At 49.6% G+C, this 68913-nt stretch overlaps 5 protein-coding genes across 11 annotated transcripts in view; 2 read left to right on the top strand and 3 right to left on the bottom strand.

Annotated features, from left to right (window-relative positions):
* TMEM269 (transmembrane protein 269) overlaps positions 1 to 6698 on the bottom strand; it is a 14093-nt gene extending 7395 nt beyond the window's left edge. For 2 of the 3 annotated variants that reach the window (XM_046662792.1, XM_046662791.1), the window contains exons 1-3: positions 6413 to 6698; positions 5185 to 5293; positions 2004 to 2142 (exon numbers count right to left, since the gene is read on the bottom strand). In XM_046662792.1, the coding sequence (XP_046518748.1) occupies positions 2004 to 2142; positions 5185 to 5293; positions 6413 to 6580 (416 nt within the window). In that variant the 5' untranslated portion in view covers positions 6581 to 6698. The remainder of the gene's footprint in view (positions 1 to 2003; positions 2143 to 5184; positions 5294 to 6412) is intronic. The other variant, XM_046662793.1, reaches the window with a different exon arrangement.
* Positions 6699 to 12652: 5954 nt separating this feature from the next.
* Positions 12653 to 19199, bottom strand: C5H1orf50 (chromosome 5 C1orf50 homolog). Of its 2 annotated transcripts, none has more exons than XM_046662795.1 (5): positions 19075 to 19183; positions 18831 to 18946; positions 14702 to 14788; positions 14064 to 14195; positions 12653 to 13722 (listed from the first exon to the last, which is right to left on the bottom strand). In XM_046662795.1, exons 1-5 carry the CDS (start codon positions 19142 to 19144, stop codon positions 13537 to 13539), a joined length of 591 nt encoding a protein of 196 aa, XP_046518751.1. In that variant the 5' UTR covers positions 19145 to 19183; the 3' UTR covers positions 12653 to 13536. The 2 variants fall into 2 exon arrangements, with proteins under 2 accessions (XP_046518751.1, XP_046518750.1); XM_046662794.1 differs by having other exon boundaries at positions 12658 to 13722; positions 19066 to 19199.
* Positions 19200 to 19400: 201 nt separating this feature from the next.
* P3H1 (prolyl 3-hydroxylase 1) lies at positions 19401 to 36435 on the top strand. The gene is made up of 15 exons (XM_046662720.1): positions 19401 to 19921; positions 22598 to 22750; positions 23161 to 23350; positions 23565 to 23696; positions 24525 to 24664; positions 29166 to 29255; positions 29580 to 29632; positions 29806 to 29927; positions 31860 to 31987; positions 32143 to 32238; positions 32655 to 32805; positions 34560 to 34677; positions 35081 to 35156; positions 35404 to 35544; positions 35965 to 36435. The coding sequence occupies exons 1-15, from the start codon at positions 19457 to 19459 to the stop codon at positions 36106 to 36108; spliced, it is 2199 nt and encodes a 732-aa protein (XP_046518676.1). The 5' UTR covers positions 19401 to 19456; the 3' UTR covers positions 36109 to 36435.
* Positions 36436 to 42297: 5862 nt separating this feature from the next.
* On the top strand, positions 42298 to 48924 carry CLDN19 (claudin 19). 4 transcript variants are annotated; one of them, XM_046660350.1, is made up of 6 exons: positions 42298 to 42963; positions 44167 to 44331; positions 44431 to 44515; positions 46313 to 46465; positions 46607 to 46695; positions 47235 to 48924. In XM_046660350.1, exons 1-6 carry the CDS (start codon positions 42741 to 42743, stop codon positions 47408 to 47410), a joined length of 891 nt encoding a protein of 296 aa, XP_046516306.1. In that variant the 5' UTR covers positions 42298 to 42740; the 3' UTR covers positions 47411 to 48924. The 4 variants fall into 4 exon arrangements, 3 of the variants coding, with proteins under 3 accessions (XP_046516306.1, XP_046516305.1, XP_046516307.1); XM_046660349.1 differs by having other exon boundaries at positions 42301 to 42963; positions 46607 to 47367; XM_046660351.1 differs by lacking the exon at positions 46607 to 46695 and having other exon boundaries at positions 42305 to 42963.
* A 16854-nt stretch (positions 48925 to 65778) lies between these two features.
* Positions 65779 to 68913, bottom strand: part of YBX1 (Y-box binding protein 1) — a gene marked incomplete at its 5' end in the record, with an annotated part of 18703 nt that continues 15568 nt past the window's right edge. Inside the window, 2 exons of the mRNA XM_046660725.1 lie at positions 65779 to 66159; positions 66807 to 67072. Of these exons, the coding sequence (XP_046516681.1) occupies positions 66838 to 67072 (235 nt within the window). The remainder of the gene's footprint in view (positions 66160 to 66806; positions 67073 to 68913) is intronic.

A 68913-nucleotide genomic window follows, 5' to 3' on the forward strand; every position in this document is an offset into this window, starting at 1 on the left:
TGTTCAGTTTTGTAAGAAACTACCAAACTGTCTTCCAAAGTGGCTGGACCATTTCGCATCCCCACCAGCAATGAATGAGAGTTCCTGCTGCTCCACAATCTCAACATCGATTTTTGTCGTCATTGTTCTGGATTCTGGCCATTCTAATAGGTGTGTAGTGAGATCTCATTATTATTTTAATTTGTATTTCCCTGATGACATATGATGTTGAGCATCTTTTCATATGCTTATTTGCCATCTGTGTATCTTCTTTGGTGAGATGTCTGTTAAAGTCTTTGGCCGATTTTTTAATTCGGTTGTTTGTTCTTATTGTTGAGTTTAAAGCCTCATATATTGTGAATTATAGTCCTTTATCAGATGTATCTTTTGCAAATATATTCTCCCAGTCTGTAGCTTGTCTTCTAATTCTCTTGATGTTGTCTTTCACAGAGGAGATTTCTTTTCTAAAATATGTATTCAGTGCTATAAATTTCCCTCTAAGTACTGTTTTCACAGCATCTCATAAACTTTGATAAGTTGTATTTTCATTTTCCCTTAGTTCAAAATATTTTTAATTTCTCTTGAGATGACTTCTTTCATCCTTGTATTATTTAGAAGTGTGTTGTTTAACCTCCACATATTTCAGAATTTTCTAGTTATCTTTCTGTTATTGATTTCTAGTTTAATTCCCTGTGGTCTGAAAGCATACTTTGTATGATTTCTATTCTTTTAAGTTTGTTGAGGAGTGTCTTATAGCCTGGAATGTGATCTATCTTGGTGAGCTTGAGAAGAATGTGTATTCTACTGTTGCTGGAGTATTCTATAAATATCAATGAGATCCAGTTGACTTATAGTGCTGTTCAGTTCAACCATATCCTTACTGATTTTCTGCCTGCTGGATCTGTCAATTACTGATAGAGGGCTGTTGAACTCTCCACCTATGATAGTGGATTTGTCAGTTTCTCCTTGAAGTTCTATGTGTTTTTCTCTCATGTATTTTGATGCTCTAAATGATTTTCAAGATCTCTTTTAGACTCTGCATTCGAGGATTCTATACTTCTGTCCAGCACATGCTCTCAGACTCCTCTGAGAGTAGCCACTAGTCTCAGGCCAAGCTCCCCTAGAAGGCCATTCCCAAATCTACACCCTGATTGCAACGCCTGGGTGGCTCAGGAGAAGCAAACAGAGAGCCTCACCCCAGACCTCAGCTGTCCCCAAACAACCTCATTATTTCCTTTGTTTAGACCCATACCTATGTGTCTAGAGGGAACTACACATCTGGAAGATTAGGCTAAAACTAAGAATAGAGATTTTCTGCTTGCAAGTACGCTCCACTTATGAAATGCCAAAAACCCAGACTTAGAGAATCATAAAATTTTCAAACTGGAAGTGAACTTAAACATCATCAGGTAAAATGATCTTATTTTATGGCTGAGAAACAGATCCAGAGAAGTCACTTGCTGAGGGTGATAGAGAATCAAATAGATTAGGAGGATGTTATTTGCATTATAAGTGATTTATGTTTAAAGAGCTGATTTGCCAAAGCACTGAAATATGATCCAATTTATAGAAATATAATTTGTTTACAACTTTTGGGGGGCCCATATATATGTCTCAGATTTTCTAGAACAGTGCTAATTTCAAATATTCTACCAGACCATATGTTCTAATTTAAGAATGAAAAAATTTGAATAGTAGCCTGCCTACCTAAGGATTGGGTAAAGACTATCAGAATAGAATCTCTTGATTTTCTCATAAAAATGATTCTATACGCCTTAACTGGAAGGAACTAGAGATCATAGCACAAACTCCTTGTTTTAAAGACGGAGAAATGAAGGCTCAGAGATGTGACCTAGCCAAGGTCTGAGGCTAGGATCTTGGCCCCTTGACTCCCAACCACTGTACTTTCTGCTGTCCCCAGTTGATCCCTATGCCTCAGTGCCCAGCTCTCTAGAATCCCCCCGCCTTCCCTCATGCCATTGGCTCCAGCTCTTGGCTAAGAGCTTGCTGGGCCCAAGACCTACTTGCAGAAGCTGCAGAAGATGGAGAAAAGCCCCAGGATCAAGTTGGCCAGGGACAAGGCACTGGTAACATCCTTCCAGGAAAATTCACTCATCTGGGAGCGGCTCTGGTTGTCAATCAGACAGAAACTGGTGCACTGACCTGGGGCCCAGGGGAGAGGGGCAAGGGGTTCCCAAGGTCAAAGAGTCCCATAAGAGGTTTACTTATGGGATCCTCCCAGGGACCAGGTAGCTCCTGGTCTCCTAGACCTCATCCCAGAGCTGCACCCTCCAACACTATTCCACTGGCTGGAATGAGGGAGACAGGAGGCAGATGAAGGAGACCCAGGGGGCAAAGGACAAAGATGCTGAAGATGAGTATCTTGGGAAAGATCAATAGCAAAGCGAGAGAACCAGCACAACTATAGTCTCCAGCCCGTCTCTGACTGCACCTCTTGCCCTATAGCACAGACCTCCCTCCAGCCCATATGTTGACCCTCCTGAGACCCCCTTGGCCCACGGTGCAGGAGGATGGAGCTTCCCCCAACCAAGAGATGAGCCTTTTGTCATACAGCCCTTTGTCATAGATGAACCCCCCTTTTTAAATTACAAAGCTACTTCTAAAACTTTAGTGAATATTAAATAATACTTTAATAATAACTAAATAATACTTTTAATACACAGGAACAAAAAACACTGGGAAGGGGTAACCCCCTCACCCCAGGAGGGTCCCAAGGGGAGAGAGGCTACCAGAGGGGAAGGAAGCACAAAAGGGACCCACTGGAGACTCAGGTGCCTCTGTCCCACAGGCCACGCTCACCGTCCCAGAAGGACAGGGCTGCGGCTGAGGTGCCCCCAGGTCCTGGTTCTGACAGACCCCAACCACAACAACAGGCTCAGCTCCAACAGGGGAGGAGTTAAGAAACATGAAATGAATATGGACAGCACAAGAGTTCACAAAGCCCTTTTCACTACGTTCTCTCTTCTGATCCTGATGGCCTGAAAGATGGTGCTACGGTTCTCCCCATTCAATGAATGAGGAGACAGGTTCAGAGAAATGGAGATACTGGCCCAGAGTCACATACTAGGTGAATAAAACCTAATCCTGCCTGTTTGGTTCTAAGTCTCGTGCTGCTTCTGCTGGGGGCATAGATCTCAGCAGGAGGAGATTTGTGGGGTGGGGCCTGGGAGAGCTCAGCTGGCCAGCCCTGTTGGCAGCTTCAGCCTCCACAGGTCACGGCAGGCCCTGCCAGGGCCCCTCCTTCCTCCCAGCCCCTCTCTGCAGCAGGGAATCAGGGGCCCTGCCCATTTTCACAGCCTGCCTGTCTAAATGTGTGCACTCCTTACACATAAACTGTTTGTGAAACTAAGTTTCTTTTGGAGAAAGAGCCCCCAGTGCTCTCTGAGACCAGAAAGCCCCAGTGGCTGGTGTAAACATGCTACTCACAAATAGGAATCCTGCGCTTGAGTGAAATACACAAGTTCTGAGGTGTTTCCATGTCTGTTCTCTCATTTAACCCTCATTCATTTTAGAGGTGAAGAAGCTGAGACTCTGCATCCCCCTGCCCCTTGGAACAGCCCCAGGCCCTTCTGGTCTGGGCAAGAGTCAAGAAAAATCATGATCATTTCCTATAAACCCTGCCACCAAGATGTCAGAGCCTGGGAGGGGACCAGACTTGGCATTTGGGACTAGGAGCTGATGAGGGCTGCACTGTGGGGCTCACTGCTCCCATAGGCCAGCCTCATTCTCCAACAGGTTTCAGGAGCTACATCGCTAAAGCCATCAGGACTCCTGAGACCTTCTCATGCCAGAGCCCCTCAAAACCAAAGACAGGAAGCAATGCAAGCCAGAGAAATCTGGGAGGGGAGGGAGGCACAGGACTGGCTGCATCCTCCCTCCCCAGGAACCCCTCCCTCCCGGTCTACGCTGGGCCTCAGGGTTGACCCCAGCAAGACCTCTATTCCAGCCTAGCTTACTGTTGCCTGAAAAAGCAGAATCCCAGTATCCCTGCCTCTCAGAGGCAGTCAGCAGATGCCTGGTATATGTTTACCAATTCCTAGACACGCCTCACCTGTACTACTACACAGTTATTTCTTTTAATTAATGATCAATTGTTTACTATATTATCCCTTTCATTCACAAAGCACTTTCACTTCTGTGGCTTCCATTGGTCCTGTGAGGTCTGCTAGGTAAGGCTTAATGCTCCTACTTGCCAGGTAAGGCAAAGAGACTCAGAGAGGAGAAGAACCTTGTTCAAGGTTACACCGGAAGTGGCAGAACAAGACTTACAACTTCATTCTCAGAGTTCTTACCTCTGTACTCTGCTGTCTACCAACCAACGGGACTGAGCACTGTACTCATTGTAGGCTCAGACTGAGCTAAGTGCTGGGGAAAACCCTTGGTCCCTGCCTTTGTGGAAATTACATCTATCTAGGAAAATAAGACTCATGCAAGCATGTGGAGTCTTATAGACTCTGTTCACGATGGCACTTCATCTTATGGATGGGGAAACTAAGGTTTCAGGATAGTTAAGCAACTTGTCTCAGTAAATGGTGGAGCCAGGATTTGAATTGGGCATCCTCTTTCCCAATTAAAGCTATTTTCAGCATAATGCACAGGTCTCAGGTATGAAAGGATGTAGACCCGAGAGGAAGGGCTATAGAAATCCAGAGAATAAGGGAACACTCCCTTCATTCAGCAAACATTTAGTCACGAGCAAGATTTGGTGGCTGGTGCTTGGGACACAGAGAAGATTAAGACCTGGTCTCATCCCTCAAGGAGCTCAGTCTAGCAGAGATACACAACACCGCACAGAAGAGGAGAAGTGGTCAGGCTGCTGAGGGAGCATAAAGAGAGGCCCAGCCTGTCAGGGGGCTCAGAGAAGCCTTCTCAGAAAAGAAGGTCAGAGCTGAGGCATTGCATAGCAGCAGCCGGCAGGACTAGATCGCGTCACTCCCCAGCTTCTTGGAAGCCATCAGTGGCTGCCCAATGCCCTCAGGATAGAGTCCAACTGCATTTGGTATACAAGTCCTTCAGGATGAGGCCCTGCTCAACTCTCAGCTTCCGCTCTCTATTGCCCCTTGACCCTTTCTTTGGCCCTCCTTCTGGTCTTGGGTTGGGTAGTGGTCCTCCTTGGGAAGTCTGACACACCCCTTGAGCCGGGAGGTGCTCCTCCTCTGCAGAGCCACATCTCCTTGCACTCACCGTGCGACACTTGGCACTCTGTATTGGCATTGCCTAGCTGGTTTTCCTCCTCTGCTACAGGGGAAGCCACGTGCGTGCTGATGGAGGTCCCCTGTGCCCAGCAGGAGGCCTGACAATAGAAGTTGTTCAATGATGGTTAAATTAACAGAGTTTGTCACTCTGTTGCTTCCCCGAGATCCTCCCACTGCACCAAATCACCTCTCTCCCCTGCCTCAAAGCCTGTTCACTTTGTCTCCCAAGAAGCCTTCTCAAATGAACTCTCAACAACCCGGCCCCTTTAACACACCCAGCATCTCCCCAACACTTATGATCTTCCATTTACTCACTAAAAAAAATATTTTTGCTGATGCCTGCTCTGTGCCAGCCCTGTGTGTCCTGGGGACAGAGAGAACAAGACCCAGACTGCATCCCCAAGAAGCTTGGACAGAGTCTGGTAGGGGAGGAAGATGTGTATAGGGACAACGAAGGCAGCATGGCAAGTTTATGTTGGCCAAGGGGGTGTCCAGTTGCCGCGGGTGCACAGGGGAAGACTGGACTAAGTCTGGGGTGAGGGCAGGGGGAGCTTTCGCTATGTGATATTTACCAAGCATCTCTAAGGATGAACAAAGCGGAGGCCTTCTTGGCAAAGGGCTTTGCAGGTGCGAAAGCACAATAAAGAGGCTGAATCCCAGGGAGACAGGGCTGCCAGGAGGCCAAGTCGGCAGGGAGGCCACAGTTAGTGACATGCCCGTGTGACCTTGAATTGCAGCCTGTGGATAGGCAGTGATGTTCAGGAAGGGGATGGGGGAGGGGGTAATCCAGAAGAAGAAATTGAAGTAAAGGAAACCAGCCATGAGACTGGCGAGTGAGGAGAGAGCAGTGAGCGAGCAGAAATGGCGGGACACTGGGATTGTTTGCGGAAGGAGAGGGGAGAGTTGAGTAAGATACCGGAGATTTCTCAGGAAAGGAAACGAATGGCGGTGCCAGTGCCTTGCCCAGAACCCCAGGCACAACACTGGAGTGAGGATGCTCCAGGTGGACGCCTCCAGCAGGCGGCGAGACACAGGGCACAGTCACTCTAGTTAGAGACGCCCCCCTGTCTCTGCCGGAGAGGCCACCATACCCCCCCCCCCCCCCCCCCCAACAGAGAGCCGGCCTCTTCCGGAGGCTGTTCTGTCCGAACTGGAGAACCAGCGCTTCCCTCCCCGCCCTTCCCTGCCCGCTGTCCCGTGTCCTGTCCAGGCCTCACTTGACAACGATGACAACAACAACGCCACCCCAGCGAAAAGATGGAAAAGACGGAGGTGGGGCTGGGCTCCCGCACGTTGGGACAGCTCCTTTCCCGGGAGCCTGGTGGCGGACAGGACTCTGGGGAGGGACCTGCGCCGCCGCGGAGGCTCACCCGGGGACTGGACATTCCTAGATGGGGTGGGGCGGCGCTCCTTCCTCGCTTCCTGTGTGGCGGTGGCGGGCCAGCCCAGGCGAGGGGGCCGCACAGTCCCGAGCCTCTTATCCCTGGCTCTTAGCTCACAATCCCCGAGAGGCACGGGAGGGGCAAGGGGGGCTTTGTTTGGCGGGAAGAGGGGCCTCAATTTGCAGGGGAGCCCTAGGTTTTGTAATGGGCGCGGCGGGGAGGCGGGGTGTGGAGGGGGATGGAGGGATCTGAGAGGAGGGAACTAATCTTTCGATGGTGGCGAGTGTGGGAAGGCTTGGCAGGTGAGGAGACCAGAATGCATGGTGTGTGAGAGATGGGCTGGAAGAGAGCTGGGGAAGAGGAGGCTGTAAAGGGATGCTGGGGTCCAGACTGTGAAACTAAAAGAAAGAACCAAGCACCTACAAGTGTGCTACCAGTCGAAGCCCAAGGGTCAGGTCGGCTTCTTTCTATCATTTGCACTTCTCTTCATTTGTCCATGCCACGTGGACCATTCAAGTGGCAAACTGTAGCAAAGCGGTTATAATACTGGCTTTAACTTTTAACCAAGTTTACATTCCAGCTCTAACACTTACCCAATGTGTAAATTTGAGCAGGTTAGTTTGCTTTCCTGAACCTATTTCCTAATCTATAAAATGGAATTGAGAGTTAAATGAGATTATATGAAGTGCTAAGCACAGAGTAGAAGCTCAATCATTATGATTATTCTAAGAACATGATCATGCATCTGTTAGCCTGGACATCCCCAAGACTTCCCTCAGAAGAAGGAGAGGAGGCAGGGGTAGCTAAGAAAGACCCTCCTCCTCATCTGCCAGAAGTTTCTGAATCTCACAGGAAGTAGAGACAAGAGCAGTAAGGTGAAACTATCTACGCTTGCACTAATATGGTGGCCACAAGCCACATATGGCTCTTAAGCACTTAAGACGTGGCTAGTCCAAATTAAGCTGTGCCATACAGTGTAAAATACACACCAGAGTTTGAAGACTTAATTCAAAAAAAAGAATGTAAAATAACTCACTAATAATTTTTTAGCATTATTTGTTGAAATGTTAATAGTTTGAATATACTGGGTTAGATAAAATGTATTATTAAAGTTAATTTCACTTACTTTTTAATGTGGCTACTAAAAATTTTAAAATCACACGTGTGGCTCACACTTAGTTTCTATTAGCTGCATTGGCTTAGATCCTCTGCGGGATATAAGTACAGAGCCACAGATGTCCATCCACTCCTCCGTTACTCGAGGATTTATGATGAGCCAGCACTATTTTAGGTGCTAGGGATATTGCCGTGAACAAGACAGGCACTGTCCTCACGGGACTTACACTCAAGTATGGAGGAAAGGCAACACATAAGGTCTGGTCCTGATAAGCGCTCTGGAAAACAGAGCAGGGTCAGCAGTTATTGTGAGGTGAGAGGAGGGAGTGTTTCCGACAGGGTATCAGTGAAGTGATGTTTGAGCAGGGACCTAAATGATGAGAAGACGCAAACCGTGCAGAGATCTTGGGGGAAATGTCCCAGGCAGAGGGAACAGCAAATGTAAACGCTGTGAAGTAGGAAGGAGTTTGATGTACTAAAAGAGCAACAAGGTCAGCGGGAACAGGGTGAGCACTGAGAACGGCAGGTCACATAGAACCTCGGCCAGAAGTCTGGAGTTGATTCTAAGTGTAATGAGAAATTCTTGGGTCACTTTTATATAGAGGTGTTGTGACCTGATTTATATTTGTGAAAGACGATGCTAAGCCTCTGTGGATATAGACTGAAGGAGGGTCAGAATGGAGGCAGGAGAGTAATTTAGGAGGCTACTATATTAGTCCAGGCTAGAGATGTTGGTGGCTTGGACTAAGGGGGTAGGGGTGGAGGTGGTGACCAGCAGTCAGATTTGGGAGGTATGTTGAAGACAGATGAGAAGGCTTGCTGATTGCTGTGGGAAGAACAAACGGAATCAAGGATGACTTAGATTTTTGGCCTCAACAGCAGCGTGAGATAGGTGCTGATGGAAATAGGACTGGTGACAAAACAGGTTTTTGGTAGAACTTAAGACTTTCGTTTTGGTCACGTTAGGTTTGTAATAATGTCTAGTGAGGCTGCTGGATAAACAAACAAGTCTGAACAAAACCTGGGGGAGATCAGTGCTGGAGACATGCATGCGAGTCAGCAGCATCTGGGTGCTATGTAAAGCCATGGGAATGCATTAGATCACCATGTAAAGAGAAATAAAAGAGGGCAAAGGACTTGGCCCCACAACAGTCCAAAAGGTAGGTGTCAGGAGACAAAAAGGCGCAGTCAGTGAAGTAAGAGAAAAGCAGGATGGTGATATTCCAAATCAAAATGAAGAAAAAAAGCTTTCAAGCAGGGAGTGGTCCACTGAATCAAATGCTGCTTTAGACAACAGAAGTCTCATTACCGCAGGCACTAGGTAGCTCCCTCCTTCCGGGCTCCAGCTCCTTCAGGGCACGCCCCTATCTTGTGCATGGGAGTTTTGCACATGGGCTTTAGTGCCAGAGATATTGGCTCAATTGGTTACATGTCATGTGACCTTAACTGCTCTGGGCCCTGATACACATCCCCTGCCCGCTCATCACTAAGCAGTCAAGTGCACTACTCCTATGGAATCCCATATACACATCTTACTCTATCACTTCTGTAGTTTACTTTCTTTATACCTCTACACTGAGATCCTCTAGGACTGTCTTAATCAGCCAAAACAGGGTTATGGTTATGGTCAGACTTGAATCAAACAGGACTGTTTTGAGTCTGACCTCTGCCACTTTCTAGCTGTATAATCATGGGCCAGTTGCTTAATCTCTGAGCAGATGTTTCTACTTTGTAAAATAGGAATACTATATACCTCATATGGTGGGTTATGTGAAAATTAAATCAGATCATGGATATGCTTGGCAGAATAAAAGCTCACTGAACAGTATTTATCATCTTTATATCTATATCTACATCACCAGTACTCTCAATGCTTGGGCATTGACTGACAATAACTTGAGGAGATAAGGACACCAGCCAGCCCTCCTTCCCTCTTTCTAGACCCCTAAGATGGAGACAGGGAAGTACAGCCAGCCATCACTCACACCCAGTAAACCCTGGCAGGGCCAGCACAGTGGATTATTGAAGCAAACATGGATTGCTAATTATTCTGGAAAATATCAGGGATATCTTCCTCTTCCATATTTTGTTGAGTGGATCCCCACCATCCATATAGATACTCAAGCCAGAAATTCAAGAATTATCCAAGATTCTTTCCTCTCACTCATCCCCTCATATCTTATTAATTAATAAGATGGCAATCTGGGGCCAGCCCGGTGGCACAGCAGTTAAGTTAGCACATTCTGCTTCAGCGGCCCAGGGTTCACCATTTCAGATCCCAGGTGCAGACCTACGCACTGCTTATCAAGCCATACTGTGGCAGGCGTCCCACACATAAAAAGTAGAGGAAGATGGGCATGGATGTTAGCTCAGGGCCAGTCTTCCTCAGCAAAAAAAAAAAAAAAAAAAAAGGAGGATTAGCAGCAGATGTTAGCTCAGGGCTAATCTTCCTCAAAAAAAAAAAAGATGGCAATTTATTGTACTTTCAAAATACCATATTTCATCAAATCTAAGATGCCATCCATTGTATGACACACTATTATTTTATGTAGCTCTAAGAAAGAAAAAAATGCTGCCACTTAAACTAAGACATGTCATTGATTTTTAGAAGCTTCCAGGTTTCAGATAATAAAATGTGGGGGAAGGAAAGTACATCTTACAATCAATGAAATCTGGTACCGTCATTCCACCACTGCTATGTTAGTTCAGACCTCCATCATCTCTTGATTAGGGATGGAGGTTCCTAAGGGTCTTCCCTCCACTCATCCTCTGCTGCCAAAACAGTATTCTAAAAGGCCAATATTACCAACTCCCTACCCCAAAGCCTACAATTAGCCCTTTTCCCATAGCCCCTGGCCCATATTCTTCACTTTAAACTGGCTACAATTCCTCAGATGTCCTATTGCTTCTTGTCTGGAATTGTTTTTCCTCGCATTTTTCATCTACCTATCTCTTAGCTGTTAAGAGTTTTCTAATCAGAACCTACCTCTACCCCGCTCCCGACTGCCAGGATTATTTTGGTTGATATGGCTTATTAAGTGGCTATCTCTTTCTCATTCAAAAATATACTCCACCTAAAAATGAGCCCCACCCCAAACCTCAAAGACGACCTTCCTATAGAGAGGACAGCCGAAGTCTCCAACCAAGCTCTAACTCTTTGTTTTTCAAACCTAAGCAGGCGTTGGCTCCTCCAAGAAGTCTTCCCAAATTCTCCAAGCTGAGTTAGGCACCCCTCCACGGTGCTCCATGATATTCCACGCTTACCTCTGTCACAGCCCTTCTTATTCCATATTGTAATTGTCAACTGGGTTTCTCCCCCACTAGACTGTGAGCTCCTTGGAAACGGGTCTGTCTTACTCAGTTGTGTTATGCTTCAGAACCCAGAATCTAGAAGGCACTTAACACTTATGAAATGATTGCAATGGGTAGATGGATGTATATAATCAATGGGTCCTAGCACCCCATTCTGAGATGTTACCTCCAAAATCACTTCACATTGCCACTAACTTTCCCTAAGTTTGGCAGTTGGCTCAAGCAGGAAAGACCAACGGCACCGCCTGTGGTCAGTGTGGGGAGCACACCTTATTGAACAGAAGGAAGTTTTCTTTCGAATCACTGCCCTCTTGTCTGCTTCAGTAGTTAGGAAATATCAAGAGTGAGGGGGATTTGCATTTTCAAAAGATCAAGCTGATGACTGTCTGCAGAATGGACTGGAGAGGGGACAGAGGAAGCAGGGATGCCAGCAGGGAGGTTATTTTGTCAGAGTTGGGAGTCAAGTCCAGCTCTGTGACTTCGCCACCTCCACACTTAACTGCTTTGTAATGCTGCCTCTTTTACCCAGGACCCTCCTTTCCCCTCTCAGCTGAGCAGTGGGACAGATAGATTCTAAGATCTGTTCAACGATTCAATGATTGCTGCCTTCTAGCACTCATGCCCTTGCGTAATTCCCTCCCGAGTGCAGGCTGGCCTAGTGACTCGCTTCTTATCAACAGAGTACAGCAAAGGTATGAGATGTCACTCCTGTGACTGGACTATGGAAGACTGTGTCTTCCACCCTGCTAGCAGACTGTCATCCTTGTTGGCCATGGTGGGGAGACCCCTGTGGTAAGGAACTAAGGGCAGCTCTGGTTAACAGTCTGTTAGTAAACAGTCAACAAGCTCAGTCCAACAACCCTTGAGGAACAGAAATTTTGCCAACAACTTAAGTGAGCTTACAAAAAGATCCTTCTCCAGTTGAGCCTTCAGATGAGAACCGAGCCCTGGCCAGTCATTTGATTGCAGCCTTGTGAGAAACCTTGAAGCAGACGACACAGTTAAGTGTGCCTAAACCCCTGACCCTTGGAAACTATGAAATCATAAATGTGTGTTGTTTTAAGCCACTAAGTTTGTGGTGATTTATGCAGCAATAGATAACTAATAAAGCACTACTCAAAATGTGTCATTACCATGCAGGTCAGAACCTTCTGAAAACCTGGGAAACTTTCTGAGGTCAGAATCAACTGCTATACCACTATACCAACCACCGTGCCACTGAGTGTCCTGCAGCAACCCAGTCAGAGGCTTTTGCAGCTGACTCCACAGAGGACTCCCCTGTGAACTGAGTGACCAAGTATCACCTGGGTGACCTTGCAGGGTCTAGCCCCATCCTGTGTTGGGCCTTTGCAGACCATTTATAGTTCACAAGGAGCACGGCCTTTAAGGAAAGGCCATGAACACCAGATGGGGTTAGGGTTTTGTGCCAAGCAGATCAGCACGAGAGACATCCATCCCCAGAAAGGAACTGTGTTTTCAAGTACACATCTCTCCTTTTAGAGCACGCTATAATGGAGTACATGGCACTAAAAGAAGTACAGCCATGCTGGATATACTATACATTTAATTAATCCCACTGAACAAACAGGAAGTGAGGTAGAGCCCCACAATAGTCCAGAATCAGAACTAGAGTAACTCGGCCAAAAAGTCTCTGTTAAGTTTTTTAATAATTCAGGTCAAAATGAGTTTCAATCAGTTAACTCATAATCAACAGGTTGCCTGTTTTTCTTTTTCCTCACCCACCGCCCTATTCTCTCTTCCACAATATTTTAAAGATGCCATTTAAATAAATGGATTTGTCCCGCTGCAGACGGCTGAACTCTGGATCTCCCCCTCTGAGGCTACAGAGTGGATTCATACAATTGTTAGTGGCAGCCTCCAACATCTCTTCCAAGTCTACAATTCTGTAAGTTTAGAGGCTGACCTTCCCAAATCCTGGCCATTGCTGCTGCCTCAGATTCTCTAGTCTCTAGCTAGGCATCAAGCACAGAAGGAGCAAGCCAAATCTCATCAACAGTGCAGAAATACCAGGATCACACACTCTAATCCAGCCAAGCCAAGTTGTTTATCATCCTCCATTACCCAACATTCTTGTTCCCAGATGAATTTTAAGCTGGAGTTGCAATAACTATTAAACAGCCTCAACCCTAATCTTAAACACTTTCAGTTACAAAGACTAAAAACAGTCCTCTCTGGAAAATGACTTGCCAACCTTTCTGTGGGAAGAAGAAATTCTTCTTTCTCTAGTGCTCTGACTTATGGGGAGAACAGATGGAGATAAAGGAGAAGGAAAGTACACTGCCAGCTGTGATCCAGAGAGGATTCCAAAAGAGACTGATGTGATTCATTACCATCACAACTCAAAGTAATAATCACGACAGCATTTACATTCACACAGGGTCTCCTTCCGAGATGGTCATGATTCACCTACATGCCCTCAATTCTCATGTCACCTCCCATCAAGGCAGAGAACAGGGACAAGCAGGAGGTGACAGGTCCTTGCCATGAGAGCTGTCTGTCAGAGTCCACTCTCAGTGAGTCAGTCCCTGGAAGTTGGGTTCAGCGTGTGGAGGCAGGGCCATTGGCTGGCTTAGCAACGTGTCCATTATGCTGATTTTAGCATCTTGCTTCTCAATGTCCTCATATGGAGTCCAGGACAAGTCATGCTGTAACTTGTAGGCACCAAGGAAGTCATGTGGACAACTTGTTCCCCATTCCTAGAGAAAGCAAAGGAGTCAGCTCTGATCAGGGTAGGCAGTAAAGAAACTGAGCTCATTTCCTAATTATGCCACAAATTTCTTTTTTGGCTTTTCACTTCAGACCAGTCAGAATCAGCCTTGGAAAGCATTACAATACACATCAGATACCTCCCTTAACAGAGATGACTGTGAAATAATTTAGGCACATGTATATTTTTCAGGGTCATGTCTGGGCTCACATACCTCCAATTTTCTAGGAAACCATTTACCAATCCCTGTGCCTACATTTTCACATACACATGCCAAGAATTTCTCAAAGGCTAGAATAGCTTTTTGTGCAAAAAAATAAATGTTCTTACCTTTGGCGAAATAATGGAAAAATACTGCTGACCACTCTCCCGTTTATAAAGGTAGTAAATGTTGCCAGGTTTTTTGATGATATTACAAGCTACATGGTGCAAGTCAGCATCTCTGCGAGCATCTTCCAAAACCTAAGAGCCGCAGATGTAACAAATCAGGTATTGGAAGGAACAGGCACTCATATTCATCGATCATCCCAATCAAAATCTGAAACTCTTCAATGCTTAGGATATTGCTCCCCCATGGCAATGAATCACTACTGGGATCCAGATCATTCTGAAGAGACAAAAATTAGACTATGCTACTATGCTGCAAAAATGCCTTTAGAAGAATTATATTTCAAAGTGTTGAGCATTACTGGCTTTGAGTGGTTTTTTAATTTTTTTCCTATTTTTCTATAGTAAGTACATTTCTCTTATAACCGAAAACATTTTTCCCCTCAAAATGCTTTACCTCACTGAACTTTCTCCCAGTGAAAAACTTATACTTAATCTCTTGGACTTACTCTATTTCACCCAACACCTCTGTATTTCTAGGAGGAGGGTGAAGATAAACAAGCTACAATGATTACAAGTAAACTCAGTTAATCCTATGAATTAAATGAAGAAAATGAAAGCCTGCCTAAAAGCCAACTTACCTTCCTGGCTTGTTCTTGCAAATATTGGATTTGCTCGGCTATGACTGTGAGCTTGTTGGTGGCATTTGCTCGGATGAATTCATCAGCCTGAAGGCGAGAGAAACCCAAACTGTCAGTCAAAAAAGGATAAGACATCTATGATGTTCTTATTTAGATCCCAATGTGAGGTTATGACAATATCTTCGCTTCTGCCTATAATATTCTTCCCATCCTCACCATTCCCTCATGGACTCCCACTCACTTCAAAGCCCAGCTCAAACAGCACTGCTTATGGGAAGCCTACCCTGACATGACCCCACATCACACCACCAAGTGCTCTTTCCCACAGCTTTCTACCCTCTTCACTCTACAGTCTAGTCACACGGAACTTCTTCAGTCCTCCAATATGCCCTGCTCTGTCTTGCTACCAAATATACTGAATATGCTCTCTTCCCCATCTAATACATTTTCCCCCTTGTTCTTTGCCTGACAACCCCACTTATTCCTCAGGTCTCCATCTATTTTCTCAGGTTTAAACATCTCTGAAATCAAGGATGGGTCTTACGATGAAAATCCAAAGACATGTGTGATATGGCTCTTATCACCTGCTATGTAGGAATCAAGCTATATACAAAAAGTATCTGTTAATCTGACCATTACCTCAGTTGAATTATTTACATCACACCTAATTATATTTTAACTATAACTGCATTCCTAATTGTTACTTAAAATGTATTTTTAGAAGACTGCACTATGACCTAGACCTGAAACAAAGTTATAATGTACACAGAAGGCTGCCTGTCATGTGCTGGGAAATCCAAGTGAAGGCAAGAGAAAGTGCTTAAAATAAATCAAATAATTTTCAAAGCTAGGAGAGACTGATGTGACCAATTCTTGTATTGGGAAGGATTATCACTCAGGCATCAGAAATCTGTCAAAAACTTCCATTTTACTTTCAAGAAAAGCTGATTAACTTCCAGTAGTATACAATTAAGTTAAGGAAAAGAAATTAGGAAGCTAAACTTGAACTAATTAATATTAAGAGAATTTGCTGGTTAGTTGAGGAAGCGTAAGGTAAAAGCAAGGTATAAGCCAGTGTTAGGAGCAAACAGAAATAACTGAGTAAGCTGAGTCAATCATTTATCTGATCCGCAAATCCACAATTAACTACAGCGTGTCGGACATCACGCTGGGCACTGGATGCATCAGCGAACATGAGAGAGAAGGCCCTACCCTCGTCAACGTTACAGTCTGATGCAACTGTCCTTTAGAATATGAACCAAGTCACACATGTAATTTAAAATTTTCTAGTAGCCATGTTAAAAGTCAAAATAAGTTAAATTAGTTCCAATATCTTTAATTTAACCCAATATAGCAAAAAAATTATCATTTCAACATGTAATCAATGTAAAAAGATTGTTAATGAGACATTTTACATTTCATATTAAGTGTGTATTTTATATTCACAGTACCTAACAATTTGGATGCTAAATTTTCATTGGAAATACTTGATCTATATTTAGACTTCACAAAATTTACAGTTCAAAGAGTCGATTCACATACTCAAGTTGTTCCAAATATACTTAAAAGTTTCTAGTAATTGAATCAATTATCAGCTTTTTAAATTTAAATTAATTGAAATTACATACAATTTAAAATTCAGTTTCTCAGTTGTGCTAACCATACATTCCAGGAGTTCAATAGCCGTATGTGGCTAGTGGCTACCATACTGTACAGCACAGCTCTAGGTAATACAGACACCAAAAAGAAAGGCAATTAAATAGTTTATATGTACTCGGAATAACGACACACTCTTATGAAGGAAATAACCATAATTATATGGTAGGAGCAGATCAAAGATAACAAAGGAATGAAGTAACTGGTTTAATAAAAGGGAATGGCGAGGACTGCGGGAATTAGGATGCATGTGTAGCCTCGAGGCATTCAAATTCAATTTAATAAAACTGTCATTTGGATGGGGTGGGGTTTAACCTTCTGCAGATGTGAAGGCCTCAGGGAGGATGTGACATTTGACGTGGGTCTGAGGGAAAGGAAAGGGCCCGCCATGAGGGAAAGAGTACCTATAATTACTAAGCACAAACTCTGGCCCCAAACACTCTGAGACCCTCTACATATATCATCTCATTGAATTCTCATACCGCCGTATGAAGTTGGCGATAACTTCACTTCCTCATTTTAGGAATTAGACTCAAAGAGGTGAAGTAACCTGTCCAAGGTTTGACAGCTAATAAACAGCAGTTGAAGATTTGAACACGGATCAGTCTGATTCCAAATTTTATGCCTTAACACCAGGGCTGCCGGCTTTATGAACACACATTAGTACCCAAATGGCATGTCAGAAGTCAGTCCTGCTAGAAAGCACACTTCGGTACACACACAGTAAATATGCTTGATTCAATTTGTCTCTAGAGTGTTTTTTAATTCAGCTTCTTAAAGACTGATAACATTGGAAAAATGGAGGCAGCACGATAATGCCTCCTCTATATTTCACTAGATTATAGGCTGAAGGACAAAAACTGTGTTCCTTCTTTCTTTGTTTCAGGCCACTGTAACAAACATGATGGTCACTCACCAACCCACGAAAATGTTTACCTAAGATTTGGCCCTGGCAGCCTCCCTCCAGATAAGAGTTCTGATTAAACAGACACAGGACACTCTCCTAATCCATAAAAGCTATACTTTGCTCCCCACCCCTCTAGAAAAGAGAAGGCACAAGGTTTGAATCACAGGAGTTTTCCTGAGCATTTGAATATTTAATTAAAAAAAAAAACTAGTTATGGTGACAGATGGTAACTAGACTTTTGGTGGACAACAAGACGCAGTCTACACAGAAGTTGAAATATAATGATGTACACCTGAAATTTATATAATGATATACACCAAGGTGACTGCAGTAAAAAAAAATTAAATAAATAAATAAAAATCTTCCCCATTGAAAGAAACAAAACCCCCCTGAAGTACAGAGATGTATCCGTGAAGGCATTTGAGCACATTCTTAAACATTTTTTTTTTTTTTAAAGATTTTATTTTTTTTCTTTTTCTCCCCAAAGCCCCCTAGTACATAGTTGTGTAGTCTTCGTTGTGGGTCCTTCTAGTTGTGGCATGTGGGATGCTGCCTCAGCGTGGTCTGATGGGCAGTGCCATGTCCGCTCCCAGGATTCGAACCAACGAAACACTGGGCCGCCTGCAGCGGAGCGCGCGAACTTAACCACTCGGCCACGGGGCCAGCCCCCATTCTTAAACATTTTTGAGCAAAATAAAGACCTCTGAATATAATCAAGGCCAAATGTGACACAAGGTTGAGGGGCTACATAAGCTTTAAAGCAGCAGGGCCCTATATCTGCACATCCTGAAGAGGATCCTACAGCTGGAAGTCTTGGTGAGAGATTAGATGGAATCTGGTTTTTCAGAGCTGTAGATGTAGGAGCTCTCCTAGTTCAAACCCTGCATTTTACAGATCAAGAAGCTGAGAAAAGTAATTTGCCTCAAGTCACAGTGCAAGTTAACATCAAAAGTGGGATTAAAACTCATGTGTCCAAACCCCCAGTACTGCTTCTATTATTTCACATTTTCTCCTTATTTTACCTCTTTTGGCAATCAATGTCTAAGCACTGGGAGTGGGAATTCCGTGTTCCGTGAAAGAGGACAGCGGACAAATCGTAGAGTCCTTGCCCTTCCAGAGGATAAGTTTTACAAGCTTTCAGGTCACAGGTAAGCAGTTCAAAGTAAGTGGACTATGCATCCCAGTAGAACCTGCATTTGTAATCCTGAAGCTTCCCGGGAAACTTCTCCTCACGCGTCAAATGGGAAGAACAACAGTCCTGCCTCCTTAAAGGGCTGTGTCCCAAGGCCCAAATGCGATAATGAACAGTGAAAGGGCCTTGCACACCTGCCCACGAAGGGAGATTATGGGCACTCAAGTAGCAGCTGAAGGAGCCTTTTTGGTCTTCCTAAGATCAGAGTTCGAGTCAGGCCACCCACTCGCCACGACAATCCGTTTCCCCCGTGTGTGAACGGAGACCACAACACACGCCAACCCACGCTAGGTGGCTGTGAGGTCCGAGCCCCGAGACGCGGGGCCAAACACGAACGAAGACGGTCAGAGCCTTCCCCAGCCGCGCCTCCTCACCTTCTGCACCTGCTCTGCGAGCGCCACGAGGTCTAGGGGGTCCCCGACCCGGTGGGTGTGGTAGGGGCTCACCAGGGCCAGGCCGCCGGGGGTCGGGGTGAGCTCCACCAGGCCTCCTGCGACACACACCCGGGAACACAGGCCGTGAGAGCCCGCCCTCGGCCTCCCGCGGAGCCCGGGAGCCCAGCTGCCCCATGAGGGCTTCTTGCCCCCTTCTGACTCCCGCCCTGCGTACCTCCCCGACCTGTCGCCGACAGAACTCCTTGGTTTTCCTGGACGCCCTCTGTCTGCCCCGCCGTCGCGTCACTCTCCATGACAGCGCTCTATCCCAGTGCGCGCGAGGCGGAAGGGCACGCTCATACAGGTCCGTGGGCGGGGCTTTCGTGCTCCCTGGCCACTGGGCGTCGGAGCTGCGACGCACGGCCTGCGCTCGGAGGCGGGACTCCGGCTGACGCACAGGGTTCCGCTGAGGGGCGGGGTCCAGGAAAGCGAAAGAGGCGGGGCAAACCTCCTGGGCATGCGCTGTCCGGCCTGGGAGGCGGGGCTTCACTCGGGGGCGGGGCCCCGGGGGTGGGACTCCGGCCTTCGTGGCTGATGACGAGCGGTCCGTTAGGTCTGAGGAGGCAATGGCGGCACGGGCGTTGAGGCTGCTGACCACCCTGCTCGCCGTCGCCGCAGCCGCCTCCCGGGCGGAGCTGGAGTCCGAGGCGGGATGGGACATGGCGGCGCCTGATCTGCTCTTCGCCGAGGGCACTGCGGCCTACGCGCGCGGGGACTGGGCCGGGGTGGTCCTGAGCATGGAGCGGGCGCTGCGCTCGCGGGCCGCCCTGCGCTCCCTCCGCCTGCGCTGCCGCACCCGGTGTGCCGCCGACCTGCCGTGGGAGCTGGACGCCGACTCGCCCCCGAGCCCGGCGCAGGCCTGGGGCGCCGCCGCCCTGCACGACCTGCGCTTCTTCGGGGGCCTGCTGCGCCGCGCCGCTTGCCTGCGCCGCTGCCTGGGGCCGCCGGCAGCCCACTCGCTCAGCGAGGAGCTGGAGTTGGAGTTCCGCAAGCGGAGCCCCTACAACTACCTGCAGGTCGCCTATTTCAAGGTGCAGACCTGCCCGGGCTCGGGCGGTCGGGGTCCTTCTGGGCGTGGTTGCAAGCGATCCGGGCAAACTTGGGGGGCCAGGAAAGTGTCCGCGGAGAGGGAAGGTGGCCTCCTGGCCAGGGAGCTCTCCTCGGATCCAGGGAGAGCAGGGACCCTGCCGGGAGACCTGTCTCGCCTGGCTCTCATAGGGAGATGGTAACCCCAAAGGTCCAGCCTAGGGGATAAGGCACGGACCGAGCAAAACCGGCCTTGCGTTCCCCCGGGAGGACCCCTAGAGCGGCAGTTTGGGTCTCTCATCCTGATTTCATTGTAAGTGTCCGAGTGAGAAGCTGGGACCTTTCTACAATATCCTCCTTCCGGTTCATTTTTCAGTGATGCTTTTCCTGCTGCCCGAAAGCAGCAGCTCTCTTTCAGGACGTGAGGTTGCCACGTCGCCAGTAGGGGCTGTCTGGCCACTCCCTGTGAGGGACCCTCTGGCTATTCTGTCCGGTTTCCAAAGAAAATGAGTATTTTTAGGAATTCCAGAGTGGCTTAAGTCCGAGTGTATATGTGGATTTGGAGCGCTCCTGGCTTGTGCGGTGATGATGATGGTAGCCAGCACAGACTTCCAGGCATTATTTTATGTACATTGCGTCTGTTAATTCATTTGCACAGATCCTGGCAATATCTATCCTGTAAGGTAGATATTATCATTAGCCTCATTTTATTGGGGGAGATAAAAGAAGAAGGACCTGTACTGATTATCTATAATATCCATAGCTTAACAGACCTTCAGTTCAACCTAAAGAGAGACTTGGAAAATCTTGGGGACCTCAGATTTCCACCTCTCCACAAGCATTTTGCTTACACAGTTCTGCTCCATTCCTCCCAGTTACTCGGATGAATACTGGGCCTGAAAGCAAAATGTTAGGCTATGTCTTTGGTCATGTCACTTAACAGCACTTCTTAAAACTCTTTGACAAACATTTATTGAATACCGACTACATTCCAGTTCTTGTACAGGTAATTAAAAGGTTTGACTAGATATGTTTTTGTTTTGTCTTGCTTTGCTGTTGAGAATCGCTATAGGAAGGACTGCTAAAAGCATGTGTACATAGGTCTGTGAGAGCACAAAGGAGGGAGAATCTAGCTTTGTCTCAGAGAAATTAGACTTGAAAGAAGAGATGACATTTGAAGCTGATCCTAAATATTGCTAGAGGAAAGGGAGGGTAGCCATTCTAGATAGAGTGAGGCCGGACTGGAAAGAGAATTCTGCAGGCCTCAGGGAGCCATCCTCAGAATTGGGTTTTAGAATGCCACTTCTGGGAGCCACGTGGAATAAGCTTTGGAAGAAGGAGAACGTGGTGGCAGGGTGAACCATTAGGAGATGAATGCAGTTGTCCACACAAGAGAAGGAAAGTCGGTGCCTCGGTGCTTAAGGAGTAAAGAAGGGCTGGGGTGGAGTGAGGAGTGAGGAGCTGGGGGAGAACAGAGAAAGGCAAGCGCAGTGCTGTAAGACAGGGCAGGGAATAGCACCATAACAGGGATAGACTTGAGGGAATTTCTCATTTTAAAATTAAGGAAACTGGGGTACTGAGATGGGGATTATTGGCCTTGGGTCACCTAGCTATTTTAGGGTCGCAGGCCAAGGCTGACTTCTTGTTTAGTGTGCATTTACTAGTGCTGATGACCAGAAAAGAAAAAATATTTTCTTAGCGTATTAATAATATGCTAATATTTACAGTTACTGAGCTGACACTTATTGAACACCTGGCACCATGTGTTAGAAGCTGCGTATATGTCACCTCGGTTAACCTTCCCTGCAGTCCTATGAGGCAGCAAGTGATATCTTCAGATGACAGTTTAGGGAACTGAGTTTAGAAAGTAAACTTTAAGTAACTTGTCTACAGCCCCAGCAATTAAACCTAGATTTGTCACCAGTCTGTCTGACACCACAGCCCATGTAGTTAATCACTAGGTCATCAGTGGTTTATTTTGGATTCTGTGTATGAACTGTGTCACTTTGACAAGCTGGAGTCCGTTGCTATGAGCGTTACTGTGGCCTGTAGCACATTTTTCCCCCCTCAGATTTCTGTGTAGCCACTTGTTTTAACCTCATGAGTCCGGGGCCTTGAGTCAGAAGATGCCATGTCTGGATTTGGTATAGGACCTTAGGATTTTTCAGTGACCCACCTTTTACATGAATCTGTCAAAAAACACTTATTTTGTGCAAAAACAAAGGCATTTTCTAGGCAAATTCTTAGGTATGGTCTAATTGTGAACTGCTCTTTCTCCCATACCCCTAAATCCTTGAAGCCTGAGGCTGTCTTCAGCTCAGTTGCTACATCTGAATCTTGAGAATATGTTATTTGGGCGGTAGTCTTCCGTGACATGCCCCCTACAATACGACCTTTGTTTTAAAATAGAAAGTTTACACTGCTGAAGCGTTACCTTCTGTAGTTTGGGGACCCCTTAGCCTGATTTGAAAAATAGCCGAAAATCTGCCCAGGGCCCAGTGCTAATCTCTGGTATGTAGTTCCTGCAGTAGGTGTGTTTTTTGGGGCTGGCGGGAGCTGGGGCATGGTTTGAGTGGAAGGCTCAGGAAGGCTGGGATTTCCTGTTTACTGTGGACTGCACATTTGGACACAAACCTTCAGGGTTTGGGTGTGAGAATTATGTTCTTGTGCTTCGTTCTTAGATAAACAAGTTGGAGAAGGCCGTAGCAGCAGCACACACCTTCTTCGTGGGCAATCCCGAGCACATGGAGATGCGTCAGAACCTAGACTATTACCAAACCATGTCTGGGGTGAAGGAGGCCGACTTCAAGGATCTTGAGGCCAAACCCCATATGGTGAAAAAACTTGATCCCCTTCTCTCTCTTTTTATCAAAGTCACGTTTACTAGGGTTGTTTTCTGATTCCAGAAGCAACGTGTGTTCATTGAACAACATTAGAAAAATGCAGATAAGTACAAAACAGAAAGTGATCTTCTATAATACTGCCACCTTAAGAAAACCAGTGGTTGATATTTTGGCCAATTTTTTTGTCTTCTATATCTAATTTTTAACCTGATTTGGTGCCGTATTGTCTGTGTATTTTTCATCATCCTTTTTGAATTAACGTCATGAGCCCTTTCTCACGCCTTCAGATTTTCTTTGAATCCCCTGAGCCAGCAGGAAATGAGGCCGCCTGTGAAGGTGGCCGTGGGCAAGGAGAGAGGGTTGTCTGTGGCCTGCATTTGAGTACCCCTTCCTCCCAGTAGCACGAGTTTCGACTGGGAGTACGACTCTACTCCGAGGAGCGGCCACAGGAAGCCGTGCCCCACATAGAGGCAGCGCTGCGCGAGTACTTTGTGGCCGACGAGGAGTGCCGCGCCCTCTGCGAAGGGCCCTATGACTATGATGGCTACAACTACCTCGACTACAACGCCGACCTCTTCCAGGCCATCGCAGGTGCGTGCTGGGAGCCAGCCCTGGCCAGGCCTGCCTGGGCTCCAAGGGCAATGTCGTGATAATACAGATGCAGCGTCTTCAGCCTCATTCTCGAATTTCTTTAAATCTGGGAACCTGACTGAAAATTGCTTCCTCTAGAATTTGTTCACCTTAACCAGACTTTTCATACTGAAGGTTGGCCTTATGGGTATTCCCCCTCTTTGATTCCTTTCAGATCATTACATCCAGGTCCTCAGCTGTAAGCAGAACTGTGTCACTGAGCTTGCTTCCCACCCAAGTCGAGAGAAGCCCTTCGAAGACTTCCTCCCATCGCATTATAATTACCTGCAGTTTGCCTACTATAACAGTAAGGCCTGCTTTCCTCTTTCCTGGCAGCTTTTAACTAGGAAGCCAAAAGCAAGGTAGGCAGGGACTATGACCACAGGGCTTCTTCAACATGTTTGACTTCTCTCTGTGGCTCTGGGAGGTACCTGGGGGCCTTGTCACAAGCCACCGCCCTGGAAGCTGCTACCAACAGCCCAAAAAGCTGGGATAGGGAGACTTTAGGACCTCTCTCTCTTGCCCCTTCTATAACGTTTATAATCTGATTTTGCCCCTGAATTAAGTTGCAGTAAAGGCAAGGGTAGTACCACTTCACCCAGCTCACAGCACGTTTCCTAGCCCTTCTCCCTAGCACGGCACTGATGCTCTCTGGGCGAGGGGCTGTCCATATCCAGAAAGCAGCAAGTCAGCAGATCTTATACTGTGTTTCTACTGTGTGCTAAGCGTTACAGGTGTTCAAGAGTAAACAATATATATACTTAGTTGAGGAGACTGACACATGTCAACAAGAACCATTCTACCAAAGAGGCAGTCTGCTATTGTAATCTTCCCCTTCTGAAAATCCATAGGGGAAAAAAGATAGAAAGACAGGGGAATATTCCGGAAATTGGCCTAATGATTGGGAATATTGGGGGCAATGTTTGAATTATCTGACAACACTGTGCACCTTAGAATCAATTATATATTCTATCTGTATTCTATAACTTCTCCCCCTAAATCAGACAGGCATGTTCTGTAGCCGGTGCTGTCTTGTTGTGCCATCATTGCTTGAGCTGTGCTGACACTGAACATTAGTGGTTCCTGGTACCCAGGGTTAGACTCTTTCTTCTCAGCCATTTTTTTTGCTTTGCAGTTGGGAATTATACACAGGCTATTGAGTGTGCCAGGACCTTTCTCCTCTTCTTCCCCAATGACGAGGTGATGAACCAAAACCTGGCCTACTATACAGCTATGCTTGGAGAAGAACAAGCCACAACCATTGGTCCCCGTGAGGTGAGAGACTTCCGTTAGTTAGGGCAGCTGCCAGCTGAACGCAGAGGGCAGAGAGTGGGGTAGAGGAGGAGGAGCCCGCACTGCCTGGGCTGCGTAGGGGCAGGGTGCCGGGGGTGTGAGTGCACGGCCACACCTGTCACTCAGAGAACATGGGAGCACAGGAAGCAAGGGGAGCCTAATTAACACTATCTGGGCCTAGAAGTCTGTTCTATGGGCTGGCAGGGAAAAGCAGAACTGCACAGCAGCCATGTTCTTTCCCTTTTCTGGTGCCCCATACTTTGAGACTTAACGCCATTTGGCCAAGATCTATCATTTTTTACTTCATGATAAATTTTTTTTTCCATTCACCTGTTTTCTGTCTCTGTTTTCCTCCCTATCCCCTCTTCTTTCTGCCATTGTCTGATCTCTCCCTCTTTCAGCACTATTCCCAAGAAATAAGAGAAAAGTCTAGATAATACAAAGACTAAAGTGGAATGCACTGAAATGTTAACAGTGGTTATTTCTGGGTGCTGGAGTTATGGGTGATTTTTCTGTTTTGCTCATTCATATTTTCTAAATTCCCTGCAGTGAATGGGTATTATTTTTATAATTAAAAACATGAAAATTCTCTGTTTTTCACGTAATGAAATTTGAGCCTTGATATTCATACGTAAGCCCTGCACAGACCCTAGACCCTGTCCCTCTTGAGCCCAGAACAGTGATGTGGATTTGCAGTCACTAGTCTGGGCTCAAGTCCTGGCTCCTCCACTTACTAGCTGTGTGGTCCTTGGCACATTGTGTAGGATCTTAGGCACTCTGCATTGCTCCTCTGAGTCTGAGTTTCTCCTTCTCTAAAATCAGATTGTGGTTCTTGCTCTGTCTGCAACACAGGATGAGGGTGAGGGTCAAATGTGGCAGTGGGCTGACAGGCGCGGTACACGTGTGTCCAGTGTGTTGTGTGCACAGGTGGCATCGCAGGGGTCTTGCTGATGGTACACGGGTAGCAGGTGGCCACTTTTCTCACCTCTAACCTCAGCCACCTCCTGAAACAGGGGTGGCTTATCACTGTGGCCCTCAACCACTTGTGTCCTGCTGGCCTCTCCCAAACCCCATCTACATTCTGTGTAAAATGACTGTAACTTTGGACCAATTTTTCATTTTGTCGAAAGAAAAAATGGTAATTAGCTACAGTTACCCCAGAGGCTTCTCAGTTGGTTATGCAACAAATATATTGGACAAATGTAGGGGGTGAGAAAGCAGGCACACCCCTGCACTGTTGGGGGGGGCTGTCAATTGCACTGTTCATTTAACCAGAAGTTCGACGGCTGGGATTTCTCCTGCAACCGTACCGCACAGCACGCCGAGGTACATGTGCACAGATGTGCATCAAGACATCGCTGCTAAAAGCAAAAAAACTGGAAACAAGCTAAATACTGTCAATTTGGGGACTGGTTAAATTGTGGTACATTCATTCAATGACATACAAGACAACTCTTATTGCATAAGTAGATTACTATGCAGCAACACGAAATTGTCTCCATGATAGAATTTTAGGTCAAGAAAGAAGATAGAGAACTGTAATTATATTATATCCTATTTCTGTTTTTTTATGCTACATATATATTTTTTTAATTTTCTGGACAGATTGATAAGAAACTATTAATTGGGATTGCCCCTGAGGCACAGGCCTACAGGTTAGGGGTGGGGAGGGAGACATGAATGTTTCTATGTATGTCTGTTGATACTCTGTGGATTTCCTTTAGCTTTATATGATTACTTTCGTGTCCTTTTGAATGCTATCCAAAACACACCTTAGAAAGGCATATAATCCAAAATTTCTAGAACAGTGAAGAGAATGTAATAGTAGACGTGCATGCAGGCTGTAGTGGAAGCAGGGAGGGGAAGTCATCAGCCGACTGGAGAATTAGGGAAGGCTTCGCAGGAGGAAGTGGTGTTGACATTTGGTTTTAAAAGCCTCCAGTAGGTGAATGAGGCAGGGAAGGGCCTTTTAGACAGAGAACAGCAGGTGCAAACAACCTGGACAATTGTCACAAATAAGTGGAAGGTGGTACTGCGGAGTTACAGGAGGTGAGGCCTGGGAGGGTCAGATTTTGCAGGATTTAGAGTGCCCCGCCAGAACCTTGGACTCTATTCCATGAGGCGATAAGCCCTGGAAGAGTTCCAGGCAGGAGCCTGACAAGATGTGGTGGGGCAGGGCTCAGAAGGGGAGGGAGCTGGAAACAGGAGAGCAGTTGGAGGCGATGGTGGTGGTGCAGAGGAGAGCCTCCGAGGCCTGAGTGAGGCAGTGGCTAGAAGAGGGGAGCTGACTAGGTGGAGGAAGGAGCTGGAACTGGCAGAACCTGACGGTTTTCTTCTCTCCTCCTTCCTCTTCCTATCCACTTAGGCACCAAGTTCCCAGTGTGGGAGACACATGCAGCATGCTGTCCACTAGCCCAGGAACACCCAGCTGGAGCAGAGTGCTTTCCCCACAGGTCTTCTGGCCTGCCTGGACTCCAGCCCAGGGTGCCTCATTTTTCCTCTGTTCACTGGGAGAAATAGGCAGATGACGTGGCAGTCACAGACTTCCCATTCTGGTTGTTGCTGTTGAAAATAACCATGCTTCAAATGTGTGTGGCATTTTATACTTTACAAAATTCTTTCATAGCTTTTATTTCATTTGATTCTCCTAACCACCCCGTGAGGTGGGGCCACCAACGTACCCTGAAGGAAAAAACCAAGGCTGGCTCTTCCTAGCTCTGGAATCCCGAGAGTCCCCGCAGAACTAATCCTTCCCCTGCCGTCCCTCTCCTGTGGAGACCGGTTACCTTGCAGTTGTCCTCTCTGGCCACTAGATGGTGACCACCTGGATTTGAGATGGCACTTCTGGTCTCTTTGTCTTGCTCGGTGGAGACCTTTTCTTTTCCCCCCTAATTAATGAGTCTAGGGAAGGAAGGAAAAACAAGCCCATGTGGTGAATCTACCACTTTTAACCAGAACTCCCCCTTCTAGAAAGAAAGTAACAAACGTTTGTTGAGCCCTGTTCCCGGCCAAGCGCTGCGCTGTGTTTACACCCATCATCTCACCCAGTCCTCGCAGCCGCCCTGGGAAGTGGGTGCCACTCTTTCCATTTTAAAGGCAAGGACATTTAGTCTCCAGGAGATGAGGGAACTCGCCCGGTGGCCTGTGGTGGTGGCAGTGCCGACTCGAATCTCTGCTTCCCTGCTTTTTTCCTTGTACCAGCACAGTTCCTGACACAGAGCTGATGCTCAACAAGTCAGTATTGAATGAATAAATGGTGGAAGTGGGATTTGCTCCCTAGCAGCCTCCTAGAGTGGTGGAGAGGGCTCAGTGAGATAACGTACCTAGCTGGGTGCCTAGAACTTGGTGAGGGAAGCTAATCATTTAAAGTCCTTAGGAGAAAATGTCCATCTTCCTCTTGGGTAAATATAATAGATGATATAGGACTCCTTGACACCTTTAGCATTTGCCCTACTGCCCTCATCTTTTATTTCAACTGATGATGCCTTCTTTGTCTTTTCTTTCCTTCTGCTGCTTGGATACTAGCAGGGCACCTAGGGACAGATGTGACCCTGGAAGGTACCTAGTTTCCCTGCCCTGGGTAAGCCCTACCTGTGGGCACACGTGGGGAGGGCCAGACGCCACACCCGTTGCTCTGGCTGCAGCTGCCCGGCTCAGGGAGGGATACGGTCTGTTCACGGTCCCAGGGGAGGCAGGTGGCATAGTGCAAAGCACGTGGGCTTTAGGGCTGGAGAGACCTGGGTTTGACGGTAGGTCCCTGCTCTACCATTTCCTATAGTGTCACCTTACACAAGTCGCATATCCCCTCTGCACTTCAGTGTCCTCGTCTGTAAAATGAGGATAATATTATCAACCTCAAAGGTGACTGTAAAGATTAAATCAACAACACACGGGTCACCTAGGTTTCCTTCCTGAGTATTGAACTCCTGTAGAAGTCAAGGAATTTTCCAGGACTGGCCCCGGGGTGTAGTGATTAAGTTGGGCACACTCTGCTTCAGCAGCCTGGGTTCGTGGGTTCAGATCCCAGGTGCGGACCACTCATCAGCTGTGCTGTGGTGGCAACCCACATATAAAATAGAGGAAGATTGTCAGAGATGTTAGCTCAGGGCTACTCTTCCTTGGCAAGCAAAAAAAGAAAAACAGAAGGAATTTTCCTTCTTTGAAGAAAATTTCCACATCGCCTGGCATCATCAGATTTTCTGTCTCAGAGATTAATGGGGGCTGGCAGGGGAAGGAAGGGGGCTTTTTCCCTTCAAGGGAAGCCTGGCTCTGCCACCCTCAGAGGTACTGCTTGTGCCAGGCAAGAGGAACCTTCAAGCACAGAAGTGAAACTTTCATCCCAAACTGGGGAACAGACACGCTAGTGCTGGTGGGAGAGGAAGTCTCAGGTCACACTGGAGCAACCGTGTAGAATGCTGGGGCACCCCGGGAGTTAGCAGACAGGGCTGAGTTGCAGCGCATTCCTTCCACTGTGTTTCCTCAGCGTGCCCAGGAGTACCGACAGCGAAGCCTGCTGGAGAAAGAGCTGCTCTTCTTCGCTTATGATGTCTTTGGAATCCCCTTTGTTGATCCGGTGAGCCAGGGTGCAGGAGCTGGGGGGAGGGAGAGAGTGAGGAGGGCAGGGGATGGAGGTGAGTGGTACACAGTGTGACCCTGGGGAGAAAACTGTTAGGGGGTTTAGCCAAATGTGGGAGCTGTGGACAGGAGACAGAGGAAGACATGGGGGAATTCTGGGCAGCTGGCTTCAGGTGACTTTGTTCAAAGACCTCTCGCTTTATGTCCTGAGAGGAGGCAGATGATAAGGTGGATTTTCATGTAGGTCCTAATCTATGCATCGAGACCTGGAAGATTAGGTAGGTCACCCTACAGTGTTCATTTCTTCCTGAACTGCTTTTAGGATTCATGGACTCCTGAAGAGGTGATTCCCAAGAGATTGCAAGAGAAACAGAAGTGAGGACCCTGAAGAAACTGCATGATTGGATCGGTCTGATGAAGCACTGAGGCTTCCTGAGCCCAGGCAGATGTGGACTCCTGGCAAGGGGTGGGCAGGCCCAGTGTGGGAGGTTGGGGTGGGAGCCAGGGCCAGCCCCGGGATACAGTCCTCAGGGTGGCTGTGCTCACAGGTCAGAACGGGAAACAGCCGTCCGTATCTCCCAGGAGATTGGAAACCTCATGAAGGAGATTGAGACCCTTGTGGAAGAGAAGACCAAGGAGTCGCTGGATGTGAGCAGGCTGACCCGGGAAGGTGAGAGGACAGAGCTCAGGGCCACCTGCAGCATTGTGGAGGCAGCAAGGCGGGTCATCCCCGTGTTAGCTGGGCAGCACCCCCCACCCCCCAGCAGTGCCACGCTCACCCTGGGCCAGCCTTGGGGTCTGAGCCAGCACGGGTCAGGGCTTAGCCTCACCTCGGCATCCTTCCAACTCTCAACAGGACTTCCACCTGGAAAGAGCGCTGAGAACTGGCCTTTGGTTAAGAAATAAGACTCCTGTGTCACAGTAACACTAGTTTAGTTCACTTCAGGAAGTATTTATAGGACGAAACTCATCTTGGCTCCCTACTGCCAAGCTCTTTTCTCCCAACTTTCGTCATTCGTCCCGTTACCACTCAATCTTGAGGTCTTCTTTGCTCCTCCTCGCCTCCAGTCCTCCAGGGAGGCCTACCGTTATGACTCTGCTCTGTTTCTCAGCTCTCTCCCCAACCCTTTTCTTGTCCTCCTGTCTGTGCTCTTTTCCTCTTCGAGCCCGTCCCTGCCCCTTCTCACATAGGGGCTAGACCAGTCTTGCAAACCCAGGGACTCTGACGCCATCTCCCTGCCTCCCCTTCAACTGTACGTTCTGCTCTTCTCCTGTTTGTATCTTCTCTTCTCCCACACTGGGCTGCTCCTGTGCCTTGAGCCTCTCTGTGCCCACAAGTCTTTGTTTATGCCTGTTCCTCCTCCTAATACACTTCGCATCATCTCTGCCTGTGAGGCATCAGATACACCCTACAAAGCCTCCTTTTTCTTTCTGAGGAAGATTAGCCCTGAACTAACATCTGTGCCAGACTTCCTCTATTTTGTATGTGGGACTCCACCAGAGCATGGCTTGGTGCGTGGAGTAGGTCCGTGCCTAGGATCTGAAACCATGAATGCAGGCCACCGAAGCAGAGTGTGCCGAATTTAACCACTATGCCACCAGGCCCACCCCCATACAAAGCCTTTCTTAACCTCCTGGCCCATCAGGCTCCCCTCCCTCTTTCTGCTGAACTTCCAAGGCACTTTTGCTTGTACTTTCACAAGGTCCGCCTTGTGCTGGTTATTTGCATAATTGTTGGAGCAGGTGCTGTCTTCAGGTGTTCGTCCCTCCCCTTGTCTGGCGCAGTGCCTGGCACGTGCTGAGGCCCCAGTAAGTAGACGGAGTTGAGCTGAGTCTCGCATGCGTCCCCAGCACAGAGATACCATGAGAGACAGAAGAGTGCAAGGTTGGCCTTTGCTCTACAGTTGCTCAAATCCACAGTGATTAATTTAACAAGATTAACATGTGAAAAGAATTTGTCCAGCCCCCTGTGTTTTCAGAGTGCTTTCACGCTGTTATTTCTCTTGATTCTTGTAACTGCCTGGGCGGTGAGTTGGGCAAATTGTAAGATCCTCATTTTAAAAAAATGAGGATGAGGATGAGGAGGATGATATGATGGTGGTTAAACTTTTGAGCACTTACTATGTGCCAAGCATTGTGCTAAGTCTTTCACTTGCCTTCGTGTTCTTTGCGTCAAACAGGCATCACACTTATGAGGTAGATGCCATTTTCCAGATGAGAAAATTAAAGCTCAGGGAGGTTAAGTAACTTGCCAAGGTCACACAGCTGTGAATTGGAGGATCTGGGAGTCAAACCCAGTTCTTTCTGATTCTGGAGCTCGGGTGTTAGGAATGTGTTACGATATTTTCTCAACATTTTGTGAAGGCCCCAGCGCCAGCAGCTATTTGGGAGTGGAGCTGGGACTAGCACTTGGATCTCCTGTGCTTCAGCTCCGAGTTCTGTCCTCTGGATCACCCCACTTTGGGAGAGTCCGCATGGGAGATTTCCCTGGTGAACAGGAAACAGCTGGAATTTCTGTTCCTTACAGGGCTGCAGTCGCCGATGGAGAGTGTCCGGACAGAATTACTGCTGGGTTTAGCCCGGTCTTGTCATTGCTTTACAGGTGGCCCCCTCCTCTATGAGGGCATCAGTCTTACCATGAACTCCAAAGTCTTGAATGGCTCCCAGCGGGTGGTGATGGACGGCGTCATCTCTGACGATGAGTGCCGGGAGCTGCAGAGACTCACCAACGTAAGCGGAACAGTGACCCCCTGCTCCCTGGGGGCCCAGCCTCCCCTACTGTGTGCCTCTTGGGTGCTGAGGTTTGCCCGGCTCCTGCTGGGAGCACTCGACCCCTCAGACCTCAGCCGCCCTGACTGACTCCACCTGCTTTTCGGGCCTCATAGGCAGCAGCAACTTCAGGAGATGGCTACCGGGGCCAAACCTCCCCACACACCCCCAACGAGAAGTTCTACGGTGTCACTGTCTTCAAAGCCCTCAAGGTAACGTCAGTCCTCAGTGTTCTGGAGTGTGGAGTGGGGAGGAGTTGGGGACGGTGGAGGAAGGTAAAAGGTGTCTGCCTGCAGACGTTCCAGCTGCCTCGGAGGAGGGGTGGATTCAGCGGGGGTCCTGCCCATTAGACCAAGTGCAGTAACGGGAGGCGAACAAGACAAGGCTGACTCCCAAAGCTGGGAGGGTGCATTCTGGAGAACGGCTGCCCTTCTGAGCAGGATGCACAAATTACTCACCAAGAGAAGTGGGAAGGAAGGGGAGAGCGTCATCTGGGAGGGGCGTTATACGTGGGAAGCAGAGAGACTGCACCTTCGGCGGTGGATGAGGAGTGGGCCTGGCGCCTCGGTGGTCTCTGTCGGCCGACAGAGGGGCGTTGAGGGCATTCTGAACCCGGGTCTCCTTGCAGCTGGGACAGGAGGGGAAAGTCCCTCTGCAGAGCGCCCACCTGTACTACAACGTGACAGAGAAGGTGCGCCGCATCATGGAGTCCTACTTCCGCCTGGACACCCCCCTCTACTTCTCCTACTCCCACCTGGTGTGCCGCACCGCCATTGAAGGTGGGCCTCCTTGCTCCCCACAGCCTTCACTGAGCACATGCTGGGCCCGGGCACTGGCTGGGTGCTGAGGACGGGGGAAGAACAGGATACAGTCACGTCGTCCTCATTGGGGAACCGACGTAAACAAATAAGTCACAACCCAGTGCAAGAGGTACAGCAGAGGAGGTTACAGCCCGTCTCCACAGGGAGCCTGGAGGGCTTCTCAGAGGAGGTGATGACTGAGTGCAGGATGAGTAGGGGTTGTGGAGAATACGAGGGGATGGGGGACGTTCAAGCGAGAGAGAAGAGCCTGTGCAAAGGTCTGGAGGCACCGGGCAACCCGGAGGTGGGAAATAAGAAAGCTGCCATTTCTGGAGAGTAAGGCTGAAGGGGGAGCAATCAGACAAGGCTGATGCGGTCCTCAGAAGCCCCATCAGGGAGAGCTACATTCAAGGGTGGTTATCCTGTGGGCTGGTGGTTCTCAAGGATGGTACTGGGCTTACAGGTGTCTTTAGATCAATCATGAGCTTTGTTGCAAGTTCTCTGTCACTAGTTGTTAAATGCCAGGTTTGTGAGAGATCTACCTGTTTTACAAGTCGGAGCAGATTTGAGCTTGTTCCTCTCTCCCTCTCCTTCTCTCACACTCCCTTTTGCTTTCCTGAGGAGGGGCAAGGAACGGCCCATGCTCCAGGCATCATACGTGGCCCACAGCCGGATCCGTCATGCGTGGCCTTCAGAGGGCCCCTGGTGCTGATGGGTGGCAGAGATTAGGGGGCTTCACTCTCCCTCAGAATGTTTGCATCCTTCAGAATCTGGGCATGCCCGAAGGAATAGGCCAGACACGCAGCCAGCAGCTGGACGTGTCCCGGGGCCTCAGGGTGGAGGCACACTGGGGCGAGGGCAGTGGAAGCCAGGAAAAGTCAAGCAGAGAAGGGCGCGGGGAGGCCTTCTTTTCACAAGGTTAGTTTTGCTGCTGCGGGTCGAGAGATTTGGGGATTTGGAGAGCGTGGATCAGAGGAAGGGAAGCTTGTCAGCCGTGACCGTGGTGGGCAAGAACGAAGGCCTGAACTCAGCAAGTGGCAGCAAGAGGAAAACAGAGAAGACATGAGGGAGGTGGAGGAGGTGGAGGGACAGGGCCTGGTGGCTGGACAAGTGGGGACAGACAGGAGGATCTACCGTGACTTGATGGTGCCGCCAGCCTGACAGGTGTGCAGAAGGTTTGTGCTGGGGGACGATGCATTCGCTGTCGTGAACGCCGTCTGCCTGGCATTGTACAGTCAGCCCTGTCTGTCCTCTTTCATCACCGTTCATCCTCCGGTGTTCTCCACTCGCCCCTAGACCCCTGCTGACCTCAACTCCTTGCCTTTGCTCTTCTCTGATCCCCTCATGCCATCCCCACCTTATCCCCCACTGGAGGGTTGAGTCTCACTGTGCCCGCAGCCTGCGGACCTACAGACTCCTCGTTTTCAGTTCCCTGGGTGCTCCTCTGATGGACATGCTAGCCAGAGCCAGGGTACTGCCGTTCAGTCCTGGACCTGCCCTTGGTTAGGGCCCCACAGCCCTGCTGCTGCCCCTGCTCACCCCACCAGGGACCTTCCCGGGCTGCCTGCAGATTTATTGTGGCCCTAGGCCGCTGGCCCAGCCAGAGACCCCGTTAGTTCACTGGGCGTTCCCATAGACCCAGACAGATTGGGAGGCACCCTCCTCGTGCCCACAGGAGAGCCATGATATCTCCTGAGGTGCCCCAGCACTAACATGTGTCACCTTGGCCCCAGAGGCACAGGCTGAGAGGAAGGACAGTAGCCACCCAGTCCACGTGGACAACTGCATCCTGAACGCTGAGGCCCTCGTGTGCATCAAGGAGCCCCCTGCCTACACCTTCCGGGACTACAGGTGCCAGCTCTCCCTCTGAGGCCCCCAGGGCCCTGCACTTTGCCCCCTCCCTCAATGCACACACACAGGTTTGGGACCAGCTGTTCCCAGAGTCCAGTCCCTTGTCCCCAGACCCTCTGGACAGGACGTCAGACAATAAGGGAACTTTACAGTGTAGTGATCAGCAGGACAGTGAAAGGTGGATGTGGTACAGAAGTGCCCCAGAGAAGGACGTGGCAGATCTCTGGGGTGAGGGTGGAGTGGTGGGAAGGTTGGGATTTGTGTTTGTGAGGCTTTAGAAAAGGTTCTAGAAAGCTTTCTTCCTGGTTGAGAGCACTTGGAGATGGGGGTACTGGAGCTGTGGGTTGTCTGGGGAGCAGGAGGAGGAGGGGTTCTGTGTTGAGGTGCTCTCTGCCTTTCCCAGTGCCATTCTTTACCTAAATGGAGACTTTGATGGAGGGAACTTTTATTTCACTGAACTCGATGCCAAGACCGTGACGGTGAGTGGACCCTTGTCCCACTCCCTGGGAATCAGAAACCCTCAAAGTGCCAGCACTCCCCTCCCCAAACCAGGGGGCTTTGTGACGTGCCGGTTACTCCTCTGACTGGTCACCTTTTCTCTTCATTCTGGTCTTTGGGAAGCCAGACTGAGGAGCCACCCTCGGTCCTGGACACTGATGACTCCATGTCTCTTCTGAAGGCAGGTTCCAGGCCTTGTCCTGTGTCCCCTCCTTTTGTCCCCTTTAGGCAGAGGTGCAGCCCCAGTGCGGAAGGGCTGTGGGGTTCTCGTCGGGCACTGAAAACCCGCACGGAGTGAAGGCCGTCACCAGAGGGCAGCGCTGTGCCATTGCCCTGTGGTTCACGCTGGACGCTCGACACAGCGAGCGGGTGAGAGCCGGTGGTGCTGCGGTGACTGTCCCTGGAAGGGCCCCCTTCTGCTTCCTGCTCCTCCGGATCCCCTTGCCAAGGGCTTAGACAGGAAAGGAGCCCTGGGCTGGGGAGTGCAGAAGGATTCCTCGCTCCAGCCCTGCGTCACCATGGTCACGCTGCCTCTTCCTCCCTGGCCCTTCTTCCTTACTTATAAAAGGGGCTCCAGGTGGGGGGGCCAAGATGGGGAATGAGCCCGGCTCTTGGTGCCTCATTGGGCACCACCTCAGCGCTCCCTGCCCAGATAGGGCCTGCGGGGAAGGAGCTGAGCTGAGAGCCCGCTGAGGAAGAGCCTTCTTGTTCTCTAGGAAGTGGTGCCTGAGAGGTGGTGAGTACCTGCTCCAGAGGCCTCTCTGAATAGTCAGGGGTTTGTCCTTGCAGGACCGGGTACAGGCGGACGACCTGGTGAAGATGCTCTTTAGCCCAGAAGAGATGGACCTCCCCCAGGAAGCCCAGGAGGGCCCCCCCGAACCTGCAGAGGGGTCCCCCTCTGGCAATGAGTCAGGGCACAAGGATGAGCTCTGACAGTGTCCAGCTCACACGTGGACAGGCGATTACACCCACTGTGTGGAACTCTGTCCTCCAGCCTGGCCAGCCCCTGGGGGCCGAGGAGCAGTGGGGAGCTTAGTCTACTGCCCAGCCGAAGGGCCCCTGCTCACGGCCGCCTGCACAGTGCTACTGCTCTTGGAGTGGACATGGCAGGACGGCCCTCTGCCGGCCGGACCTGGCTCAGGGCTCAGGACACAGGCCCAGAGCCACCCCTGGGGGCCAGCACAGGCAGCCGCGTGACAGCAGTACAGTATTTAAGTGTCCGTGTAGACAGCCAAAGAATAAATGATTTGTGTTTTTTTACTCGGTGGTTTGTTCGGAGAGTGGAAATAGGCCATCTGCTCCAGAGGTCTCACTGGATAAAGACTGCTCGGGCAGTACAGTGCGAGGAGGCCTGGCTCAGTACCTGGCTCGGCCACTTCCTGGGCAGCTGCAGGCCAGACACTTAACCTCAAGGACCTCGGGGTCGTCATCTGTATAATGGGGATCATGATCCTCGCTCTGCCCACCTTCTGGGCGGCTGTGTGGCCCAGATGCAGCATCGGATGTGACAGCATTGTGTAAACTGGAATGCTCTGGATGAACGGCAGGGATTATTGCTAAGCGCTCTCTGGCAGCTGGCAGCCGTCAGCAGTGCTCTGGCATGCTGCCCTCGTGTCAGCCACATGCGTCCTGCCCTGCCGTCTGGCCTCAGAGTCCCCGGACCTCGGGGCCTCTGTGTGCAGGACAACACATGCCTCCCGGAGACAGAGAGAGAGCAGAACTGGAGATTCAGCTCCTCTGGCCACAAGCCCAGCTCCCTCCCTGGCTTGAGGTGCTGTCGGCTAGTGAGTTTGGGAAGCTGCACTCTGCTCATTTCTTCAGTCAACTGGTATTTCGTTACTGCGCACTGGCTCGGTGCCTGGCACTGGGCATGTGGTAGCACACAAAACAAGCCCCCGCCCTCACTAAGCTGCTGTTTCCGTGGGGGAGACAGGTCACAAACACGTGAATGTGTGGCTGTGGGTGTGTGATCCTGTGAGGTAGAAAAGACAGCACATCAGGGAGGAACGCTAGGACGCTGACGTGGCGGCACAGACTGGCCACGGAGAGCAGCCGTGAGATCAGTCTCAGGGGCCTCGTCAGCCACTGTGAGCACCCGGGCTTTGACTCAGTGAGACAGGAGCCCTGGGAGGGTTTTGGGCAGAGGAGTGACGGCCTCCCACTTAGATTTCAAAGGCCTCAGTGGAGACAGTCGGTGGAGGATGGGCTATGGGGGCAGAAATGGAGACAGCAGAGCAGAGGGGAGGCTGCTGAGTAACCCCGGAGAGAAATGAGGGTGGTGCAGGTCAGGGTGCTGACAGCGAAAAAGGTCAGGTTCTGGATCTGTTTTTGAAGTAGAGCCAACAGGAGTTGCTGATGGATTCAATGGTATAAGAAAAAGGAACATCAAGGACTCCAGCCTAAGCACTTGGAAAAATGGAGCCGCCCTTTCCTATGATGGGGAAGACTGCGGGAGAGAGGGTGAGGTAGAAACCAGGAGCTTGGTTTTGCACGTGTTATGCTTAGTTTGAGGAGCCCTTTAGGTATCCAAGTGGAAATATCAAATAGACAGTCAAGTATATGAGTCTGGAGTTCCGGGAGGGGGGAGGTAGGAGCCGTAACTCTGGGAGTCATCATTGGCATGTGGATGGTGTTCAAAGCCAGGAGACTGAGGGCGGTACAGACAGAGGAAGAGTCAGAAGACTGAGTCAGGCTGGAGGACAGCGGGACCCCACAGAGACTAGGACCAGTCGTGAGCAGGGGAAGGTGAGAGGGATGGTGTCCTGGAAGTCGGTGAGAGCCTTTCCTGGAGGTGGGAGTGAGCGGCAGTGTCAAATGCTGCTGAGATGTTGAGAGGAGAAGAACGGAGAACCCAGGTTTGGGTTTGGCGACGTTGGGATCAGGACGAACTTTAGCAAGCGATGTTTCGGTGAGATCATTTGGACCAAAGATGGGCTGGAGTGAGTTCTAGTGAGGAGGGGAGAATAAGTGGTGAAGGCAGGTGTAGACACCTCTTCTTGGAGTTAGGCTCTACATGGGGGAGATGTGAGTGAGGGGATGCCTGTCCTTAAGCTGGGAGACAGGACCACGTGTGAGTGTTCACGGGAACGATCCCGGAGAACTGTCCCCACTACTTCCGTCATTGATGATCCCGCATCCTGTTTGGAGAGAGGACGGTGGTAATGGAAAGAGCATGACCTTCATCCATATGCTGAGCTTGGCCAGACTCTTTTCCACCTTGAGCTGGGGGACCTCCGAGAGTGTTTCCTCACCAGCAACATGGATCACAGTCCTTACCTCCCCGGATGGTGGAGAGTGTTAACGAGGGAATGCTCATACGCGCCTGGCAAGATGCTTAGCACATAGGAGACACTCGATATTACAGAAACTGATCAGCCTGATTCTGGTCTTCCGGAAGTTTCCACATCAAGGCAGTTGACCTTACACTTTCAACATATGCTAACCACATAGAGACAGCAGACTGTCTCAGCCGAACTCATGAAAGGCCAGATGTTATCAACAGCAACAGGACCCGGATAAGTGCCTATAATTAGGGTGGGTGAGTCGTCCGGAAGCAGGAGGTGGTGGAGGGGTCCAGGCCAAGATGCGGCTGTGACTGCTTGGTTCGTGCTGGTAAAGCACATGCAAGGACATGTCAGCCGTGGGGGAAGTTTGCTTGAGATGAAGGGAGAGTGCCCCTGGAGCGTTGGCCGGGGAGGCAACTCAGCAAGCACCAGAAGATGTGGCCATGGAAGCCCTGGTCTCCTGCACCCCAGGCAGCTGGCAGAGCTCTCAGCAGGGCAGCAAGAGATCCTGTGCACAGGTGGTTTTGGGGGAGGACAGGGTGCCACCAGACAGCCACATGTGCTGAGAGGTGCCCTGCCCTGGGTTAGACGTGGGACACAAAAACAAGGCTTGTGGCAGGGCCTCGAGCTCCAGTCCTCCAGTCCTCGGGAAGGGGGTGACGAACGTGTCAAGTGCTGTGAGTGGAAATCCAAGGAGAGCATTACGGGATCCCAGATGTGGGCGCTTGTCCTGCCTGAGTGGCCAGGGCGGTTGGGGGGCCACATTGCCAGCTGTGCTGCTTTCTGGTTGCGTGGCCCAAGGCAAGTCCTCTCTGTCCCAGCCTGTGGTTCCGCAGGATGTCAGACTCAGGTGGGACAGGGAAACCAGCACCACCATCTCAGCCCTCAGCGTTTCAGTGGTGGCTGCAGAGAATGTGCTGGACGGCAACCAGCTGAATCAGACCCTCCTAACTGGCAGTGGGAGAGGACCAGGGAAAGCGCTCCAGAATTTCCTTGGGAGGGAGGTGAAAGCATTTCATCTTCATACCAGTCGGTCAGTCAATGATCAACACTCCTGAGCGCCCGCTCCCCACCAGGCACTGCCAGGCAGGAAGGGCAGTTGGTCTTTAGCCACAGGTAGTCCACCCACACCCAGGATGAGAGGGCACTAGGGGAGGCTCGCCAGGAGGGAGTCTTTCTAGAACAGAGCTTTCATTAGCCACATTTCTTCAGGCATATTGTTTTCCAACAGCACTTCTCACCTGTTATTTGATCCTTGTAAACTGCCTCATCAACCAGACAGAACAAGTGGTATTATCCCTATGTTTAGTGGAGGAACCAGGCCCAGAGAAGCTAAGGGACTTGCCAAATGTCACACAGCTTTTCAGAGGCAGAGGTAAAGCTAGAGCCCTAAGCTTCTTGTAATGCATGTAACAGCACTTTTTACACTGTGAAGTGTGGCGCCCCAGGGCAGTTTCTAGTTAGCTCCTAATGGAGGCTGGGGTGGGACACTGAGCCTTCTTGCGCCCCCACTTGCCTGGGAGTCCCTGGGCTGCAGGGAGCCCCCCACCCCGGGATGGGAGGAGCCCCAGGTGGAGAAGCTCTGCCAGGTTAGGGAACTCCACTCCAGGAGCAAGATCTGAGTCCCAACAGTTCTGGAACATGGGTAAGGGCAGGCCCTCCAGGGACGAGAGGACTGTTTGGTCCAACAGACTCAAAGCCTCAAGTAACAGGAGGTTATGAACAAGAGCTCCAGGGAGATGTGGGCACTGTTCCGGGCCACAAAGGGCTCTGGGTGCCGGGTGACGGAGGGCTCTGGGGATGCCCAAGATGGAGGAGCCTGCAGGCTTCCTGAGGTCTAAGGGCTCAGAGCCCTAAGGCCGCAGAGACTTTGGTCCTGGAGGCAGCTGCGTGACACCAACCAGCCCCCTGCCCCTCTTTGGCTCTCCACTTCCTCATTTGTCAATGGAGGGGGTGTAGTCTGTGGTCTCAAGGGCCTGTGTGGCTCTGACACTCTTTCTGTGTGGCCGTGAAGACCCCGAGGCTCAGAGCTCAGAGACTTGCCTCAGACCTGCTCCTCAGACCAGAACAATCCCTGGGTCTTACTTACAGAGAGCCACTGCAGAAGGCAGGAGAAGGGGCCCCCACCCAGCCTGGAAAGAGAGCAGGCCTGGCCTTTGGGGAATAACCTGTGCTGAGTGGCTGCCACGTGCTCCATCAACCATCACGACTCCATGAAGCAGACGTCCCCTTTAGAGGTGAGGACGTGGCCTCCACAGCCAGCTCAGGTGTCAGTCACCTCCAAGGAGCACATTATGGCTGCCCCACCTCTCCCAGTCCTCCCAAGAAAGTCAGAGGTGTGGGTGATCATGGTGCTAACGCCACACAGAGCTGGTGGGAAGGCCTCCCCTGCTTCCTAGCTGGGGGCGGGTTACCTTGCAGCCTCAGCTCCTTCTGGGTGAAGGCACCGCCCCCTGCGAGGTTGCCCTCAGCGTTAGATGGCCAGCACACAGAAAGGGTGCTTGCTGTGTTCCCGGGAGTCTCCCTCCCCAATCTGGGCTCCAGCAATCTGCTCCGCTCCCCTAGATCTGACGGTCTCGTCATTGTCTGTGGGAGAAGAATCTGAGTTCATGACCGACTCCTCTGCAGCTGCTCCAGGCCCCACTTGCTTTTCAGGGCCCGCAGGCCGCCAGGAAGCAAGTCTGTGTGTACACAGAGCCGTGTGGCCCTGGCCTTCTCAGCACAGAGGGCTGCAGGGGGGCCCAGCGTTCACAAGTGGAAGCCAGAAGTGGACACCCCTGACCCCTCAGGGTGGACCACTCCCCCCTCCTCCCCAGCCCCCTCCTCCTAGCTGGAGTTGCAGGCCATACCAGGGGCCCACGCCTTGGGCGGGCACACAGGGCGGCCATTGTCCGTGCAGTGCCTGGCACCCTCTCGTTTGCATAGCCACGTGAAGAATGTGAGGGAGCAGGCTGCCGACAGACCCCTGCAAAGGGGAGCCAGGCTGCGGGGGAGGAAGCAGGCTGGGGTCGCAGCAGCAGGACCCCGCTTTCCCCCAGTGCCGTCCAGGACAGGCGGGTGGGCCTCTGGGGATGGCGGGGATGGCTGGGGGGCTGGCGGGAGTGGGAGCACGGTTGTGACATTCCCCCTGCACCCACGCCAGGCAGAGCCCATGGGGCCAAACTGAACGTGAGGAGATTGCTAATGAGGTCGAGGAGAGTTAAACATTCCCCTGCTCCAGAGGGCTGAGCTGGGATGGGGGTTGGTGCTGGAAGGGCAGCCTGAACCCCAGGAATGCACAGAAGCCGCAGCTCCCCCGCCAGGCTGTTCTGGAACTGGGGGCCGGGGCCCGGTGCCTCAGGCCCCAGCAGGAGCTGCTAAACCAGCCAGCAAGGGGATTAACGGGGCTGAGCAGTCTGCCTTCCTTCGGGCTGCTGCCAGAAGGTCGGTGCTGTCTCCCACCTCCCTGCCAGGTTCCTTGCTGGCTGGCCGCCAGCTCTGTCCAGCCTTGATGGGGTCCCTCTTCTGCCCCAATCAGATCTCAAACAGACCCCACTGTGCATATTTCCCTGGTCTGGCTTCCTCTGTTTTTGCTATACACGGCCTCCGGGGTACCCAGGAACCCCTGTCCCCAACAGCCCCTCCCCAGCCCAGTCTCTTTATATCTGGCCTCAGACCCCTAGCCAAAAAGTTCTGCCTGGTGTCCAACTCTAGTATTACCTCCTGCAAACTGGAACTCAATTTCTTTTGCGTCCTACAGTCGGAGGACAGAAAACCCGAAGGGTCATATCAGCCAAGTAAGGAAAAAGTCCATCATCTCAGGCCTGGGGCTTGGGGTAGGAAGCAGGAGAATTTTAGGGCACTTTCATCAGGTTTCTAAAGGGGTTTCCCTGGGCCGAAAGGCCCTGAGGGCAGGCAGGGTCACTCCTCCCAGCCCCTCCCTTCTCTATCCCTGGAGCTGAGCAGGCGCAGGGTACCCACCTGGGCCGTGGCCCCGCCCCCCACCCCCAGGGGGCTGGGCATGAGCTTTGCTGGGGACCCTGCCCTGGCTTAGGCAGCCGGCGCTGTGGGCGGGCCCTGGCCTTTCCAGCCCCTGGGCCTCCCCCTGCATTCTAGAGCCGGAGCCGCTGCCTTCGCCGCTGCCGCTGCTGCGCCACCGCCACCTCTCCTTCTCAGCCTCTGACCGCCCACTGCACCCCCACCCCCAGGCCAGCTGCTCCTCTCACCTGGCCATGACCCCAGCCCCCCAGGGCCCCTGACCCAGCCCTGAGCCCTGGGACCCCCGGCCCCCTCCCCTGGGCCATGGCCAACTCGGGCCTCCAGCTCCTGGGCTACTTCCTGGCCCTGGGGGGCTGGGTGGGCATCATCGCCAGCACAGCCCTCCCGCAGTGGAAGCAGTCCTCCTACGCGGGCGACGCCATCATCACGGCCGTGGGCCTCTACGAAGGGCTCTGGATGTCCTGTGCCTCCCAGAGCACCGGTCAGGTGCAGTGCAAGCTCTACGACTCCCTGCTCGCCCTGGAAGGTAGGCCTCGTGCCAGCCGGGCCGGGGGCGGGACGTGGGGGAGGGGGCGGTCCGGAGCCAGCCTTCCTGCGGTCGTCGCCATCTGCCCTGGGCTCCACACGACAGCCCCCTGCCCCCTGTGCACTTTTGAAAATCCAGGCCAGCCTGGTGCCCAGCGGGGGCAAGGGCTCTAGGTCCTGGCAGCCGTGGGTCCAGATCTCAGCTCTGCCGCTGTAACCTTGAAGGAGCCACTACCCCTGTCTGTGTTCTGATGTCCTGGTCTGTAAAGGGGCACGATGACTCTATGGGACTGTGGGAGGCCCAGATGCGTGCCTGGCGCTCAAAAAGGCTCAGGCAAGACCTCTCCCTCTGCTTGCCCTGTACCCTGTATGCCCAGATGCTGTGCGCATGCAGCGACGTGCCCATCCTGCTGCCTAGGCAAGTATGCCCACACTCGGTGCACCTACAAACATGCACACACACACTCATGTGCACGCACAAGTGCTCAAGCAGGCAGGCCCCTCTCCTTCTCCTCCTGGGGTGTGGAGTTGAACCTGACAAGTTGGCTGGTAAGCAGGCCCCACTGCAGCTCTCTCCCTGGCTCGGAGCTGACCCACGGGCCTGAGGCGGGCTGCTGCCGCACAGCCCCCACAGCGCCAGTCCAAACAGGTCATCTGGCCTCTCTCAGGGACTCAGGAACCCACAGAGCATCAGGCATATGGCTGCTGAGGGTGACTCAAAGGGCAGAGGGGAAGGCAACCAGAGTCCAGAATGGCCCATGGGGAGGTGTCCCTGCCCGAGGGCCAACCTGGGCTGAGCTGGGCCTCAGACACTTTCAACTCCTCCTTCTGCTGAATCTGAAAGGCCCCAGGAGGAGCCGCCCCCAGTGCTTGGGAGGGGGGCAGCCCAAAAGGGAGTCCCCCGTCTGTCCTTGTTCTCCGCCCCCCAACCTTCCCAGGCCAGAAAGCAGCAGATGAGAGAACTCAAACTACCCATCACCGTCACCGCACACCACCCGCAAGAGCCAGCAAGGGGGAGTGAACAGTGGGGTTAAGCGAGAAGCTCAGCCCACACCCTGTCCTCACACCTTGTTGTCACTTGTGTCCTCACTATCCCCTCACATCTGCAGCCCAGGAGGAGCCTCCAGCTCCAGCCCCTCCCATCTGGGCTCCTCCCACCACCCACTTCTCCCACCACTGGCTCAGTCCCCCCCACCTCGCCCAGGTCACATCCAGTCAGCGCGAGCCCTGATGGTGGTGGCCGTGCTCCTGGGCTTCGTCGGCATGGTCCTTAGCGTCATTGGCATGAAGTGCACCCGGGTCGGAGACAGCAACCCCATCGCCAAGGGCCGCATCGCCATCTCCGGGGGAGCCCTCTTCCTCCTGGCAGGTGAGTGCCCCTGGCTCCTTCTCCACCATCTTGGCCATGGCAGGTGGCCCCACCCTGAGTGGCCAGAGCAGGGCTGAGCATCCTCTCCTTGGTCCTTAGGCCTCTGCACTTTAACGGCCGTCTCGTGGTATGCCACCCTGGTGACCCAGGAGTTCTTCAACCCAAGCACACCTGTCAATGCCAGGTGAGTGCCAGGGCATGGCTTGCGAAGGGACGGGCAGGGCCTCCCAATCCACCTCCTCTGGGGCCACTGGCCTTTGTCCAGAGGGGCAGTTGGAGGGTGAAATAAGGGACAGGGCCCGAGTGCTGTCACGGAGCGGCCCTCTGGAGGGGGAGCCAGGCAAGGTGTGGCCAGGCCCTCCAAAGGGGCAGGAGGCCTGTGGAGGACACCCCAGGAGCAGCGGGCACCCGCAGAGAGCTAAGCACCCTGGCTCTGGGTTTAAATCCCGGCTCTGCCAGTGCTGGCTGAGTGATGGGCAAGTTCCTCCATCTTTCTGCACCTGGGTTCCCCCCCGTAACACGGAGTCAGGACCCAAGGAACCAGCTCACGTGTCATCCTGACGGTTCAGTGGGATGGTGCAGCTCAGGGATTTGGCACGGTGCCTGTGCCCTGGAGAGCGCTCAGCAAACCCGAGCTGTTATCCTGCAGGAGGAGCAGTTACTTTGGGTGGGGCATTGGGGGGATGAGGATGGAGAAGTGATAACAGCAGATCAGATGGTGGTGGGCCTTGTGGCACAAGAAGGTTTTGTTCCCTATCCTGGGGGGGAAGGCAGCAGACAATCCCTCCGCTGTGATGTGCAGAGTGGCGGGGAGGGGGCAGGATCAGTAAGGCGCTGTTGCAGAGGTCTGAGCAGAGGGCCTGGGGCAGGGGGACCAGCCGTGGAGAGTAGCTTCAGAGAGATTGAAGAGCTCGAATGGTCAGGACTTGTAAGGCCGAGGGTGTGGGGGTTGAATAGGGGGCTCTCTGGAACTCCTGAGCCCATCCTGGCTCCTCCCTCCCCTCTCAGCTCTGCCCAGAGCAGAGAATGGGACAGTCTCAAGCCCAGACATCCCGACAGACCTTGAGACCTGGGGTGGAGAGAGGATGAGAAAAGATGCCTGGGCTGTCACAGTTGGGAGGGCTCCCTGGAGGAGGCAGAGGTGTGGAGTGGGGAGGAAAAGGAGACCTCAGGCATGAGGCTCGTTCCCTGGAGCTGGCAGCTCTAGCTATGCAGACCTGCCAAGCGAGAGGTGGCTCAGCACAGAGATGGCAGGCCGGCACACGTCCCTTCTGGGCTCCCCAAAGCTGCCTGGGTTGCAGGCCCTGTGCTGGCGCCTGGGGACGTGGATGAATCTGGTGCTGTCTGCCCTCAGGCGCTCCCCAGGGAGCCGAACAAGTAAGGGACTGAAGGGCCACCCAGTAAGTGAGAGCAAGGCGGGCCACACAGAGGGCACAGGGAAAGCCCCCACGAGGAGGTGGCATCTGATCTGGGCCCTGAAGGCAACGGAGCACAGGAGGCGCAGAAGGGGGCATTTCCAGGAGGGCATGCCTCATGCAAAGGCACAGAGGTGGGGAGGCCCGGGGCACTGCAAAAGGTGCTGGGCTGCCCAGTGGGGCCTGTAAGTGGAGAGCCCAGGGAGGCAGCCAGAGCCCCAGCTGGGAGTTCTGTGGGCCAGACGGTGACTGAGAGAAAGAGATGGCGGGACTGCCCTGCTCCTCCTCCACAAGACCTGGTGGATACTCCCTCTACTGGCAGGAACAGGCCCACCTTGGGCCTGGGTCACCCTGCGTGGTGTTGATACACTGGGGTGGGGGCAGGAGGAAGGATGGGCATTCACCCCAACTTATCCGGAGAGACTGAGGAGGCTGGGAAGGCCCCCATCCTAGCACCCCACCCCCTGCCCGTCCCCTGCCGGGCCGAGGCTCTGGAGCCCCTGGGGAGGGCTGAAGCGCGGCCTGGTGGCAGCCACACCTGATGGCGTCCTCCCAACCCCTTGCAGGTATGAGTTTGGCCCAGCCCTGTTTGTGGGCTGGGCCTCTGCCGGCCTGGCCATGCTGGGGGGCTCCTTCCTCTGCTGCACGTGCCCGGAGCCCGAGAGATCCAACAACAGCCCACAGCCCTACCGGCCCGGCCCCTCAGCTGCGGCCCGAGAGTACGTCTGAGCCCCTGCCCGTGCCCAGCGGCCTCCCGCCCAGCACTCCACCAGCCCTGCAGCACTCTGGGCAGGGCCAGTAGGGCACAGAGTGTCTCCCAAGCTCCGTCTAGGGCTCTGAGCACCTTGTCCCCAACACAGGCACCCAACCTGCACTCTGAGACCCAGACCCAGACACTCAGAGAGAGGCCGGATGCAGCATCCCGCCCACAGGGGCAGGACAACTCCAGGTACAGGCGCGGGCCTGTCCACACACCAGCCCGGGTGCCGGCCCTCTCCCCAGCCGCCTAGTCACTCACCAGGGGGTTCCAGGAGTGTCTACTCTGTGCTGGGCCCTGGGGACGCAGCAGGAAAGATGGACTGTGGTGCCCAGTGCCCTGGGGAGGCCAGAGCCCTCCATCCCCCACCCCACCCCGGGCCCACGGGCTCCCACAGCAACCCCATAAAGGAGGCAGTGCCAGGATGAGGAATGTCCCTATGTTATAGAAAGGAAACAGGTTCAGAGAGACCAAGAGGCTTGGCCCCGTTTTCTCTGAGTCCAGCTCTCGGGCTCTTCCAGTATGCCCAGTGCTGTGTGGACACCCACACAGATGGCTGGGCCAGACCATGTCACCCCTGCCCCCGGGAACAGGCCCCAGGCAGGGCTGCTGTGAGGGCCCAGGTCTGACCATGCTGGCCAGTCCCTGTGTCTGGGCCTGAACCCCACAGCCCTTGCCTCCCCACACTGTGGCTCCCTCAACTAACCAGCTCTCTCTCTTTTGACTTTCAGACCAGTTGTTAAATTGTCCGCCTCCGTCAAGGGCCCCCTGGGTGTGTAATGTCCAGGTCCCCAGCCTGGCTCTGTCCCCCTGCTCACCTAGACTATGTGTTTGGTATTTTTTCAAAAGAGAAGTGAACATCCAGCCCCAAGTGTGGTGTCATTTGGTCTGTCCCCAGCATGGCTAGGTTGGGGGCTGGCTCAGAGAGGTCAGCACTGGTCCCTGGGGTCCTTGGGCATAAAGCTTGGGTGACAGAGGTCCAGGGTGGGATACACAGAATACCCAAGGCTGATCAGGAAAGAATTCAGGGCCCCTGCCCCCTGCCCAGCCTGGCTTTGGGCCTGACACCAGGCTCTCCTTGAAGGGAGACCCCACCTGAGGACTGGCCCTGTCTGAACAGAGACACAGCCCGCCCCTGTTACTCTGCCTCCCTGGGAGGCCCTGCAGCCAGGTGCTGGGGATCAGAGCCAGCGTGAGGGGACACTGGAGGAGCTCGCCAAGTGGAGAGAGACCAGGGGAAGGACGTTAGGGCCTTTCAGGCTTTGGGATTATCCTGAGCAAGGTTGGAAGCCCCCAGCTCTGCTCCCACAGCAATGCTGCCCCTTTCTCCCACCCCTCTTCTTGCTGTCCAGTCTGCTGAGGTCCTGCTGCATCCCTGCCCTGGAACCAAAGGAGGGAGGGGGCGGCCTGAGGCTGCCTGAGACTGTTGCTGGAGCTCCATCCTCACCCAGAGGTGCAGTCAGAGCTGCAAGGGCTTTTGGTCCTGAAGTATGGGTACCACCCCCTTAGTTTAGAAGCTGGAGATGCCCTCAGAGGAATGTAGGGAACTTAACCGGATCAGCCCTGCCCCTCATGCTCAGGCCTCTCCCACCCCACCTCTCCTCCCTGGACCCTGAGTCTCTCTCTGGCCACTGCCCCCTCTCGCTTCCATCTGGAAAGAGCTATTTATAACCACCCCTTGACTTCCCCATGGCCGCCTCAGCCAGCTCTGTTCTGGCTTCCTCCACCACCTGTCTCGTGATCACATCTCCCACCAAGTCACCAAATCCCAAGGACACAGCTCAACCTTCTCCCTGGAGCTCGACTCTGAGAGGTGAAGTAAGGCAAGATGACTGTCGCCCATGCTCCGACCAAGGTTGGGGACGGGAGGAGAGAAGCGATCAGTGGAGCTGCTGTGGGATTGTCCGCACAGTGACCTGGGCCTGCCAGCTGCAGCGCGTCCACGGGGGCGCCTCAGGAGCAGCCATTTCATGCAGCCCATCCAGCCTCTGGCCAGAGGAGGTGGGCACCTGACCCTAAATGGGTTCACCAGAGTCCTGCCCCTCAAATGATGAATGAGAACTACAAAAGAGTCGCTTGGGGTGCCCGAGCTATAACACAGCGGTTCTCAGCCCTGGGTGGGTGTCTGAGTCACTTGGAGAGCTGAGGCCCAGCCTCCCTCCCTGGACATCCCAGCTTAATTGGCCTGGGGTGGACCTGGGTATCTGGGTCCAGGCAGCCCCCAAGGGCAGCGAGGTGTGGTCAGCACTGAGGGCACTTCTGTGGGGCCTAAAGCTCAGGGCTGTGAGGGTCTCAGGGGAGAAAGGCGTCTCCAAGAAGAGGCGAGGAGAGGAAAGGCCTGTCTCCTTGTGCCCTTCCTGAGACCAGGCTGTTCTGAGAGATTCCCACATCCTCCCAATAAACAGATCCCATGCCGCTGAAGCAATTCTGAGTTTGATTTCTGTCGCACGCAGCCAAAAGAGCCATGACTGACACTGAATTTGGAACCTGGGAACTGAGTGAGGGTTCCTGGCACAGGTGCCGCTGAGCAGGGTGGGATGTGGGGCCCAGAGGCTCCCTGTCCCAGGCTGGGGACTTGGCAATGCTCTCTCTGGTCATGAGGCAGTTGGCCTGGAAACCGTGTGTTGTCTCTTGAGGCTCAGGGTCCTCCATAGGCTTGGGTCTTGATGGGAAGATGTTGGTGCCGGTGGCTTCTTGGTTTCAGGGACAGGCTGCGGGAGAGGCGAGCTCCACGCCAGCGGGCGGGCCTGACGGCAGGGCGGGAACAAGCTTCAGTCTGATCCTTGTGAAGGGAAGCAGGGATGGCTGGGGAGTCGAGAGGGCAGTCAGATAAGCACATACAACCTGATGAAGACACTGGTAAACGACGCAGCGGGATCCTGGCAATGGGAAGGAGATGTCTGGGAGAAGTTAGAGGAGTTTGTGAAGCCTAGTCCCCCAGGCCTCTCCTGAAGCAACCTCTCTCCAGTATCCACGTCAGGTTTGCCTGGACTGCCAGCCGGTGGCAGAGCCAACTTTCCTGGCCTCCTGAGTGGGCTCCTGTTTACTGTCCCAGCCCCAAGGCTAAAGGATTGGGAGGAGACCCAGGAAGTGGGGCTCACACTCAAAGGGCATGATCCTAAAGCTTTTGCTATTATTAGCAGAGCTCTCAGACTGAAATTGGCAGGGCATGGAACACGGTTTTAGGAGGAATATCCCTGTGTGCTCAACCCCTAAAGAAAGCCGCAGACCCAGGGAACATGGCCAGAGAAGGTGTTCAGCGAAAGGGAGGGACCCGGGCACTGGCGTAGCTGACCAGGACTCACCTGCTGCCTGGGAAGACGCTGGAAAACCACGCGTCTGAGAACAGGGATATGGATGCATGTCAGACGATGGCAATGAGTTAGTGTTAATTTTGTGTTGTATGCATTGCTAATTGCATGTGGTAATGACACTGGTCTTTTCTTTTTTTAATCCTCGTCTGGTAGAGGAGCACAGTGAAATGATATAATGGCTGGATTTGCTTTAAAATACTCTAGCAACACAGAGGTCAAGGGCAGAGGAAGTTATAAGACTGATAAATGCCAGTGGTACTTCGGGGTCACTCTACTCTGTTTGTGTGTATGTTTGCAAATGAAAAAAAAAAGGGCTAAAAATCCATCTAAGCTTTGACGGTTGTATCATTTAATATACCCCCACCGACCACAGGAGTGAGGGTGATGAACATTCGAGAGACTCTTGCTGCTCCAAGCACCATCCTCCTACGGCGGCATCCCATCACTGGAAACTTGTTAGAAACAGAGTCTCAGGCCCCCAGGCCGAGTGACACGAGGAGGTGTTTCCCCGGGCAATTGGCGCGCAGACTGAGGGTGGAGGCGCGCTGGTGTCGGCTGGTGGAGGCCGTGTGGTGCTTCTCCTCTTCTAGATGAGAATTTCACTTACCTCGGTGTCCTCCATCATTTGAATATTAGGTATTTTGAGAGTGGGTCAATTTATGATTTCGTCCAGAGCTGACAAGTCTACGGGGAGGCACAAGCAAACCTGATCGAGGCGAAACTGGAAATGAAAAACGGACAACACCCAAAGCTGTGCTTCCCAACTTTCTCTCCTCAGAGAGCACAGAAAAAGAGTATTTGATTCAGTTTATGAGAATACTGCAGGCAGTTTTATTCTGGACAACCCTCCTGTTGAAAACACTGACGGTGTTAGGAAAAGTGTAAAACACTCTTCAAAGCATCGCGGCGCTGACGCTGTGCTGTGGAATCACCACGTCAGACCTGAGAAGCTGGCCTTCCCCCTCTGGGCTGCATGGTGGCCCACGAGGTCACCACGAAGCTGAGGAGGCCTTGGCTGGTAGGGTTGAGGACTGGTTCCATAGAAGGAGATTGAACAAATAAGTGAATATACCAGAGATAATGGGAGTCAGGCTTCTCACTGCCAGAGAACAGATTGACAAAGATGGACAGGGGAAAGATTAGGACAAATCCTGTGGTGTTGGATTGGAGTTGGTGGTATCTGGATGAACACATGGCTTTTAATATATGTAGATAAATATTGAAATAGATGTGTGTGTGTGTACATGTGTGATATATATACATACGTATATCTATGAGCTCTATGTCCTAGAGAGGCCTTGAAGCAATGACACCCGAGTAGCAAGTCCTTATCTTGATTTCTGAATACCATTTTCCACTAGAAGCTACCAGGGCTCCATGGAGAAATGGCTGATTTGATGGCTGGGGTAAGGAAAGTACAAAATAAGCTCGGAGCACCTTCATGTTCCAGAAAGTAAGAAAGTGCTCAAGGAATGATGGAGACATGTCTAAAGGATACAGAAGCCAGAATAAAGGGGTGCCCACTGGCATTATCTGGGACAATTTTGGCATCAAAATAAATAATGATAGTAATGGATTTTAACTCAGTGAATAAAAATAAGAATCCATTAGTCCATACCGATATGAATAATCAAATAAATGAGCAGGGAAGAAGAAAAAGCTCTACTTTACAGTAAAATGCCAGCTAATATGAATAATTTATTAACTGATAAGCACAAAACACTTAAATTTACAGTGGTGAAACATAGCACCCGTATCTTAATCAAGTGATAAGAGTGAACACCTCCAGTAAAGGGACAAGTCAGAATTGTGCATCCCTTGATATCATGCACTGAGAAGAACACAGCATCGTTTATATGATATTCTTGCTGAAGGTGCAGAAATTGAATCACTGATGACGATAGAAAAATCCAAATTGAGGTTATTCTACAAAATAACTGCCTGTACTCTTCAAAAGCATCCAAGTTATGAAAGTCGAGCAAAGACTGAGGAGCTGTCCCAGATTGAGGAGGTTGAAGAGATATTATAACTAAACGCAACGATCGATCCTGGATTGTATTCTGGTCCTATAAATGACATTCTTGGGACAACTAGTGAAATTTGAACAGTGTTTGTGGTTGAGATGACAGTACTATATCAGGGTTAATTTCCTGAGCTTGATAGTTTCAGATAGTGGTTTTATGGGTTTGTGGGACAGTGTCCTTGCATTTTAGGAAATACACACTGGGGGCCGGCCCCGTGGCTGAGTGGTTAAGTTCACGTGTTCTTCTTCGGTGGCCTGGGGTTTCACTGGTTCTGATCCTGGGCGCGGACATGGCACTGCTCATCAGGCAACATTGAGGCGGCGTCCCACATGCCACAACTAGAAGGACCCACAAACTAAAATATACAACTACGTGCCAGGGGGATTTGGGGAGAAAAAGCAGAAAAAAAAAATACACACTGAAGTACTAAAAGGATGATGAGCCATCAGAAAAAAATACACACAGATACACACGAAGAAAGAGTTACAAGGCAAATATTTGTAGTAGAATATCAATTGGGCAATCTAAGGGAAAGGCATGCAGGAGTTCTCGGAACTGTTCTTGCAACTTTTCTCTAAAGTTTGAAATTATTTCAAGATTGAAAGGTCTAAGGGAAAGTTGGAATACTGAGAAGCTGCTCTTCCCAGAGGGCACTTAAAAGTCCAGCAAACGTAGACACCTCCCAAGATGGCAGTGGAAAGGAAAGTTTTGGGCTCGCCCATGGTGAAAACAAAAAATCTTTATTTCACCCTTTTTTTTTTTGGTGAGGAAGATTCGCCCTGAGCTAACATCTGTTGCTAATCTTCTTCCATTTTGTATGTGAGCTGCTGCCACAGCATGGCCACCAACAAATGGTGTATGTCTGTGCCTGGGAACCGAACCCGGGCTGCTGAAGCGGAACGTGCCAACCTTAACCACTAGGCCACAGGGCTGGACCCCACCTTCATTTTTGAAAGGTGTTTTCGCTGAGTGTAGAATTCTGGGTTAACTCCTCACTCCTTTAGTATTTATAGATGTCATCCTAGTGTCTTCTACCTTATATAGTTTTTAAAGGAAAAGTCTGCTATAATTCTTATTTTTGTTCCTCTGTTTTTCTTTCTGGCTGCTTTCCAGATTTTCTGCATCTTTGGTTTTCAGAAGTTTGACTATGAAGTGCCTGGGCATGTTTTTTCTTTTCTTTTCTTTTCTTTTTTGCTTTTTCTCCCCAAATCCCCCCAGTACATAGTTGTATATTTTTAAGTCATGGGTCCTTCTAATTGTGGCATGTGGGACGCCACCTCAGCATGGCCTGATGAGCGGTGCTGTGTCCGTGCACAGGATCTGAACCAGCAATATCCTAGGCCACGGAAGCAGAGCGCATGAACTTAACCACTCGGCCATGGGGCTGGCCCCAGGGTATGTTTTTCCTTCGTGTTCATTCTGCTTGAGGTTTTCTGGATCTGCAATTTGTTATCATTCATTGATTTTGGAAAATTTTCAGCCATTACTTTTTCAAATATTTTTTCTGCCTCATTTTCCCTGTCTTCCTCTGCTATGTCAATGGCGTGCTTGGTATTGTATCACAGCTCTTAAATATTCTGTTTTATTTTCTCCCATGTCTTTCTCTGTGTTTCAGATTGGATAATTTCTACTGACCTATTATCTGGTTCATGAATTCTTTTTTTTTTTTTTTAAGATTTTATTTTTCCTTTTTCTCCCCAAAGCCCCTCGGCACCTGGTTGTGTAGTTTTAGTTGTGGGTCCTTCTAGTTGTGGCATGTGGGATGCCGCCTCAGCATGGCTTGATGAGTGGTGCCATGTCTGTGCCCAGGATTTGAACCGGCGAAACCCTGGGCCGCCAAAGGGAGTACGTGAACTTAACCCCTTGGCCACGGGGATGGGCCCCCATGAATTCTTTCCTCTGCTCTGTCGTCATTTGGGAGGCACATCTAGGCAATTCCTCGTTGCTGATGATGGCAGGCTGCTGCCGCCTTCTGCTTAGTTTGAGACCTGGAATCCAAAGTTCTTAGGGTTCCTGAGTCTCAACTTCAACGCTCCCTGCAGGCGTGCCCCCCAGAGGGACTCTCTCGCCATGCTCTTGCCCCTCCCCAGCAGTAGCTCGCCTTGTTTATTTTAGGATGCAAGGCTCATGTTGGCAGCAGGGGAGTTTTCTTGGTTGCCCTGCTCCCTCCTTAGTCTAGGCAGATCCTGTGCGCCTCAGCCTCAGGGGCCGGGCTTTCTCCTCCCCACACAGCATCTGAGCTCTGCGTTGTCATGGGAAGGGTCTCGGATGGGAGTGAGTTTCCTACCCTCCCACCAGGCAGCCGACTTTAGTTTTGTTTCAGTGCAGGATCCTAGTCCTGAGTGGGTTTCCTACTTTCCCTAAAGACAGGCAGCTTTTGCTTCCACCCCATCTCAGAGGTAGGCAACGTTTGTTTGGGACTTAACTCTTTCTTTCCTTTTCATTCCTTTTGTATCTCCTAAGGTTCCAAATGGGATCATTTCCTTCTGCTTGTGAGTGCAAGTCTGCTTGTGCATGCTCTCCATTCTTGTCTCACAATGTCTTTTTTCACCTTCGTATCCTACTGTGTATAGAATCCTACGTTGGCATTTATTTTCTTTCAGATCACTGAAGACAGCATTCCACTGTTTTCTGCTACCCATTGTTTCTGTTGAGAAATCAAACAGTAGCTTAAATGTCACTCCTTTGAAAGTAATCTTTTTTTTTTCTGGCTCCTTGTAATAGTTCCTCTTTTGTCTTCTTTTAAAATGTGGTACCATTATTGATGTGTTTAGAGTGGATTTCTTTTTATTTAACCTTTTTGCGCTTCTTGACTCTTTCTTTTGGGGTCCCCCCATCATTTCCAAATAAGTCTCAGCCATTATCTCTTCAATTCTCTCATTTTTCCTTTCTTCTGTCGTTCCAATTCTAGTCTGGTTGGTTTTCCTACAATATTTTCTCTCTCTTAGCTTTTCTTCTCTATTTTCCAAATTTTTTATTCTTTTTTTCCTTTTGGTCAGGAAGATGGGCCCTGAGCTAACATCTGTTGCCAGTCTTCCTCTTTTTGCTTGAGGAAGAGTGATGCTGAGCTAAACATCTGTGCCCATCTTCCTCTATTTTATGTGGGATGCCACCACAACATGGCTTGATGAGTCTGCACCCAGGATCTGCAAACCCTGGGCCACCAAAGCGGAGCATGTGAACTTAACCATTATGCCACCAGGCCGGCCCCTCTTCTTTATTTATTTATTTTTGGTGAGGAAGATTGCCCCTGAGCTAACATCTGTGGGACGCCACCTAAGCATGGCTTGATGAGTGTGGTGTGTAGGTCCCCACCTGGGATCCGAACCAGCAAATTCCAGGCTGCCAAAGCAGAGCACAAATTCAACCACTGCGCCACTGGGCTGGCCCCCATATTTTTCATTCTCTCTACTTCATTACAAATGGTTTCCTTTCAACTATCTCTCAGTTAACTAATCTTTTTCCCCCAAGGCCCCAGTACATAGTTGTATATCCCAGATGTAAGTCATTCTATTTCTCCTATGTGGGATGCTGCCACAGCATGGCTTGATGAGCAGGGTGTGGGTCCACACCTAGGATCCGAATCAGCAAATTACAGGCTGCCAAAGCGGAGCATGCAAACTTAACCACTCTGCCATGGGGGCCAGCCCCTTAGTTAACTGCCATAATAAAATATCACAGATCGGCTGGCTTAAACAACAGAAATGTATTTCCTCACAGTCCTGGAGGCTGGAAGTCCAAGATCTAGGTGCCTGCAGAGTTGGTTTCATTCTGAAGCCTCTCTCCTTAGACTGTAGAAGGCTGTCTTCTTTTGGTGTCTCTACATGATCCTTCCTCATGTGTGTGTCCATGTCCTAATCTCCTCTTCTTATAAGGACCAGTCATATTGGATTACGGCCCATGTCAATAACCTCATTTAACCTTACTTACCTCTTTAAAGACTCTGTGTCTAAATACAGTCACAATCTGAAGTATTGGGGGTTAGAACTTCAATATATGAATTTGGTGGGAGAGGGACACAATTCAGCCTGTAACACTTTCTAAAATTGTCAAGTTTCTCCCTTTATCTCCATGAACATAGTAAACATAGTTGCTTTACACTCTGTGTCTGCTGTTTTCGGTGTCTGGGGTTCCCATTGGTCTTTTTCTATTGTCTCATTTTTGTGGTCCTCATTCATGGTGTCTTGTCTCTTTGTAGGCCTAGTTATCTTTGAATACATGCTTGATTTGGCATTTGTAGGATATTTGTAGAAACAATCTAAAGCCTAGGATTATATTATTTTCCTCAGATAATATTTTATTTGCTTTAGCTTGGTGCCTGGGGGCACTAGCAATTCTGGATCACCTTCATCCAAGTTCAGGGCTTGAGATTTCTGGGTCCTCATATGACTCCACGTCAGGTTGCAATCCACGTGAGGGTTGGTTTAGTTAACTACTATGGTACAACTATTCAAAGTTCCCAACTCAAAGCACAGGGTAGTTCACAAGGATTCCCACACCTGGTGGGGCTGGACTCAAAATTTTTCCCTCTAGCACTGTATGACTGCCCCTTCCAGATCAGCAAACACACTTCCAGATCCGCCCCCAGACTCTCAGCTGCCTGTTCCCGATGAACAGATGTATCCAGGGGAAAAGTAGCCTAGAGCATCAGATTCACTTTTCTACATTAGCATCCTCTCCTGGACCTAGTGTGGAAACCTCTCAGTAGTTTGTTGCTTTTAGAAAGATTTTAAAAAATGTCTTCTCTATTGTTCTTAACTGTCTTCAGCAGAAGAGTTGGTCTGACATTACCAGAAGTGGATGTCAAGAAGCATCTCTTCAAAATGCCATCATCTAATTCTAGAGTACATTTTAAAATTATTACTGAAGTAGAGCATTTTTGTTTCTTACTTCCTCTTCTGTGAAAGTGATTGTTAATGACAATCCAAATCAACAAAATTATTAGATATCAAAATACTTACCACAGAGTTGGCTTAAAATTGTATCACCTCATTTTCAAAAATTTTATTAGTTTTTAACTTAAATATGCATTCCAAAAATTATATAATGAGCACATGACTCTTGCCTTATGACATTTTTACAGAAATGGGAAAGAAAGATAACATACAAATAATAAAGCCTCATAAAATGGCCTTTAAATATTGGTTGTTTCCACTAGTTTTTCTTCCTTGGTTAGGTCATTTAACTTCTCTTTCTACAAAATCTGACAATGACTGCAAGACCCAAAAATCTGTTTTCTGTTTCCAGCCTACTCTTCCCTACATCTTTCCCATCATTTGTTTCAACTTTTTTATTGCAGCAAATACACATAACATTTACCATCGTAACCATTTTAAAGTGTACAGTTCAGTGGTGTTAAGTACGTTCATAGGCACAACCATCAGCATTATCCATCTACAGAACTCTTTCCATCTTGCAAAACTGAAACTCTATACCCACTAAACATTAACTCCCTATTACCACCATTCTCTTTTCTGTCTCTATGATTTTGCCTAATCTAAGTACCTCATATAAGTGGAATCATAAAGAATTTATCTTTTGTGATTTTTCACATATAGGATTCTTGGTTGACAGTTTTTTCTTTTAACACTTTAAATACACCAGCCCATTGCCTTCTGGCTTCCAAAGTTTCTGATGAGAAATCTTCTGGTAATCTTATTGAGGATCTTTTGTATGTGATGAATTGCTTCTTTCTTGCTGATTTCAAGATTCTCTGTGTTTGGCTTTCAACAGTTTGAGTATAATGTGTCTTGGTCTGGGTCTTTTTTAGTTCATCCTACTTGGAGTTTGTTGAGCTTCTTGTATGGTTATGTCTTCCATCAAGTTTTCAGCCATCACATTATTTCTTCAAATATTCTCTCTGCCCCCTTCTCTCTCTCTTCTCCTTCTGGCACTCCCACAATGCATGTGTTGGTCTGCTTGCTGGTGTCCCACATAGCCCTTAGGCTCTGTTCACTTTTCTTCAATCCTTTTTCTTTCTTCAGACTCAACAATTTCAATAGTCTTATCTTCAAGTTCACGGATTATTTCTTCTGCCTTTGAATCCTTCTAGTGAACTTTACATTTCAACTATTATACTTTTCAACTGTAGAATTTCCTTTTGGTTTCTTTTTAGGTTTTCTCTCTTTATTGATATTTCCATTTTGTTCATAGATCATTTTCTTGACTTTCTCCACATCTTCCTTTAGTTCTATGAGCATCTTGAAGGCAGTTGTTTTAAAATTTTTGTCTAGTAGAAGAACCATCAGGTCTTTCTCAGGGACGGTTTCTGTTGGTTTCTTTTCTTTCCTTTGAATGGGCCATATTTCCCTTTTTCTTTATATGCTTTGTGATTTTTTTTTTTTTTTTTTTTTTGCTGTGGTTAAAAACTGGACATTTCAATCTAGTAATATGGTAACTCTGGAAATCAGATTATCTCTCTTGCCCAAGGTTTGCTGTTGGTTTTTGTTTTTATTGTTCGAGGCTGTCTCTATGCCAAGGGTCAGGCTGAGTTGTAAAATTAAGGTCTTTTCTGAGCCTGTGCCTTCCCTGGGCATGTGGAGTGACTTTCTAATTTCCCTCATATCTGTAGCTCCTTTTGACTGTCCCCTAGTCTTTAATGTCTGGCTCTCAAGAGGGGGCAAAAGACTATAATGAGTGAGAGTGGGGGAGGCACCAGTGCCTTATTTCCCCTGGAAGTCACTTCAGCTGGGGAGGAGGGGCTTGTAACAATGCAGGGTAGGTGCAAGAACGGCTGCTGCCTCTGTCTGTACTTCCTTGATCAGAAGCAGCAATCAACAACCAGAACACAGATCCCTGATATTCAGAAGACAGGGTCCTTGTTGCCCACTCTGGCTCCTGCAAGCCATGTGCAAGCTGCTCCAGGAACATGTGCACAACTGCTTGCCACAGGGCTGAATGAGGGGATAAGTAGCTGTTGCTGAGCTAGGAGCTGAATTCCCAAAATCAACCTCAGTTTACCATATAAGACTTCACTAGATGTTGCAAGCCTTCAACAGACTCCAGAGTTCCAACACAGTTACATCAGATCTATTCTGCCAGTGTACTTGTCTGAGTTGGGGAAGAGATTACTGGTTCTTACTACTCATCTATCTTTCCAGAATCCTTCCTCACCTCCTTACCTTTTTTTTTTCAAGATTGGCATCTGAGCTAACAACTGTTGCCAATCTTTCCCCCCCCCACCCCCCTGCTTTTTCTCCCCCAATCCTCCCAGTACATAGTTGTATATTTTTAGTTGTGGGTCCTTCTAGTTGTGGCATGTGGGACACCACCTCAACATGGCCTGATGAGTGGTGCCATGTCTGTGCCCACGATCTGAACCAGCAAAACCCCAGGCCGCCAAAGGCGGAGCATGCGAACTTAACCACTCAGCCATGTGGCCAGCCCCCACCTCCTTACTTTTTAATGATGCTTCTTATGTTAGTCTTGGTCCTCCAAACAGTAGACCCCGAATAGGATAAAACATGTGAGGATTTTATTAGGGGAACATCTGTGAGAGAACGCAGGGAGAGAGCTGGGGGAGCCATGACAGTGCCTGAGTGAAGGAATATCGGGTGGAAGCATCCTAGACTACCAGGCGGTGTAAGGCAAGTTTGGCAAGGCCACCAGGGGAGTCCTTGAGCCAAAGTCAGCTGTCAGTGGGGTCCCATGTCTCCCAGGAACAAACTACTTTAGAATCTCTGCCAAGCTCACTCATTGGCTTGGGGGTACTTGGGAAGCATGACCTCAGGGCAAACATGGTGGTAGATCTCAGAGCAAAGAATCTGGGGTCAGTTATGTTCCCTGTAGTGAGAGGTCTGCAAGTCACATTCTCATGGCCATCACTTTGTTTACCATTTTCACAGCTATTATCTCAGTTGCTCCTGACAATATTCCTGTAATAATAACAGCCAACATTTATTGAGCACTAACAAAATGTCAGGTATTATCGCAGTCTCACTTAATCCTCACAAGAACTTCAGGAAGTAGGTACTATGAGCATCTCTATTTTATAGATTTAAATGCTCATTCTGAGGCTCATCCCCTGCGTTTGGATGAGGCAGTCTGATGGCGGGATCCAGGAATCTTGATTTTCTTGTGGATGGTCCGTAGACCTTGGGAAATACTTCAGTGTTCAGTACTGACTCTTATGTGGTGGCTCCACACCGAGGCTCCGGAAGGTGAAGTTTCATTGGCAGGACTGGAATTCACGGTTTCTGACTACAAATCACTTTCCTTCCTGGTGTCTCAAAATGCTTTGTGAAAACTGGATTTTCTGCACAGGGTAAAGTGAGGCATTTGGTTGCACCATAATCATAAAGCTATCTTCTTGGTTGGTTCTTTCTCCCTCCCCTTATAAACATCTCTCTTCATCCTAAAAAACCCTCCTCCCAAGTCAACCTATCTCTAGATTGACCAGAACTCCCACGTTGCCCAGGGCAGTCCTGTCACCCCCTGTAATCGATAACAACACCCCTCTCACTCTCAAGAGCACCGTATCTGGCTAATATATAAATTATACGGTCACATGACTGTATCTCCCTCCCCGAGGCAGCCCTTGCTTCCTTCATTCCACTTTGTTTTTACTGAGCTTTCACTCCGGACTCCTTCGCCCTGTTGTAGATGCTGGGACATAGCAGCTGTGAACAAAACAGACAAAAACCCCTGCTCTTATGGAGCCTACCTTCTAGCAGACAGCGAATACATAAGCAAATACAGGTGGGCAGATGATGATACGCACCACAGAGAAAAATCAAGCGGGGTAAGGAGATTGGGAGATCTGGGCATGTGGAAGGCTGCTATTTTATTTTATTTTTTGAGGAAGATTAGCCCTGAGCTAACTACTGCCAATCCTCCTTTTTGCTGAGGAAAACTGGCCTTGAGCTGACATCCATGCCCATCTTCCTCTACATTATATGTGGGACGCCTACCACAGCATGGCTTGTCAAGTGGTGCCATGTCCACACCCGGGATCCGAACCGGCGAACTCTGGGCCGCTGAGCAGCAGAACGTGCACACCTAACCACTGCACCATGGGGCCGGCCCCAAGGGCTGCTATTTTAGAATGGTCAGGGAAGGAGGTCTTTGACTACCTCGCCGAAGATCTGTAAGAACTGGGAAGACAGCCATTTAGTCATCCAAGGAAACAGTCTTCCTATCAAGAGGCCAAAGCCAGTTAAAGGCCTTGAGGTGGGAGTGTGCCTGGCACGTTTGAGGAAAAGGCGGGCTGTGAGGTTGGAGTGGAGTAAATGAGGGGGAGAGCAGTAGAAAGTGGGAGTGCGACAGGTGGGGCCACATTGTGAAGCCGCCTGTAGGAACACTGGCTTCTGCTCAAAAGTGAAACTGGAAGCCTCTGCAGGGTTTTGAGCAGAGAAGTGACCGAAAGCCTGACAAAGTTTTTAAGACGACACCCTGGCTCCTATGTTGAGAAGCGACTGCAGGGGGGGCTGGGGTGGGAATGAAGTAGCAGACAGCTCACCTAGGAGGCTCACGCCTACAATAACCCAGGTGATGGAGGTGTGGACCCAGAGGGTTGGAGGCCATGAGAACTGGTCACACTCTGGATGTTTCAAAGGCAGAATCAGTGGCATTTGCAGACTCATTGGATGTGGAGTGAAGTGAGAAGTCAGCATTGACTCTGAAGGTTTTGGCTGGGACCTGTAAGGACAGACTGGCTGTTACTGAGATGCAGAGGGTGGGGGAGTTGCAGCCCTAGTCGCCCCTCCACCTGCTGCACCCGGGGGCCCAGCCCCACATTTCCACAGGGAGGCTCCATCACTCTCCCTGTTGCTAAGCCCAGTGGACACTTTCTAGCCTTCACCTTCTTGGATCTCTGGACTCTGATGCCGACTGAACCATTACCTTCCTTGTTCTCTAGGATTCTGATGTCCCCTTTTCTGGATTTTCCACATCTTTTCCCGGCCATTACTTTTACTTTTATGTTCTTGGTCTTGTGCCAAGTTTTGAGTTTCCACCCTCTGCTTTCCACATATACTCAAGTGATGTGATTTCATCCATGACCACAACTCTGAATAGCCACATGACGAGTGTCAAAAATTCAGCTTTGGTCTACACTTTACTCCCTAAGCCCCAAATCTGCTTCCTGCAAACTCTCCATGGATGTCCCACAGGCACCTCAAATGCCATACATCTAAAACTGACCATACCCCTCCCCTTTGTGCATTCTCTATTCCAGTAAATGGTACCATCTGCATCAGCATTCTGCCATCATGCTGGATTCTTCTCTCTTCCTCATCCCTACACTCAGGTAGTCACCTAGATCAGTCAACTCCATTTCTGAAAGCATCTCAAATGTGACCCCCTCTGTCCTACTGCCACATCTATGGTCCAGGTCTCACCATTTATCTGGACTTCTGCAACAATGTCCAAATTGGTCACTTCTTTTGTGATCAAACTTTTCTTTTGCCCCATAGTAATCTTTCCAAAATGAAAATCATTCTATTTTAAAATACTCCAGACTCTCTACCACTAGTTCTTTAGCCCAGACAGAATTAAAGTGGAGGGCTGTACAAGCTAGCTGCCTGAGCCTCTAAGAGCTAAAACATCACTCAGATACGTACATATGGTGCAAGTTAACACTCTGTCCCCTTATCCTGTATCATTTATAGCCTTTATAAACAGGTAGCCAAATTAAAGGGATGCAAGCAGGCTCTCTACCTAGGGCACCACTCAGAGCCAGGAAGCCACAAGCCAGCCTCCAGCCTCACCACCATAGTGTCAGACGAATCCTTCCAGACAACCTTAGGACCGAGCCTATGCTGTCTTATCACTTCTATGTATCAGTCTCTGCTAGATGTTCAAGCTTCCCCACCAGCTGTTACTACCTTAATTCCATTTAGCTCTCTCCAACTCCTACTCTGACCCAACACTGCTCCCTCCCAAAACCTCCACCCTGTGCTCTGGAATTCAGTCACCAGCCTCCTCCCTCTCATCTTCTTACTCTACCTCTAACCAGACTCACCCCTAGGACGCTAGTACCCTTGGAGCCTTCAGTTGTGGCTTTTCTTCTCCTGAATGCCAAGTACCATGGTGCCTGGTGGTGAACTAGGTCTCCTGTTACTCCATTGCCACGTCTAAACCATTTTTCCTCCCTTGGAAGCCCTCAAAACCCCCAGCTTCCTTTAAGCCCATGCCTTCAGACTAAATGTCTTACCCAGCAGCATTCCTTGCATTTTTTTTTTTTTTTTTTTGAGGAAGATTAGCCCTGAGCTAACTGCTGCCAATCCTCCTCTTTTCACTGAGGAAGACTAGCCCTGAGCTTACATCCGTGCCCATCTTCCTCTACTTTATATGTGGGATGCCTGCCATAGCATGGCGTGCCAAGCGGTGCCATGTCTGCACCCGGGATCCGAACCGGCAAACCCCGGGCCGCCGAAGTGGAACGTGCACACTTAATCGCTGTATCACCGTGCTGGCCCAACCGTGAAGATTTTTATTTCAGGGTCACCATCATTGTCTTCCCCACACCCACTACTTCTACCATCACTTGTGGTAATTTCAGCACCGATAGAGAAGATCCTTTGAACACTATGGTCTATTTTTTTTTTTTTACCTCTTTTCTCCAGTATCGTCTCTTCCTCCTCCTGCCTTCCACTTACGTGACCATAACCTAAACCTTGTCATTACCAGTAAGCGCGCCACATCTCAAGGTTAAGCATGCCAGTCTGGGACCACCACCCCATATTGTTCCAGCTCTCCTAAATTAGTACTTCTACTCCACTGTCAGTTTGGAACACTTGCCAACTCACAGATCAACTCCAGGCACCAGAGAATGCCAAGCTCTTACTGGTTTTGCCTAATCAGGTTCCATATCTGGACCTGGGGACTTTAACTCTACCCTGGTATGCATTCACTTTCAATACCTTTGCTCTTCCTCTGTTGAGGAAAGCTGGCAAAGCCCTGGTGAAACCCAACCCTCCGCTCCTCCTGCTGGCAATTCTATTTCCCTATACATTTGTTTTCCCATTCTCCAAGACAACTGTTTTACATCCTTCCCTCTCTTCAGACCTCCGTCTCCTTCTCCTTTCTCTAAGCTCCACCAAAAAAAGACCTTTTGAATTTTTTACCTAATTTGAACCAATAGATGAATTGACATGCTCAGACCTCAATATCCATGAGCATGAAAACCTCCAATTTTCCTTAATGTCTTTGAATAGTTTTGCTTCCTCCCAGAGTTTGAAAGTGTTAGTACTTTCCCATACTACTACCACAAAGTAGACATTTTTTACTATTATTATACAGGAATGTTTTAGCCATTTACTAATAAATTACCCATTCTTTAACTGCAAGCTCTTGGGTTTTGTTACCACTATCATTTATCTTTCCTTTCCTTCCCAATCTTTCTCACCGCGCAGCCCAGGCTCTCCTGTGCAGTGTTCAACAGAAACCGTGATAGCAAGCATCCTCACTTTCTTCCTCATTTTAAAGGGAACAGAACACTTCACGTGCCTGATGTGATGGCACCTAATTCACCACCAATCTCCTGTGCTCACTCTGCTCCAGCCACATAGGTCATCTTATAAAAGAATTAGGTATTCATAATTGTTAAGGCTAGAGAACCAGGGTCAAGGCTAAATGTCAAAAACTAAGAGGCAGAGTTGCCGGATGAGAAAACCAAAGCCTTTGCAGCTACAAAGTGCTGATTCCACCCTCCTCTCTAGCAAACAATATTGACTTCTCCAGTCTCACGCTGGTGCATCCGACTGGCCAACCAGGTTCTCAACCTGTTTTCTAGTTGCAAGAAAGACTGTGTTCTTTGGATCGTCTTACAGAGACTCGCAGGCTACCTAATTCTTACACACAGTGAAGGAATTCAGAAAGTGCCAGGCAACACAGGGGAAGCACATTGGAAAAAAATGCACAGGTAGTTGTGCCTGCAACATTAGCAAGACTGTATCACAAAACCTGCCTCCTTGCCATGGTTTTCAAAATCACATCTTAACACTATTGGATATTTAGCCAATATTGTTGGCACTTCTATTTCCATGATATATATCTGAATTTGTGCAATTACAAAAATCACTACATTTTACACGCCGCCAGCAGTGTTTAAGTGTTTGTTCCACTGTACTCTTGCTTACACTGAATATATTTTCATGAAAGGCAAAGAGTTGTCTCGAATTTGAAAGAGAAGTTTGAAAGAGTGTTGCCTACTTGTGTACCTTCCCACTTCACTCGCCAGTCCCTTAGAATGGAAATAAAGAGCAATGCCGTCTTGGTTCTGTGAACCCTGAGCACATTGTGGCAAGTGGCACCACCATCTGGACTTACACAGCACTGCAGGACTCCTGGATGTGCCACTCCAGCCTACTCTACATCCCATCATCTTTCCCCTGGGCCACAAAAGCTGGCCTGAATGACCCAGAATGAGTCTCTGGACAGCAGCCAGACTAGTCCATAAAGGGAGTCAAACAGCATCTAAGGAGACATTTTAAAAGAATAGCCAGAACAGGCTTAGGTTACAAAGGAGTTGAGTTCACTGATCTCAATGTCTGTAGCCTTTCCACAGGTGTTACGTTATGTTGTTACCGTCTCTAGTGACTGTGACGCCAGGCTCCATGGCAGGCACCTGACAGCTCTAAGGTAGATGCCTTCACTTGGCGGGCTGAAATCGGAGACAGAAAAAAGTGGCTTCCAGGGATTAGAATCCAGCTGGTCTTTGCTGGAGCATGTCCAGTCCCCTTTACCACTGCCTCCCAGCAGAAGGACCGTACAAAGAGGCCAACGGCTAATTATAACAGTAAGTAAATATTTTCCAATTTTTAAGCACGAGCCCATAGTTACGTCACTTAATGAAGAATTACACATTTTAAGAAAATTTCCCCGAGCAATTACCAGTGAGTACCATCTATCTGCAGACAGGTCTAAGCTAAGGGTCCTACCACCAGCCAAGGATTTATAAACGAAAATAAAACAATACAGAAATATACACAAAGACAATTATTTAAGACCTTTATTAACAGGTGCTTGCAGTTTGTTGACTTTTTTGAAAAAATCAAGTTGTAAACTTTTATTACAAATTAAAAATGAGGTTCTTAAAAATCTCAACTTGACCAGATATGAAACAATTTAAAAACCTTTAAAGGTGTATTGAGAAAAACCAGGCTTTTTTTTTTTTTTAAAAAACACGTTTGTCATTACCAAAAAGAGACATCTTTAGGTAAAAATAATAAAAACCCCATGCTGCATAGATAATGCAGATAGTTCTAGTTATCTGGTCAACAGGCAAAAAGCAAGCACTTAAGGTCTTCAGCTCCAATCTTTTGTTCATTTCTTATTGCTGGAATTTCATATTCATTTCTTCTTGTTGGATGACTAAACTGTAAAGAAAAACAAAACAAAGGTTATCTCGCACAGTTCACTGCAGTGCTCTCTTAGGACACCACATGGCTCCAGTTCACATTAGCTAAGTAGGGAAGGCAGTGATTTACAACAGGAGTGGACACTGCTGTGTGACAACAACGGTTACTTGCAGGTTCTGGATGACCTTTCGCCACCCACAAATAGTATAGAGGGAAAAGACGAAAAGAACTACTGGCTGAAAATGATAATTCAAGAGCCTAGCAGAGACAATTACATGTCTCTCAGTATCAAGTAAAGGCTGACAGCAAAGGAATCCCTTAATTTTGGAACTGATGATACGATGTCAAAGCTGCCACTTTCCCTGAAGATAATGTACTGAAATCACCAAACTCACTCAGAGAGGTTGACAGAAGGCTCTAATACTCAAGACACAACGTGAAGACAGGCCTCCAGGTAGAAGAACTGAGGTGACTGGAGGCCAAGAATGGTCTGATACTGGCCATTACCAAAAGGCAGAATTTAAGCAACTGTGAGATTAATTCAGGCGGAAGACACTGTAAGTAAACACAGCTTACCTTACCTGATGGACTGGGTTTTTTCTCTTGCCTTAATGCATACCACTCAAGACTGCTCAGAGGCCTGAAGCCCACCTAGGCTTACTTACCCGGATGATGGTAGAGATGGTAAGCCGGCATTTACTCAGCCCCGCCCTGCTCAGCCTCGGGAGCGGACGAATTCTCAGCTGGTGGATCGGCTGCTTTTGTCTCTTTGCCATCTTGTGGTTTAGGGTTTTCTGGGCGTCTGCGTCGGTAATTGAAGTTGCGGCGGTACCGACGTTGAGGTGGCTGCTGACCTTGGGTCTCATCTCCTTGATTTTCCTTATCTTCTTCATTGCCATCCTCTCTAGGCTGTCTTTGGCGAGGAGGGCCCCTGGAATGAATATTGGGCAATCTTGCAATGATAAAACCTTCTTTCTTTAGCCCACCCACCAGTGTTAACACTTGATCCACTCAACCAAACACCATATCTGACCTTCCTGTCAAGCGGTCTGCAAGTAAGTTAGTAGAAATCATAGAGCAAACTTGGTTCATATTTCACAAACAAGTATTTGGAAGTGTTAACTGGAAGATGAGCATTTAAATCTGGTTTTAATGGACTAGCAAACTTTTACTTACACTATACTCTATTACAAAGCTAATCGTGAAATGACTAAAATGGGCACACCACCATCAAACTCTGATGTTATTTTAAAATGGGCTCTTGGGGCCAGCCCCATGGCCGTAGTGGTTCAGTTCAGCACGCTCAGCTCTGGTGGCCTGGGTTCACATCCCTGACACAGATGTACACCACTCGTCAGCCACACTGTGGTGGTGATCCACATATAAAGTAGAGGAAGATGGGCACAGATGTTAGCTCAGGGTTAATCTTCCTCACAAAAAATAAATACATGAAATAAAATAAAAAAATTTTAAAAGAAAAATAAAATGGCTTTATGGCTTGGGAACAACTGCTAACCTTTGCAGACGAACACTTGCTAAAAAGGCAAGAAATCAAAATAAAAAAAGATGCCCTCCCCCCTGCATATAAATGACGGTACACAGCAACTGCTAGTCAATCATTAGGGAAATGCAAATCAAAACCCATGACACAACTTCATTATCTACTGGGATGGCCACAACCAAAAGGTCGGAAAATGACCAGCGTCAGTGAAGATGTGGAGAAACGGGAATTCCTCATACATGGCTGGCAGGAATATAAAATGGCACAGCAGCTTTGGAAACTCCTCCAAATTTTGAGGAGTTACTATGTGACCCAGCGATTTCACTCAAGGGTCTATACCCAAGAGAATAATATTTTTAATAACAAAAAAAGTGGAAACAACTCAAATGTTCATGAACTGATTTAGAAACAAAACATGATACCCATAGAATGGAACATGATTTGTCCATAATAAGGAATCAAGTACCAATACATGCTACAACGTGGATGAACTTTAAAAACAGGCTAAGCCAGAGAAGCTAAGCACATAAAGAAGCCACATATTTTGATTCCATTTATATGACATGTCCACAAAAGGCAAATCCAGCGACAGAAAGTAGCCTAGTGTAAGCAAGTGGCTGGGATAGAGAGGAATGGGGAGTGACTGCTAATGGATATTTTTTGGGGGGAGGTGGGTGATAATGTCTGGAATCAGCAGTAATGGTTGCATACCTTTTTGAGTATACTAAAAGCCACTGAGTTGCACACATGAAAAAAGTTTAAGTGTTACATTCCATCAATATATTATCTTCAATGGCCTGAAATTAAAAATAACCCAGCACCAAAAAAAGATCACAACTTTTTTAATCATCGAGAAAAAGACACTCGATTTCTTTCCCTGGTGATTACAAACATCAGAAAACAGTGACGTTTTCTTGGCCTTTCCTCCATCCATAATCACAGCACCCCAGGAACACCAACGTTAACATCATGCCTTTTATACCTAACCTATCAGTCATCATAGGTTTTAATTCCAATTTAGATCTGTACACCCCATTTTTCACTTCTAAATCCTCCAATCTCCCAACTACCCATTCCAACCCCTCCCCTTCTCCTGAAACCTTCCCATTTTTTTGGAACTCATGGCCAATCTTTGGCAAAACTGCTCTGGCTTTCTCCTGCAGCCTACGAATGGAGCTGCCCCATCCCTATCACTGTGGCTTCTTAGACCATTCCCCCCATTTCTGTCCAAACCCCAAGCTTTCAAATCTTACGTTAGGCTGTGTGTCATT

This window comes from Equus quagga, chromosome 5 (assembly GCF_021613505.1).
Source record: "Equus quagga isolate Etosha38 chromosome 5, UCLA_HA_Equagga_1.0, whole genome shotgun sequence".
Taxonomy (NCBI): domain Eukaryota; kingdom Metazoa; phylum Chordata; class Mammalia; order Perissodactyla; family Equidae; genus Equus; species Equus quagga.

Excerpts from the sequence above, each read along its gene's own strand:
- CLDN19 (XM_046660349.1), top strand. The coding sequence starts at position 42,741 with ATGGCCAACTCGGGCCTCCAGCTCCTGGGCTACTTCCTGGCCCTGGGG. Across the intron at positions 42,964-44,166 it reads CTCCCTGCTCGCCCTGGAAG|GTCACATCCAGTCAGCGCGA; the intron begins GTAGGCCTCGTG and ends CACCTCGCCCAG. Across the intron at positions 46,466-46,606 it reads CCCTCAGCTGCGGCCCGAGA|GCACCCAACCTGCACTCTGA; the intron begins GTACGTCTGAGC and ends TCCCCAACACAG.
- C5H1orf50 (XM_046662794.1), bottom strand. The coding sequence starts at position 19,144 with ATGGAGAGTGACGCGACGGCGGGGCAGACAGAGGGCGTCCAGGAAAAC. Across the intron at positions 18,947-19,065 it reads GTCGGCGACAGGTCGGGGAG|GAGGCCTGGTGGAGCTCACC; the intron begins GTACGCAGGGCG and ends TGTGTGTCGCAG. Across the intron at positions 13,723-14,063 it reads TTTCCATTATTTCGCCAAAG|GAATGGGGAACAAGTTGTCC; the intron begins GTAAGAACATTT and ends TGCTTTCTCTAG.
- P3H1 (XM_046662720.1), top strand. The coding sequence starts at position 19,457 with ATGGCGGCACGGGCGTTGAGGCTGCTGACCACCCTGCTCGCCGTCGCC. Across the intron at positions 24,665-29,165 it reads CAACCATTGGTCCCCGTGAG|CGTGCCCAGGAGTACCGACA; the intron begins GTGAGAGACTTC and ends GTGTTTCCTCAG. Across the intron at positions 32,806-34,559 it reads GTGCCGCACCGCCATTGAAG|AGGCACAGGCTGAGAGGAAG; the intron begins GTGGGCCTCCTT and ends CCTTGGCCCCAG.